This window comes from Adiantum capillus-veneris, chromosome 1 (assembly GCF_014529385.1).
Source record: "Adiantum capillus-veneris isolate H3 chromosome 1, ASM1452938v2, whole genome shotgun sequence".
NCBI lineage: Eukaryota > Viridiplantae > Streptophyta > Polypodiopsida > Polypodiales > Pteridaceae > Adiantum > Adiantum capillus-veneris.
The window spans coordinates 134,697,861-134,769,949 of NC_140931.1; the positions used below are offsets into that span (position 1 = coordinate 134,697,861).

The following is a 72,089-nucleotide window of genomic DNA, read 5'->3' on the forward strand; positions in this document are numbered from 1 at the left end:
GCTTCACCCCAATAGTGGAGAGAACCCGTGTAGAAAGTCCCTCCGAGGTGCGTACATGCCCTACTACTGATCTGTACAATGCCATGATCCCCCAAATGAGTTCTGTGGGTACTCCCATTTCCTGTAATCTGCGCATCAGTCTAGCTCTGGGTAACGTGTCGAAAGCTTTGCAGAAGTCCACAAAGCTACAATAGATCCGTCTCCCATGAGATCTGCCTTCCTCGATGATGGCCCTGAGTGTTAGGATATGGTCAAGAGTAGAGAAGCCTCTCCTGAATCCTGCCTGCCTGCCCAATTTCACGTATTCCTTCCCTCTCTGCCCATCTACTCAGCTGTTGCTCAAGAATGGATGCATACAACCGTGCCACTGTGTGCCCAATCATAATAGTGCGATAATTCCCAGGCTCCATGGGGTCTCCTGATTTGAAGATAGGTACGATTGTAGATAGGCTCCAAGTGTCCGGTAGGCCCTCACACATGGCACGGTTAAACATAACTTCTAGAAGCTCTGCTAGTAGGTCTTTGGCATGCATGAAATGCTTAGCTACTAGGCCCTCATGATCATATGCTCTCCCAGTCTTCATCCTGTCAATGGCTTTCTTCACCATCTAAGCAGTGAAAAAGACACATGTATGTGGGTATGGGTCGGGGGGGTTGGGGAGGGGCGGCTGTCCAAAGCTGTGTACAAAGATGATGCGTACTGACCCCAGGTCTCTGTGGAGGAAATAGCAGGGGAGGGGGACTACTCATGAAAGAGCCGCCACGCCTCACGCGAGTCTTGACTCAAGAATAGCTGATATAGATCCTGCTCGAGTCTAGCCAAAAGAGCCCTCTTCTTCCGCCGCACCAGGCGTCGGAAGTCCATCTGTGAGAACTGTCTGTGAGTGACGTCCCCCAACAGCACCTCCTTCTGAAGTCTGGCTCTAGTCTGGCGGCACTCCTCATCATACCAGCTGTTCTGAGGCATGCTCCCAAATCGGCGGCTCGGCTCAGGCTGGATGTGTGGGTATGCTTCAGCTGCTGCCTCATGTAATGTCTGTGTCAGTATAGTAGTTAGCTCCTCCAGAGGTCGCCGCGGGTCCTCAGTGCATAGGCATCTGTAGATTCCGTCCATGTATACAGAGTCCGTCTCCCTTGTGAACGGGTAGCGAGTAGGGACTGCTACTCGTGGCCTGTGTGCTGCACTGAAATGGAAGGAGATGGTCATTGACACCAGAGCATGATCCACCGCCACCCCGACCGGTCTGGGCCCAACTGTGAGATCCTCGATACTAGAGATGAGATTCGGTTGTGCCATGACATAGTCCACCGTGCTGGCTCCATGTCTGTGTGGGAAGCATGTAAAGCCTCCCACAGGCAACAGGAAATCTCTGTAGGCCGTTCAAGATGGCCAATCCATGTGCAGTGCCCATGTCTATCAGGTGTCGCCCATACTCAGTATATTCCATATCGTGTGATAGTCTGAAAAGCCAGTCTCTCCGAAATCTATCTCTCTTAGCATCTCCTCTGAAGTATCATAAAACACTACCTGGTGATGGGCAGTCCTAGCATTGAAGTCCCCGAGGATGATAATGTCACCGTCCCTAGAGAACTCCCATATGTCATCATCCAAAATAGAGAAAGGGGGCTGTCCTTTGGGTGGTGCATAAACTGATGTACTCGGGGGAAGTAACAAATAGCTAGATAGAGGTATCTACCTGTCTCTGCTTTCAGTCTCACCCACATGTACCTAGCCTGCTCGTCCCTGCGGGCTATATGTATCAGTGGCTGCAGATCCTCTCTAAATAACACTGCCACTCCTCCCGAGCCCCACCCTCTGTGCTCTGAGCGTGTCTCCTGTCTGTAGGCTGTCTCCCACCTATATCCACTGATGTGAGGCATGGATTGCCCAGGGGCCTGGTGTGTCTCAGAGTAGAAGATGATATCTCTTCCAGTAAAGCTATCCTCAAAAGCACCCACATCAAGACGCATAGATCCATTGCAATTCCAGGCAGCTACTTTTAGTGTGGTCCCATAAGTCTCGCACTGTCATGTGGAGCGTCGCTCAAGTATTATCACTTTTCCGTCTCGGTAAAAAGCGATCTTGCCTTTTCCCCTTGCCGCTCTAATCTCCGGCATTACTTCCTGCATATGAGCGATCTGCGAGAGGGTGAGATCGTCCCCAAGAAAGATGCCAATCTCTTTAAGAGTTGGTCTTTTCTTCAAGCATGACTTCTTTGCTTCCATGGAGGGAAAACGGAGGATGAGTGCTCTTTCTTTTGAGGTTTCTCCACTACCTCCATTTTTCTTTATGTTGCCCACTCTCCATGCCCTTGTGTGTGTCGGCTCATGAATCCCCATCAAGGCAGTGAGTTCTTTTACTTCTTCGTCCACATTGCCTTTGTCTTTAAGACCGCAAATCCTCACATGTAAAGCGCGCACCCTTCTCCTCTGCTCCTCCTCTAGTGTCTGGTTAATGATGATGTTGGGTGTGGACGTGGGCGTTATCTCCTTGTCTTTTCCTTTCTTGGCCACCTTGATCCATTTCTCGGCTTCGTCTGCCTTCTGTTGGGTTTTGGTGAGAACATCCACCCAAGAAGTCGTCAGTTCTTTGTGCTGTTCTTCTCCCTCTTTGATGGCCTGTACTTGTTCCTTGATCGTGTTGATTTCTTCAATTACTGAGGTTGCAGTTCGCCCTCTTCCAATGTGTTTCTTGATCGGGTTCGGCGAGTTCTTTCTTGAGTGACGTGATCTCTTCCTCTTGGGTCGTCACTCGGTCTTCCAGCGTGCTTATCTTGCTCTCTTGGATCAGCACACGTTCTTCGAGAATGTTTATTGTGCCCCAGAGATTGCGGTTCATCTTGGTGATAGTCTCTGTCATTTCCTCTTTGCATTTTCGAATGGCATCCTTTAGGGAGTCGGCTTTTTCGTTCGTCTTCCTCATGTTTGGTCGCTGTCCGCAAGGGGGTTAGATGCGCGTGTGCACCCACTCTAGCAGCGGGTGCGGCACTGGATGTACGCGTGCACCCACACTGGCGGCGATCGCAACGAGTGACGGAGCGCGAGACGGTGTGGCCAGGTGCCCTCAATATGTTCAGTTGTGTGTGTGTGTGCGCGCCTCTAAAACAAAAGTGAAGGGGGGGGGGGGGGGGGAGGGGGAGGGGGGTAGAAATGAAATGAAATGTTATACTAAAGTCCGCAAAAGGCCATAATGATCTATGGGGCCCGAAAGTAAAAAAGTGGTGGGGGCGAGGGCGGGGTCAAAAAGAATTTAAAAAAATTAACTTCCTACGCGTAGAGGATGGACATCCTACGCGTGAAAGGGAAAGAGGGGGGGGGGGGGGGGGGGGTGTTAGATTATCATCTACGCGTAGGAGAGGGGGGGAAGACATGCTACGTGTAGAAAGTTGGGGGGGGGGGGGGGGGGGGGGGGGGGGGGGGGGGGAGAGAGAGTGCGAGAGCGCGCGAGCAGGGCAGGACAGCGGGCGCGTGGGTGCAGCGCCGGCAGCGGGTGCAGGGCAGGGCGGGCGTGAGGTTGCAGCGCAGGGCTGCGGGGTTGCGCGAGCAGGGCAGGGGGGGCAGCGGGGCAGAGAGAGAGAGAGAGAGAGAGAGAGAGAGAGAGAGAGAAATGAGATGATATATTACCGTCTTCAAAAGGCCAAAATGACATATGAGACCAATCTGTTACAAACTGGTGAATCTGGTACCATGTCTGAGAGAAATAGACATGCACACACCCAGAAAACGTAGTGTACAAATTTATATGTAGAAACATGCTCACATAAAAACATACGCACACGTATCAACTGCACACACAGAGTACAAGTTAAACCTAATTTAAGTGACCCAAAAATCTTGCAACATGTACTGTAAGCTCAGTTTTCAAGCACACCTCTAGTAATCAAGCTCTTCTGCTGAGCTTTAGGACCCAAAATCACTGACATGCTAAACTTTGCATATGAATGCATAATAAACATACTCGTGCACAAATGCACATAACCATGTGACAGAAGTGTAGATACACACACAAAAATATGTCCATACAAGCACACCTGTACACATGTATACACATGCATGAGCCAACCACACACACAAAAATATGTCCATACAAGCACACCTGCACACATGTATACATATGTATGAGCCAACCACACAGATGCACATGCACAAAAATGTATTATTAGGAGGCCCACAATGATAGATCGATTGCATACATACAAATGTCTGCCCCTGTATTCGTAACTGCAAAAAGGCATTATGAATCGAAAACCTTTGCGCTGATAACCATGTTATATAAATCACCCAAATAATAAAATTATTTTTACAAAGATCTTATTGTACATGATGGTATACTCCATACCACCTTTCTTGTGAATACATAGGGACACTCTTATGTCCAACCCTAGGCTATGCTGGCAGATAACTGGTACAAAACTGCTCCGCAATTTCGATTTTCCCGTGCCCACGAGACCACTGGGCTTAAAAAGCATCCTCCAGATACTCTTAACTTTCTCTCCAACCTTGCCTGCCATGTCTAGGACGGCTAGAGTGAGATGATGGAGGTCTCCACAGGTTGGGACTTCCCTGAGACCTAAAAGAACCTGGAATAAATGATAAGGGACCTCGTCCATGTGATAAATAAGGTGAGTGTGAGCTTGACAGTGACTGGTTTTTAATGTTCTGGTCAGAATAATAAAGTCCATTGTTATAATGATGTGGCACCTGATGTCCAACAGGCGCATGACTCAGAGGTGAAAAAGCTGGCCCTCCATGTAGTGAATGTGACTCATGAATCACTTTGCTCGGGTGGACTCTGTGATTGTTCACAGGCATGTCTGGAGCCGGTAATAACCCATCTGAGATCCCAGCAGCCCTAGAAACGAGTGAATTTGGCAGCAATTGAGTTGTGGGGACATCCACAGCACAAAAACCATTTCTCCTGCTTGTTGCCCTTTCCTCCTGCCTTTCCGCATGCATCATTGATGTAGTAAGTTGCCCGAGTCCACCAATATGCATGGGTATAGAGGATTGCACTCGCTGATCTGTTTGTAAAATGGAGCTTGGTAATTGAGAAGCTCTTGCAACATAAGCCTGTGTGTATCCTGTAGGCTGGGAATATGTATTAGTGGTAGACGATCTGTCTATGGTTGATGAAGAATGGGCCGAGTGCCTTGCTAAGCCTGTACCTTGTTGCATACATCCAGTTGGATAATCGTAGGGTTGACTCCAATCATAATCCAAACTTCTTGAAGAGCTGTGTTCCTGTATTGATGGATGCCTCAAATACTGCTGGGTGGCATCAATTACCTTGCTCTGGTTGCTTGGTAGCTGAATCTGTGACCAAAATAATACGATTTAAAAAAGGAGTACACCTCAAATAAGCATAACAACAGAATTTCGATGATCAGTTTTCAGAGGATGACTCACTGCTGGTTCTATAGCTGCAAGGGGCCGCGGTACAGATGAAGCAAGTAAAGGATGAGACTGAGGACCTACTGTTATTGGTGGTGTGATGACTGGCTGCCTGATTTCACCAGTGTAACACCCTGCTCTTGCTAATTCTCTTACACTGTTTGCTACTTGACCAATGTTTCTTCCCACCAGCTCCTCTAGCTGGTTGCCTAAACTCCCTATGGTGCTGCTTGAGATGATTTCGCCTAGGTTGCTTCCTGTAAATGTCATTGGCAGTCCTTGGCCTAAAGACTCTGATTGAGATGACATCAATGAATAAACCAGTTGCGGATTCTTTAAGAAAACTGACAGCAGCTCAAGATCTGCTCCAGATCCCTTTGCATTGTCTGCCAGTTGCTGCAACACAATGTTGAGCATGTCCAAGCAAGTCTCCTTGCTTAACTCTGACAGATCTACACCTGAGTTATTATTATCTGAACTAGGACTAGCAACTTGATCAGTTTCTTTTAGACAGTCCCTGTCAATTTGTGCTCCACTTGAAACTTCTTCTTTCACAGAAGGCTCCAATGTGGAGGAGGCTTTAATTGTAGAGGATGCGACAACGGTAGTCTGATCTTTGAATACTGAATTACCCTCTAAATTTCTCGGCTGAACGAAAGCAGTATTATAAGCCTGTTCATAAGCCTCAGTATACGGAAACTCTATCCTCCTTGCCTCCGCACAAGCTTGATACAGTGATGTAGCAGGTGTAACCTTTGAAGGAAATACACATACATTTTTTACAGCATCCGTGATGCCATTTACCTTTTCAGCAGGCTTGATGCCATCTGAGTGAGCTGTTACAGAACCAGAGGACACCTGGTTGTCCTCTATCCTACTCAGTTGTGCATCCTCAATCACCATTTCCAATCCATTTGACCCTGAAATGCCTAGTATGCTGGAGTTTGGTATATCTTTGCTGGCATTAACATCAGTATGAGTGTCTAGGTTCTGGCAATCGGTTTCCCCTCCATGCACTTCTGCTGGCTCTGCATCTCTTGGAGATTGCAACGAACAATCCCTTTCCAAGCTCTCTTCATCAACGGCCTCAAGAAGAATTTCAGGCACCAACGTATCGTCAACAAAAAGACATATCCTTTCTGCAGGCTCTGCTGGATTTGAAGGGATACAGTGAGGTGATGGATAAGTTGCTTCCAAAACAGTGCTAAGGCGTCTAGTTTCAGATCGAATCTCTGTACTGTGCTCTCCCATTGCAATTTTCCACCGCGGATCAAGAGCTATTCCTATACGACGAGTCAAAACAAACTGGTTAACGAAAAAGTAATAACATATACTGACTTATGAAGGAAAATCCAATAGTCAAAAACCTGGTGGCAATGTCCAAGGAATGCTTGGAATCATATCCATCGCATTCTCCTCTGCACATCTTTCGCTTTGTTCAACATCCATTATAAACCCACCAGCACTCAACTCGGACTCATTTAGCATCTGTGATTCAGCAGATTCATGGCTCTGAATGTGCAAATCCTGGGCAGCTTTAGCTTTTGCATCCACAGCAGGCGCGGCACCTGTGCATTGTCCAGGGAAATCATCACAAACTTTAGGAGTGATTTCACACTTGACTGTAGGCTCATGCAGCCCCTTTTCTATTGAAGAGCATGCACCACCTAAACAAGATTCCCTTGCCGATATCTCCTGGCGTCCAATGCAATGCCCAAAACTTCCAGATATCCTTTTCTTTCCCCTTTCAAAGGACACCGTTGATAAGTCCAAAGTCATTGACCCATCAAGTTTTGAGCTAGAAGGCTTTTCAGCTTTAGAGTTGTTCAAAAAGTACGCTCGAATTTTGGCCTTCTTGATGTCATCAGCAGAGAGCGGCCGAGATGGAGAGTCAAAATTTGAAGATTTTGTAACCTCTAAATCTCTGCGTCTGGTAGGAGCTCGAGTTTCCTCAAACAGCTGAACCTTTCTTTTCTCTTTGGCACCTATGCGTTTATGGATGGTTAAGAAAAACAAAGAAAGACTAAGTCTTTAAACTTCATTACACAATGACAGTTAAGTTGCAAAGATCTCAGTAGCTTGAAGGGCTCTAGGAGCGAGCAAGCTTGATTTTTGATTTTTTTTTAAGCACTCAGGAGTCATGACTCTAAACGGACTCACAACGCACACCTCACAAACGAAGCGACCACCCCGTAAAAGCTTTCTAGTTTTTGTTTTCTAATGTGATTGAGCTTGCTTCAGTCTCTTCCCTTCTGGAAAGAGCTTTGGCATTCTCCTTTTCATCCTGAAGTAGCCAACAGAGGAGGAGTTGGAAGCCTCCATTCCTATGTGTGGGGGTGTGAAGCATGTGTCTGAATTTGCCAGAATATGCTCATTCTGCAGGGTAATACCGCCTCTCTCAAGACTCATTCAGACTGCAGCAAAGGTCTGGGATTGCTGCTGGTGCATCCCTCTGATTCATCTACACTCTCAACTTTACTAGCACAAATTTCAAACATTCTCGAATTCCATACCGCTTAAAGGCTTTAGGGTTTTAGTTTCAATAGCAAGCTGAAAAGAGGTCAGAATTTCTGTGTCCTTGTGACTGTTTGTGAAAGTGGTTGCAGATGATAGTGTGCAAAGAATTGTTTCTAACACCTTACCCCCATCTATAAGTAGTCTTTATTTTTTACTTTCTCAGTGTCACCAGGAGACTGAAATAATTTCTAATGAAGTCTGAGCACACTTTTGAAACCGGGGTTCAGCATGATTCCCAAAGGTTTTTTGAAGTGCCTTTGTCACTGACAGTTGTAAATGTCCATTCACTGAAAAGTTGCCTTGGTCACTATGAATGGGTACTCTTAGCAAAGCACTAAGAGGGGCACCTCAACACAGTTGATGCCTCTTTAAAAAGTGATGTATGTCATCAACAGTCCATTGATAATGGCAATCGCACGAGAATATTTGCCTTGATAATTGCAACGTAAGTTTATCTTGCTAATTGAAATTCAGGCTAAATTATAAGCTTAGCTGGGTATTTTTCAAGCATACTTGCTTTTTAGTGTTGGAAGTCCAGCCACAATACGATGACAAGGTAAAAAGACAAAAATTCCCTGCATCGCTCATAAGCACTATTTTACAGAGTTCAGTTAGGGCAAATTCCCACCAAGCGGCCAATGCTGCAAGCATCTCTCAGAGACAATACCAGTGCATAATGATGCTCAAAAACAACTCCTTAGTGATTGTACGAGCCCAATTGTGTTTCCACTTGACCTAACCATTGGAGTAAGCTGTTCTTTATATAAAAATCATCTTTTGATACAGCATTTGTGTAATAAAGAACAAAGTGTAATTTCATCACTTCCCAAAATCCCTTCACTGGCTACAGTTACCTTTGGCACTTGTTTTAACAAACAGTACCCAGCATGCAATGTTAACACCCACACGCACGGGTATACAACACACTACTTCGACGCACCCACATAAACAAATTAGGACCTAATACTAATGACCAATTTCGTCTTACTGTATTACTACCCGTCGCATAATTAGGACAGAAAAACCCTCATAAATCTCTTTGACACATTCCCTGTACAGCATATAGGGCTTAAAGACACACCTACAGAATGTGGGTACTTCTATTCCAAGAAACCTTCTGTAGTAAATAAGCTTAAGACATTCAACAACATTTTTGCCAAACTATAATATTAAAAAATGCCAATACAGTTGTATCCTGGTGGAAAAGTGGTTGTATGGGTGTTTAAACACAGCTCAATACCCAGCTGATTCATAAACAAACCATTCAATTATCATAGAGTCTATTGGCACTTCATTGGCCTAAGTTCTTTTGTTAAATGAAAGTGGACAGTCTTGTTAGGCAGATTATTAGGAGACTGTTAACTTATTGTAGTGGCAGACCGTCTTGTTTAAGTCCCATCACTTACACACATCAGGCATTAACAGGGAACTTTTTCTTTAGGCATTTAACAGTGATTTATTTATAATTTTCCTATCATTTGTCTTCATATCCATGAAAGCAGCTTGATATTGCTATGTGCATATTGTCAACACCTTTTGTATTCATAGTATTTCCATTTCATCACATGCATAAACTAGCTCATAATTCTACCTAAAAGCTCACACTTTGCTTTTCATGGAGGATGACACCATAGAAAGTTACAAGGAAACGTGTCTTTTAGGTACACTACACGACAGATTAGTCACCCTATTACTCCTATGGATTCAATAAATCTACTTGAAATGCCTAAGCTGTTGTTTCTATTCCAATGGCAAGTGCACCCCAGCTTCTCTTTAAAATGGGCATGAGCTTTGGCTGACAGGACTGAGTTATCAAAGTCCTTGATTGCTTTGAAGAGAGGGATTGAAGCTCTACTAAATATTCACTCCATCCTTTGAAAAGTTAAAACAAAATAAGCCAATTCTTTCGCTCATATCCCATTTCAAACTATCCTGATTTCACTTAGTTTTCAAATTAAATCTACAATTTTGGAAGCTTCTTTTCCCTCGGTTAACGATTTGGAAATTAGTGAAATGTGCAATGTAAGTCTACAGTTTATGACATTACAATTGACACCAAAAGTATTATTTTTATGTGTACATGAGGAAGTTTTCTCTTCTTTACATTTTTTCTAAAAGCAACTAGGAGACAAAAGGTTCATTTTGTATGGCCTTTCAACAGAGCTATGACATCATGAATTCTGCACCCAAAACAATGACTCGTACAAAAAAAATTGGATGAATCCTTTTTCCATCTTCGACTATCAGATAAATAATAACCTGGAAGTTAAATTGTTCGAGTGGCCAAAAAGTTTATAATTTTACCACTTGAAGTTAAAAATATTCTTTGAATGAGGTTTGCCATCCCCACATCTTGATCCTTGGCATTTTAGCATAATCACCCATAACCACAAAGCGCATACCCTCATCTAACAAAAGAACGAGATTTCAGACTCTTGATCGCAGTATCGCCACCTTTTAAGAGTTTGACATAATCAGAGCTCCAATCTAACCCCACAGTAGCCATAACCATAAAGCTGATACCCTCTAAAACCAAAGGAACTGTCAAGCTTCCTTTTATCGAACGAGTTTGGTAAATAGACGGTAGCACCAAATAAGTAAGCAGAACTGAAAACATAGGCAGATCCATCTTTTCATTTTGTGTTTAAAATTTAACGCCTTTGTTTTATCAATTCAAAAAAGGTTTCTCTAATGTTAAAATCCTACAGCATGTGAGTGGATTGATGAATCGGAGGACAAATGACTTGGGGAGCCGTGAATTGAGGATAATTTGGAGACGTTTCTAGACTTGGTGCAACTGTAGCTTCAGGCCACTTTTCCTTGAGTAATGTTTTACCACCTACATTCCAACCCCACCCATTCAAATTCCTGCGGAAGGGCGAGCCAAAGGGTATAGTGGGATGAGTGTTCTCAAAGATTATTGACACTTTGAGAAGAAATGTAGCCAAAAAGTAGCAGAAAAAGGTTCTTGTTTACAACCACTTCACTCTCTCATTAGAGGGCAACCTGCTGGTACAGATGGATAGACCAAGGTTGTGGGGTTCCCAACCTCAAGGCTCTTTTTCGTGCAGCGCACCATGTCAGCCATATGGAAGCTGAAAACATGTGGTCCCAACCACTCTCTAAAAGCTCAGTCCATGAGTGAAATTGAAACATCTTTCAATCCCTCATTGCCTTATTGCAGAGCCATGACAATTTGGCAAAAGGCAATCGGATGCACCCCCATTCGCCAACTCATACGAAGTTAAATGCTCGACATCAATAACTACAGAAACTAGATTTGGAGACTCGTTCTAAAAAGTCTCCACTTATGGCAGATGTCTGGTGGAGATACAAATCACTCTATAGTAGGAAAGTGAGCATATGTCAAGAGTCCCAACACCACTTCCCTTTAATCTAGCTAAGGAGATCCAAGTAGCTTTGAGACTGACTGATGCCTTCTTATTACTACAATCAGACCGCCTTTGGTGAATACAGCAGCTATCCTTGAACTTACCCAAAGCTCCACGCCTCACATCTCCTGGGACAGCTATAAATAAAATATTATAGGATTTGTACATTCCCAATATACCTACCACATTTAACATCCACAACAGTTCCAATGATTTGCACCTCTCATGCTTTGTACCTTGTACACGGTTTGTGCAAACAAAAAATATTCCTCTTACCATTCAAAAATCCCAAAGGTAGCCACACTGCTGAAGATGTGGTTTGCCACGCTCAACTAGTAGGGCACTACGACTGTACAAGTTTTCACACCCTTACTTAAAAAGAGACTTCGTTTTCTTGACATACCTAAGGATGAATCCTTTCCCAAGCCAATATTTAAGTTTTCAAGAAATTGAACTGATGGTCCACTGCAGAATCAGCTTGTTCGGGTATGAATAGAATGGTGTGATTGCTCCTTCCTATTTTTGACACCCCAAAAAGGTTCCTTTTTGTCCTTGTCGGTTTTCAAGCACTCATCCCGTCTACTAGATATACCTCCAATATTAAAAAAAAAAGCTCCCTAATAAAGTTCCTTTCAACCGCTTTACCATTTTCAAGTTTCTTAAAAAATTAACCTTTGGAAACAGAACAATAGGAAGACATAGAGATGGAAAGAGGCTTTCCAGAAACAAAACAGCTCATAAGCAGTTTTTCTCAGGATACGGTCACCCTGGATCGAAAAACTGCCAAGTCGCTTTCTTGTATTGTTAATCTCAGTCACAGTTTCTGGTTTTTGCCTGCAACAATATCTTGAAGCAGTTAATCTCAGAGCAAAACAGCACATTCAAAACTAACAGGGCCACAATAAGCAAGTTGTAAATTGAACCTTTCTTGCACACTCTTATCTTCGGTCAAAGAGCTGGACACCACATCTGGCATTTGTCCAGACTCCACCTGAATTTTTAAAAGATCAAGGAAAGATCAGCAAGACATCTTTGACAAAATTGTGGAAGCCTTGGTGTGAAATTAAAAAGGCTTACAGCAACACTTCCAGCCTTTGCCTTTTTCTTTGAAGCATCATCGACGGTACTTGTATGAGCACAATCTCTACAAAATTTGTTTTTGTTAAGTATCAGTAAGATTTGACAACTTTGTAATAAACAATCCATGAGAAGGCAATCTCCTCCACCATTACCTGCTCCGTTTCTGTCCAGGCTGGGAGCTTCGAGCAATGCCTGCCAGAGAATCAAGATATGTTTCAATCATATCTTTCAAACGCATGTGAGAAACAAATACAACATGTAACAAACATTGCTTGACCAGAAAAGAGACGGCAAGAGAGGAGGACTACTTGTCCTTTTACTAAATGAAATCCTACAAGCTCCTTTTTCAAACTGCAAGAAACCAGAACACTCTAGGCCCTTCATCCATTTTTAGCTTCTCACAATACACAAGATTGTTGGATAAAATAAATCGGAGTGGGGAGCAGAAAATGCAGAGGAGAGCGTGAAACAATGTATCTCCTGCTGTCTGGTCTGCTCATGTCATAATCGGATCTTCAGGATGGATCATGGCCCTGTAATGTACTCTCTGGGCCTAATATCCTGAAGCTATGGGACGTCTCTGGGCTAAATGGTGAGAGTGGGTCGTACTGAAAAGGTGGGAACCACTCTATACCACGAGGATGTGTGCTGAACCACCGCATCCTCCATGCATACCATGATCTAGTCCAGGTGCCTAGATTGCTGCTTCATACATGTGAGAGAGAGATGAAATGATATATTAACGTCTATAAAAGGCCAAAATGACCTGTGAGACCAATGCGTTACAAACTTGTAAATCTGGTACCGTGTCTGAGTACAGAAAAGAAATACATAAAAGAGATACTAAGATGAATCTAAAAGTGCTACTCTCACTTGCCTCTGCCAGCTGCCTAGATGCCTTGAGCTCTCTACGAAAGTCTGTCCTGGCATTGGCAATGTGGCAAGTTCCAATCTAATAGTGTCATGTGGGAAAGAGGGTCTGCAACGAACGATGCAGGAGATTCATCATCATGACATGTGGTCTCTCAATCTGTGAACCTACTAGCTGGAACGATATGGAGTATGTGTGATCACAGAGAGAGAGAAATGAAATGAAATGAAATGAAATGTTATATTAACGTCTTCAAAAGGCCATAATGACCTATGAGACCCGAAAGTTACAAAGTGGTGGATCTGATACAAAGTCAGAGTAACAAAATAGCCTAATAACAGTACAAAACAAAGATATCTACTATGGGGGCCTAAGTTGGTCGATGTGAGCCAAGCATAAGACTAAGCGGGAAAATTTGGGTGGCTTGTTGGGATGGCTGAATCACAAGAGATCTAGCATCGGTCGTTGGCGAATCTCATCAATTTCCTCCATGGTTAGTAGTCTGACCGGGCGTCGTGCATGCCTGGCCAGCGTGCTCCGAATTTTCTGTCGTAGAACCCGTCGATGCTGTGTAGTTCTTCGCAGTCGTGAGAGAGAGAGAGAGAGAGAGAGAGAGAGAGAGAGAGAGAGATGACATGAAATGTTATATTAACGTCTTCAAAAGGCCAAAGTGACCTATGAGACCAAAAAGTTACAATGTGGTGGATCTGATACAAGTTATATTAACGTCTTTAAAAGGCCAAAGTGACCTATAAGACCAAAAAGTTACAATGTGGTGGATCTGATACAATAACAAAATAAAAATACTATGAAATCCTAAGCTGTTAGATGTGAACTAAGCAGCTAGCTGGGATTGTGTAGGATATGAGTTGGAGGGGGGTGTGAGGTGAATGGGGGGCTAATACAACACAATGCGGATGTATCCTCAAAAAGCACTAAATCACAGGAGATCCAGCATCGGTCGCTGGCAGATCTCATCAATGTCCTCCATGGTCAGTAGTCTGACCGGGCGTCGTGCCTGTCAAGCCAAAGTGATCCAAACCCTCTGAAGCAGCCTCCGTCGATGCTCTGTAGTCCTCCACAGTCGTGGGCGTCTGGATCTCCTCAGCTCGATCGCTCGATCGATCAGCGTGCCTCTGGTGCGAGGAGAATGTGGGCTCTGCTGTGGTAGTGTCTCCTCCGGTTGTCCAAAGAGAGAGAGAGAGAGAGAGAGAGAGAGAGAGAGAGAGAGAGAGAGAGAGAGAGAGAGAGAGAGAAATGAAATGAAATGAAATGTTATATTAATGTCTTCAAAAGGCCAAAGTGACCTATGAGACCAAAAAGTTACAATGTGGTGGATCTGATACAAAGTCAGAATAACAAAATGACAACACAAATATACTATGGAATCCTGGATTGCTAGGTGTGAACGGGGCAAAGTAGCTAGCTGGGGTAGCTAAATCACAAGAGATCCAGCATCGGTCGCTGACAGATCTCATCAATCTCCTCCATGGTCAATAGTCTGACCGGGCGTCGTGCATGTCGGGCCAAAGTGATCCGAATCCTCTGATGCAGCCTCCGTCGATGCTGTGTAGTCCTCCGCAGTCGTGGGCATCTGGATCTCCCCAGCTCGGTCGCCCGGTCGATCAGTGTGCCTCTGGTGTGAGGCGACGAGCTCTGCTGTGGTAGTAGCTCCTCCGGGTGTCCAGTGTCTGCTCTAAAGAAGTCTGTGATGTGTCTCTGAGACTGGCTAGCCTCTCCTCTCATCAGGCTCTCTCTGTGTCGGCGCAGCTCGAGTAGAAACAAACCCAAAGCATCTCTGATCCTCGTACTGCATGACTCTGGAGAGTGGTCCAAAGCCCTCTCTAAACAAGCAATGGAAGCGGCCTCGTATCTCGTAGTAGACGGGGCAGTGGCATGTGTAGTGCAACTCTGTCTTTGGCTCCATGCCACACAGGGGGCATGTCCTAGCCTCTGCTGGTACTCCACTGTATCTCCCAGTCTCGATCCGCAGCTGGTGTGAAGATGTGCGTATCTGGCCAATAGCACATCGTATCCCATGAGACAAGTGAGTGTCCATGTATCTGGGCCTCGTCACTAAACCGTCCTCTGTAAGCTGGAGAAGATGCTCTCTATAGAAAGCCATCTTCGTGCCCAGCTCTTGTGCTAGCTGTATCCATGTCCTCCTGATGTCTAGCTGAGTCAGGTCCTGTCGGATGAGCCTGGTGATCTCGGACTGTGTAAGAGTCATAGAGGGTGCCTCTAATGAGTAATGGAAGGGGGGCAATTTGTCTATGCTGAACCCATGCGCCTAAAACCATGATGTCATTTCACCATACCAGCATGCTGTATCTCCCTGCATGGCTAACTGTCGAGAGGACTCAAGTGCAAGGCTAACTGTCGAGAGAGAGAGAGAGAGAGAGTCGAACATGCACCACATATGACCTTTCTTCTGTGAGCGGAGCTCCTTCTCCCTACATGTTCTCACTCCTGTGGCGTGGGACCTGGGTCCCCCCTTCCCCTCTACTTTCTACTCTTTGCCAGCACCTGTCTCCCCTTGTTTTCGTGTATTTTTTCCTGTATGTCGTTTTCAATCCACATCTTTGTGTCTTTGAGTGACGAGAAGGAGCAAATGTTGTGATTGTTCCCGTACAATTTGACAGCCCACAAGGCATGTCATTGTTTAATTTTTTACATCTAAAGATCGTGACCCTTCATCACTTGTGTATACTACACTAATAAACTAAGGGGTGCAATTTCATTATGCACAATCAGAATCCCCTCCTCACACCACAGAAAGCTTGGAAGGTAGAAAAATTGCCTGTGGAAATGCCCAACTTGCCATTTTGGGTGCTTTTACAAAACCTGCTCCATCGTGAAAGAAGCAAGCGAGCACGACTGGCAACGTCTGATCTTCATGCACACATTCAACAAAAGATGACAATCAGTTCAGAATACGTAACATTACTGCTGAGTTTTTTTGAAAGGAAAAAAGTACCTTGCGCTCTGTAAAATCGTAACTTATTGACTGTCTGCAAGAGCAAGGACATGTGCCTTGGTAAAGCAGAGCCAAGAGGAAATTGAGTAATAGCCTGTGAGACCGCAGACTTCAGACAAAGAGATAACAATGTGCGTGCCAACTGGCCAAAGACGAATGAGATTAGGTAAAGGCAACCTTCAAAATAAGTCGAATAAGGCTAGTTTGTTCCTCTGCAGCGGCTTGAATTAACCACCTAATTATTTGCTGCAAACCCCCCCTGGCTATGAAGCTGAAACAGGCGAACTCGTCAGAATATTGCCTTTTCCTTGACAACTATGACAGGTTTGTTTCCAAAATTAGAACCGAAACGCGAGTAAAAAGCTTCCCAAATGGCTTCTCACAACTTACGCTTTGAAGTTTGAATTATGTGCATTGTGTGTGCATCACATTCTCCATGTGGTTGCTGAAGAAGACTTAAACCATGAAGTCAATTTTCTCCACAGCCAGAAATCTTACCAGCGCAAGACGGAATCATGTGCTTGCATGATCACTTGAGCAAGCTGGCTTTGCCCAGTGAACGTACTCTCCTTGTGCATAACATTTATAAGATGCTCAGCCTTTTCCACTGCATACAGCTTGCTCAAAATTCCATCGGGCTTGCCACGAAATGTTTCCAGTAACACAAGATGACTACCTTCATTGCCCGGCACCTGCTGAGAGCATGATAACGGTACATTTTCTCCAGAGTGTGAGCCCACCAATGGTGGCTGTTCCAGCTGTATGGACTGCGTCCGAGGGCACAAAGGATCACTTCCCTGCTCTATGTGAGAGGAGAGAACAACTTTTCTTACTCGTGATCGTTGTCCAGCAAAGAACTCCCTAACCTGAATCATAAAACGCCAGTGGCGCTGGTCAAAGGGGGTTGCCTGTTGCCTTGCATATATGCAGTAGGAAACGAGCCATATACAGAGCTTAATAATCTGTAGGGAGTCAGGCAGCCATACCTGGGTTACAGTGGCTCCACACAGCATGCTTATTTCACGAGCCTCTTTCTTTGTGATGGTATCCTTTATTGAAAAGACATTGTACAGACACTTCAATGCTTTGGGTGTTAATGAGTCTCCAAACTTCTTGCCTACAATTGAACAGGTGCAAAACTATCATAAACCACACCAACGCCACTTAAAAACTTGCAGTTACATGCTGCAACTAGTAATAGTCACACATGTTCAGCCCCTGATCAAGCTCAGTAAATGAAGTCACAACCCAATCTTGCGGTATAACACATTCTTACCTACTCTTTTCCCTAGAACGACAGCAGCCTGCAAAACATGAGACATCACGCAAGATTAGAAAACACATAAGCTTCATGGAAGACCAAAAGTAATTGACAACCAATTGACATGCACAAAACTTTAGCTTGAAAAAGAAGAGAGAAAAAAGATAAGATATATAATCAATAAAAACATTGCTTCTTCACTGATTCACTGCTTATGATTAAAAAAAAAGTTTTATTCAGCATCCACAAATTATTTTTCAAAGCATCTGACCAGAAAAAGGAAAACATTCCAGCAAATGAGATCGAAAATCAATAAAGAAGACATGCAACATTGCAAATCTTGATAATTAAACCAGATGAATCCAGGAAGAGCCTCTTAAAGGAATGTGCAAAATATAATCATCCACAAGACAATATAACCATTATCTCCCTCAATCATTATATTTACAATGTACTACAGCATCCCCACTAGCATCATCGATGCTTTGTAGTGGGTGTAGACCGAGGTAGCAATGTATTTGCAAGCACTAACACAGTGCACACTCTCACATAAGTGTATATTACTACGAAGGTTTAATGGAATTCTGTTCATACAATAAACCACTTTCAAATTCTCAACTTTATCATGGAAACCCGTTATGGGAACAGCTTCCAGCTTAATCCGTATCTAGTGATAGCCTGATCACAGGTCTATCTTCGTAAAATACAACGCTCCATGGAGCCGATCTATCAAATCATCCATGCATGGGAGCAGATACTTATTCTTGGTAGTGAGCTTATTCAACCCCTTGTAATACACGCAGAAGCGCATAGTGTTATCCTTCTTTCGAGAAAGCAACACAGACGCTCACCATGGAGATTTATTCGGTCGAACAAAACTCCTGTCGAGATAATCTTTCAGCTGCTGCTGAATCTCGTCCTCCTTAGTTTTACTAAACCGATAGGATTGTTTTGAGAAGGGCTCACTATTAGCCACCAACTCAATGTCATGATCTACTCCTCTCGAAGGCGGCAAGCCAAAAGGTAGATCATCAGAAAAAACATCCTTGAAATCAATCATGATTTCTCGGAAAGGTTGGATTCATCGGATTTCCCCAAGTTCAACAGAAGAACATGAAACATTCTTACGAAATTCAGTGACAGAAGTACCATACTACCAAGCACTAATGAATCAAACCACGCAGATGGTACACATTGATAAAAGTCAACATCAGAAGACTTTGTATCTTTATACATTTCCAAAGCAGTAACAATTGGTATGACCCATTATTTATAAAAATCTGCTTCCAAAGCGACATAGATACATGAGGCATGTCCTGTTTAACAAAAACAAGAGTCATGTACATAGTCTATATACAATGAGTCTTGCTTATCATAAAATCATGGATACCTAAAATAACATCTGCTCTATCTATATGCATGATGTGGAAATCCAGGTTCTCTTTGTAATCAACCAGCTCGAGCGACAAATCCGGAACCATCTCATTCCATACATCCGTGTCCTCGCCATGAGCCATCTTCACACGATACTCATGGTCACTGTCGCACGTCCGCAGGCTCAGTTTCTGCACCAATTTTGCATCCACAAAATTGTGTGAGCTTCCATTATCAAGGAGTACGTTCACGTCGTGACCGTTATCTTCCCGGGGAAACGGAGAAGATAGCGCTTATCAAACACTTTGGTGCTAAAAGTACAATTAGTGCATGAACTGTGCGCTAAATGATGGATTTCAACTTGAATGACATCAGAGTTACCAGAAATCTCATGAATTTGAATCGAAGGACGACCTTGCGGTTTCTTTGTCTTCTTCTTGGGGCAATCCTTGATTTGGTGACCTGTCTGGCCACATCCGAAGCAAGCCCCCTTCTTCACTGCGTTAGCAACTGAAGCATTTTTGGCTTTCTTCTTCTCCTAAGAAGGTCTCGGCGGTGATTTGAATTTTGCTAGAATCGGGGTCGCTTCCTCGACGCGCCCTCACTGGATTGATGATCTGAAGTTCTTTTCTTCTCATAATTCGCTCCATTATCAAATGGAACGTCCTGGCCTTTGCCACTATCCTCGAGATCAGTCGAGGCTTTGTCCTTGATTAAGGCCCAACGGTAATCTTCATGTAATTCCAGCAAGTACGTGTGCATAGCGTGCGTGGACTCCACCTTACAGAAGGTGAGCGCTTCTTTGAAAGCTGTTGTGTACTTATCAAAAGACAAAGCTTTCATCAAAAGACTTTGCAATTTGGCGTAAGCTTTCAAAGGATCCATTTTGGCAAGATCCTTCTTGAATTTCACACAAAAGTCAGCCCACACCGAAGGCTTCTCTATCATATCACGCGACCAGGTAAGCGCCTTGCTGCGCAAATAATGAGGAATCGTCTGAATCCTCCGTTCGTCATGCTCCCCATGGAGATCGGTCCACTGGTGAAGCCAACTAGTTATTTGCGGCCAGTTCCATACATTCCTTCTCCTCCCCTAAGGAATTTGTAGTTTTGTACGGAATCATGGCAATTGGACCACCTTGTGAACGCCCAAAAGCAGCAATTTGCGTCCGCAGTTGCTGGAGATGGGTTTCGCCCTCGAAAATACGCGCAGTCGTCGACTGAGCCGTATTTTCTAGAGCGGTAAGCCGAGAATTAAGCCCTTGCAAAAAATACACATTGTTGTCGATTGAGCCGTATTTTCTAGAGCGGCAAGCCGGGAATTAAGCCCTTGCACCACCCCTTTGAGAGAGGCCAAGCGAATGTTCATCTGAACGTTGGCGTTTTCAAGAGCGATAACACGCTGGTCAAAGCTCTAGAAGGTGCCTGTAATCCATGTGTATAGAGCATGCGTGAACACTGAACGAAATTTGAATGTTGCGCGTCATCAAGCTGCGCATCCGAGCTGGAGGAATGCATGGCGAGGTCTGTGAAAAACTTGAAGTTTCACGTGAAACCGGGCCCTTTTCTACACTTTTCGATCGCGAAAAGTTGTACTGTGAAGAGCTCTACACGTTGGCGTGAGTACCTAAAGGAGAGCAGGCGATGGCGGGAGCGCGGGAGATTGAGCGGGTGAGAGAGAGGAGCGGTGGGAGAGAAGTAGAGGGCTGAAAACTGAGTTTTTCTACAAAAACTCATTCTCTGTAAGAGATTTATAAAAGCCGGTAAGTTTCATACCATGCTTTAAAAAAACATAAGTGTCCTTGGCCACTTAAAATAATGTGTATCCCCTTTTTTTTTAAAATCAACGCAGGTCAAGGCCTCAAGCGTGAAAAGAAATGTCGTGCGCTGAGCTACGTAGATGTCGCGTGGAGATATCAAAAGGATCCCCTGTGGCATGTGGATACCCGTGGCCAACACGCGAAAAGGACACCAGCTAGGAGCCAACGCTGAAAAGAACTCCATGAGTCTGCAGTCGAAAATTCCCTATCTCTCTCTAGCGCTGAAGATTCCTCCTCTCTGCAACGCTGAGGAAAGCCACCATCGATGGCAGGTACAGAGCTCTCTCTGTCTCTCTCTCTTCGCACTGCCGAGAGAGTCTCCCTCTCTATTCTTTCATGCCTTGCCCAGAGGACATTTACACAGAGAGATTACAATGTGCTGAATTTACTATAAAATCAGCAATTCAATGAGAAATTTACTAATTTTTGTCAAAAATCAGCAAATTTAATAAAAATCCTCCAATTTTCAACATTCCCATCTGTCAATCGCTGGTTTTTATCAAAAATCAACAGAAAGACACCAATTTTTACCTGCAAACGTGCTTACGAGAAGGGAAACGCACAAGTTCAACAGTTAATTACCGGAAATTACACTGACATGTGCCACGTGTCAACAGTACGGATTTCTATGATTTGCGCTGATTGCTTTTTATGGCAGATTTTGGGACCAAATGCTTTTGGGACAGTTTGCTTTTGAGTTTACTGCTTTTGGGGCTCTGCTTTTGGGGCATCCCTTGTAAGAATAAATAGACCCAAGGGGCCTCACTCTTCAGAGCATCTGGACACAAAGTCTGAGAGCAGAGGACTCCTCGGGTGTTGTATTTTGCTTAAGCATTGATATAAAAATAAATACCGAAAGGGGCGCCACCTTTTGGGGCCAATACCTCTGGGCGGGGAGCTACGCCGGAAAAATGAACTGTGATTTAAAGTTGTGTAGTGTTTTAAGGGATCTCTCTCGTGTGTCTTGTCAGATTTCCGACTAGGGGTGCCCAAGTCTGTAACAAGCAAACCAGCCATCATTTTTGCAAGCCCAGCCTTAGCGCTAGTACTTCCCAGCAAATCAGCCTGCATTTCTAGTTTTCAGCCGATTCCCTCGCCAGAGATGCGCGAGATCTGCTAACGCCAACCATCCAAATGCAGTCTGGTACTTCGGCAGCCCATTGAACCTCTTTTTGGCCATTCCCTTGCTGCATCGAGTGCTCCCATTGCTGCCCATCATCGGCATCATCAAGATTTGCGCTTTCAGCCCTTCATTCCTCTCACATCGGGAGCGCAAATCCGCCCCAAAACCACCCCTTGGTGGCCATTAGTTATCCCACATCGAGACGGATCCAAAGGTGCATAAAATCAGCCCCAGAGGTGCTTCATCCTGAAGAGTTACCGAGGCGACATTCCCCATTCGAGTCAATAGAGTCTGCACTTAAGGTATTGCATGTGTGTACATTCCATTTACGCAATCAAAATCAAATACCACATCGGCAGCGGTGTGGGGACCCCTTGAGAGGGTTGACTGGGACCCCATCGAGTGTCATTCCTCTCTCTCTCTCTCTCTCTCTCTCTCTCTCTCTCTCTCTCTCTCTCTCTCATTCCCTCTCTTCAAGGAAATAAAAGTAACCATCATTCATGCTAAAAGCAATCATTAACGCAATGAAAGAAGTAAAGATTTGTGTAAGTGTAAAACCTAGATATTCATCATTTCAATTTCGTTGCACCTGATATTTTTGGAACGTTTCGCGACTTGTTTGCCCCCCCTTGTCCCCCCCCCCCGGCCGGCCGCTGCTGTTAAGTTTTAACCCTTATTAGAAGCTCTAAGTTGTGACAAGAACATTGTGTGGGGTTTGTACCCTTGTGAAACGCATTTCTATGCAAACAATGGACAGGCCTCTATAAGTGGTCAATAACAATTAAAACTCAAATCCCTAGTAAGGTTCCCTCACGGTAGGACGCCAAGTTGCAAACACTACGAGAGGACACTCTGCGAAACAAGACCAAAGATTGATATCCTCGTACGGCTTGTTTTCTTAGGAGGCCTTCAATGCCCTTCATGTCTTCGGTCATTTTATGTTGCTTTGACGATGCTAATACTTCGTACTAATGTGGAAGCACAATTAGTGGCAATGTTGTGTGTATGGCAAAGGAAACAAGATCTTTTTGTAGAGAAAGATTGCAAAAGCAAAAGCAAAAGCAAAGATAGTGGCTCTTTCCTTCTCATCCTTTTGCAGGAAAAGTGCCACAGCGAAAGCAAAGACAGAGAGTCCATCCCCTAAGAAATCAAACGCGCAATTGTTTTACAACGCCTTCTAACCGTTGTACTCAAAAGAATCTTGGGGTCGACATTGTAACAAAACAACAATGCACCCTAGTTTATGGAGCATTTCCAGTCGCAGTGAAATCTTGTTTTACACCCCTTCTATGTTGTGAAGTAAAAATCGGAGTATGCACGGTCAATTTTAAGGTCACAACGTCGAGTATCAACTTGAGCTGCTCGCAAAAGTGATTGGCAATTTTGTCTTTCATAGCGAGATACTGCATTTGTGCTATCCATTTTTGTGTTCCTCAAGCCATTATTATTGAGTTATTATGTTTGTCATGTTTGTTTGCAGTGTCCTTCTATTGGAGGTGTGCGTGAGTAGAAGAAAGATGAAGAATGACCAACACTTGAAGGCTTGGATGATATTCATATCAAAGCATATGTAAAGATACTTGTTGGTAAGTGGACAAGTTTATGAACACATCACAAGTTATTTAAGTGGGAGTTATATGGTACTACGTATCAAAGATATGTGGCATAAACATCAAGTAACAGCCAGCAAGAGATCTAGCTTCATAACACACCGGCCGAGATGACGTGGCAGGTCTGAGCTGACACGTGGTAGCCGGTGTCGATGTGTCATGCTTATTGATATGGATGTGCAATGTACTGCCATATGGCAGACTTTCAAGGATTACTAACATGGCAATGTGCTGCTAATGTGGCAAAATCTGACACGGTATGCAGATGACATGGAGACGACAACGGAAGCTAGTATTTTGATCATACTCTTGGGCCGAAGCAAACACGATCCTAATTTTTTAGCATTTTACAACCATTTTGTAGCATTGTGATCCAAAAAAAACATTGAGTATTATAATAGAGCATTTGCAAGCAAGGAGCATTTTCACAACATTATAATATTGAGCATTAGCATCCATCGTGAATCAATGGCATCACAAGAGAAAACTCTACTAAGAATAGCATCAATCACAGAAACAAAAGAAAATAAGAGCCCATCCACAGCACTCTCAATGTTCGTATGAGTTCCCCAAATTTTTAAACCCAGCCTTGGTCAAGTTTGAAACACTCCAACTATTTCAAATGTTTTTAAACGTATGGTATGGGTCCAAACGAGTTTGAATGACACTATGCAACTTACATAGAGAGTGAAGAGCAACTCAGAAGAATAAGAAGAAGAAGAAGAAGAGAATTTTAAAGTCATAGGAAACTATCCCAAGAGATGGTGTGTTAAGAGAGTGTTGGAAAGAGCAAGTAAAGAGAGAGGAAGTGGGGGTGCTTGACCCACGGCCAAATCAATACACAAAAACACTCTCTATGAGGTTCTTTGGCCACTCTCAAAGTAAGGACGATGAATTCCAATGACACAGGATCACATCTAACCCATACACTAGTTGACAGTGTTTAAAGATGACAACCTATAAAAGATGAGTCAAAAAAAAGGAATAGTGTTTAGAGATGCCTAAAAGCCCATAGAGCAACATTCAATTGCAATTCCTTATCTATTGTTCCTATTTCTATGCAAAGCATAAAACAAAAGCTCATTTCCTCTATTACCTCCACACTGAAGCAATCTAGCCACGACAACGCTTGCTTATGGTAGAAAAACAACTTAGCATAGGAACGATGAGAACTTGCAATTTGTCCGAATTTATTTAACTATCAACCTATCCAATTTGCCTAAAAGTCCTCATTGTATCATTGCATTAAAATGGGCTCTCATGCTTGAAACATTGCGAGACACAAAGCACTTTTAACCCTTTTCCTATGACAATTGAGGACTCCTATGGATACAACCCAAGGGCTCCTTTATGACCTCCTTGTGCAAGTCACTCATTGCAATAAAAGCATGGTAGTTTCAATGCTTATAAATAAGCACATATTGGCTCTAGGGTTCAAAAGTTGCATGGCTCTATCCTTCCATAACCTAGGTTAGACCTAGATGCGTATCACTATTGTAGCGGCCAAAAACATCAAAAGGCATCCATTGGCTATTATAGGTGATTTTGTCTTTCTATAGCGCAACTTTAAAATTTTACAAGTAGACGCTCTCTTAGCTATCTTATCTAACACCCCCAATAAGGCACTAGTCATTGTGGGTGTTTTACTCACACTTTCACATTGATGTGGGTTATTGAACTCGTGCCATTACGGTGGAGGATTAACCCCACTGTCAAACTTGTGGTAACCCCAAATTGGCTCAATGTGTTTGACGTCAATATATTCTGCATTCACATCCAAATATAGGCATGCCATTAATGGCCCATGCTACCAGAGAACCACCTCATTCAAACATACAATCACAAAGTTCCACAGCCAATCTGCATCTGAGAGACATTTCAGTAAGACATCACCTTAACTCCACAAAATCTAACCTTACCCATCAAACAGTAATTCAATCATTACCACATAAACACTTCATATCCTTAGGGCAGCAAAATCAACAACATCTCTCTCTTCTAGCACTTTACTTTCTGGACGACCGGAGTTCTTTGCCTCTATAAATAGCTAGCATAATTGCCTCTTGACACAAGCTACTTCCCATTGCATGAACACACTCGCAGCATCAAAATGGATATGATCTAGTAAGGCCAGACAATTCAGCGAAACAAAAAAAGAGTCTAACCATCTCCTGAGCCAACGGGTTCGTCCCTGTGATCCGACATTGCAGGACAACCACCTTGTGTAGCTCCTGCAATTGTTCATTTATTTTCTCGCGCTGAGCATCCAGAATACTTCGCAAGATGTGAAAATTAGGGCGGCGAAGCTCCTCTAATCTGCCTTGCTTATCCAACGCATTCTGCAAGCCATGAGAATCAACAGAGCAGGTTTCATTACCTTCATGAGGTCTCCTTGAAGAGATGGGCTCTACTGCCTCTTGCTGTTCATTCTTAACGGCACATACATCAGAAGAAACATCAGTTTCTCCTTTCGGCTGCCCAAGCAAAACTAACTCCCCAGCACCGACAGGCTGTGGTCGCTCTGTTAAACCTGTGTCCATGGCTGGCACGCAAACAGAATAAAAGCCTAATCTTCACATGAGGTGCGTTGGAACCACGGAGATGTCAGCCCTGCACTGAAACCAGCTCCCTTGGGCAAACCAGTGATACTATACCTATGGTATCATTGAAAAGGCTCCGGAGGTATGAGAAGAGCCATAGCCGGGATATTGAGCGAGGGAAGAAGCGACAGAGAGGCATCAATGAGACGGGATCGGAAAGGCAATGTACAGGCGAAGATGAGACTGAAGCGTCAAAATTGCAGATCCAAGCTGCTCGTGTAGGTTTGGCTCTCTGTGTGCCCTGTTTTGTTTGGGGGGCGCAAGCGCGTCTCACTGCAACAAGGCACTTCGTCGCCCAAAAAATTTTGTTTGATGGTCGTGCTCACACTTTGCCGGCCGCCAGTTGATCCATTATTTTACTGTTAATTAAATCTTTGTTAAATAAACAATTAATTGACCAACCGAAAATTGATAGCCTGATTGTTACTTTGTTACCGTCGGCTCCCGACCCACGGCACTAAAGGGCACGGGTAGAAAGAGATGGGATCGGCGGCGCAGGTCAAAAGGGGGAATCTCGAGGGGGATTGAGGGTGGAAAAAAATGGGCGCCCATCGCAGACATGGAGACTCGAACCCTCGCCACCACCATGACAGCCCAATGCACTAACCGCTACGCCCGCGACCGGGAAGTTGACATATGGGCAAACTGGCAAATGATAAATAAACGTGGACAGCCCCCCTTGCCTGTCCAAGTTTACCTTTTGGTGTCCTAGTTTACCCCGCCATCCTACGGTTGCGCGCGTCTTGATCTTCGTGTCCGAACTTCGTTGCCGTGGATCCCACCGCTTGGGCTTCATTAAAGTGCCCATGCCCTTTAGTGCTAAGGGCTCCCGACCCAAGCTTATCCTTCTCTCCTCACTCCACTTGGTTGTTGCTGATTGGCTGCTTTTCAAACCAACGGCATATATAACCGCTTTTCCAGCAATGTCATATATATAACTTGCAACCTCCATCGACCAAATAATCCACTTACGTTCTAGGCTGGTCGCACAAACAAAAAGAAAGAACTAGCTGTGAGGGAGGGCGAACTGTGCAGCAACATCTCTCTGCATCCTACTCTCTCTCTCTCTCTCTCTCTCTCTCTCTCTCTCTCTCTCAAAAAAGCAAAAAAGTGGGGCTTGGACCCTTGTTATTACTTAAGCAAAGTTTTGAAAAGCCCCAAGACATTACAATAGCCTGTAGGCAGTAAGCATAACGAGGCTGGTAGTGAAAAATCCTTGAAATCATTTGCATACTATGGTATTGTTGTGTGTGAACATAATTAGGACTTATGCGGGCACTTTTTTTCTCATTAGGAGGTTTTTTTTTCATGGCTTGTATGTACGCCCATCACTCTAGGACAGGTCTTATCTTTGTGTTAGCACACTCAGTAATACTTCTTCTATGTTGTTGAGCTTTTCCTTCACCTTCTCCATCTTCGCATGCATTGCAACATCTATATTTTCAACAATTGATATTAGAGTAGGCTTTCGGTATCCCCAGAAGCGTCACCAATACCCTCTTAATCAGATTGAGGTAATTCTTGGTGTGCCTTTGTCGCAGGGTGGCATAACCTTCGGGTAATCTCTTTGAACTTGGTACAATCAAAATTTTGATTCAGACTCATTTCAACCTTTTTCCACTACTCGTGGTATTGCGCATGCAGTATAATTCTTTTGTGTAGGTTTTTGATAGTTCATACTTTTACAAAACATGCACTTTGTAGTCTACTTTGGGTTGTGTTATACAACATAGGTTGGTTATGTGCAGTTTTTCCTCTATAAAGGAAGCTTTTGCATCGAGTGGAGTCACTCCCATGGCTAACAGCGATGATGTTTTCTACACGTTGTCTCCTAGGACACAATGGGGCAAATAACCCACTTTGGGCATACATGATGCAACGTCACTTTGTTGCAAAGGGTGTCTAGAACATAGTACATGGTTACAATGTAAGATCAAGTTTCATGGACACAGGTTTTGCTGATAATGATGCAGTTCTAGCGGTTTTACTACTATAGTTGTTTTGCCTACACTTGAGCAAGCACGTTGGGATGCTAAGGATGTGTAGCCTCATGAATTAATTGCACTTGTTGTTAAGTGTTCCATTCCTCCACACATTCGCTCTCAACATGAATAGCAAAACAGTCATGGGATAGACTGACTTCTTTGTATGCAGGTCCAAGTTTGGCAAAAATTGCTTACCTGCATAAGGAGTTAAAGTCTAAGGTTATGCATGAGGAGGTTGATATGGATGTATTTCTTGCAAAGATTAAAGGTCTCAATGAGCAGTTGATTGTCGTTGGTCATGCCATTCTTGACAATACTCTTGTATACACACTTTTTGATGTTCTACCAAATTCTTATCATAATTTTGCCTCCACATTTAGGCTTGTGACCAAGAATAGACCAAAAGTTTGATGGCCTCACCTCCGTATTTTTGCAAGGAGCGGAGTCTAGAAAAAAACAAAGATAACATCGTATTGAACAGACGTTTGAGCATCACAGCAAAAGTAGAATACTACTATTGCCACCTCTAATGCTTCTGCGAATAGCAAGCTTGCCCTCACAATTGTTGCTTCTTCAAATAGTAATAAGTATGAGAAGTCTAGTGGTAAAAGCAAGAAGCATCTAAAATGTCATCATTAGAGGGCAAATGATTATCCCATCAAGCTCAAGGGCTATAGAGGCTCATTAAAAAATAGGCAAATGTGGCCATTGCAATGCTTTTGTAAATCCAAACTTGGAAAATATTGTGCAGGATGCAACATGTGGGCAGAAGGGCCCTTTAGTGCATAGTGAGAAAATGACCCATTTGTTCACGATAGATATATTGTAGAATCTGTGGTGCTTTGATATTGGTGCAACTAAGAACATTACGTCTCATCATGATTTGTTCACTTCCCTTGAGACTATCCCTAATCATGGGAATATTGTCACATGTGCCAACAATGCCTCTTAACAAGTTAAGTGAATCAAAAAATTGTGCTTATTGTTGCATGTTGCAATTCTTTCACACTTCTTGAAACTTTGTATGTATATGCGATCAAGAAGAACCTTTTGTCTTTATCTTCATTCACAAAACTTAGTCTTATCGTCATGTTTGTGGATGACAAATACAACGTGCATAACCTTAGTTTTGGTGTTTATATCGTGGCAATTGGCAACTTGTTTGTGAAGGAGAGGAGTCGGGAGCACAGCGGAAGCGAAAATGAATACGCACACACTCACACACACACCACCATAGCCACACACACACAGGTTGGAGGGGGAGAGCCAACACACATTGTGTGCCCCCTTTTTTTCTTCTCTATCTTATGCACTAAGGCACAATACACATTGTACTTAGTGTTAGTGGCTCACACAAGTGTATAGTTGTACACTTAGGGTTAGTAGCAAAGTGATGGGCGGTCGGCCACATGGCCATTAAACCTAACATTCTCCCACTTGATGGCCAATGTGGGAGACCATAAGAATGGAAGAGAACTGCTCTTCACCCAATCCCATCGACTCACGACAGTGCTGAAATTGATGATTGGAGAGACTTTTAGTGAGTGCATCCGCTGTGTTCTCTGACGTAGGACTCTTCACTAAATCAAGGCTCTTGTTTGCCAGGCATTCACGATTGAAGTCATAACGCACATCAATGTGTTTTGTTCTGGAATGAAACACTAGATTGTTAGCCAAGGCAATAGCTCTCTGACTGTCACAATGAAGAACCAATGTACACTGCTCCAATCCAAGATCTTTCACTAGGCGAGCAAGCCAAATAGCTTCTTTGCATGTCTCACTCAATGCAACATACTCTGCCCCTGTGGTATAAATGGATGTACAGTCTTGAAGAACGGATCTCCAAGAAATAGCAGAACCAACAAATGTGTAAATTCAACATGTTGTTGATTTACGACTGTCAACACAGGCTGCATAATCACTATCTACAAATCCCTGAATGGATGACTCTCCGGACCATAGCATAACTGTCTATTTGCAGTGCCACTCAAGTATCTGAGAATCGACTCGACAGCATCCCAATGCTTTTTACCAGGGTTATACATAAATCTGCTAACAACTCCCACTGCATATGCAATGTCAGATCTTGTAGCCATGAGACTACCACCATGGCATACATGAGACTACCACAAGCTAAAGCATAAGGAACCTTAGCCATTGCATCTTTTTCCTCAGCAGATTTGGGACATTCGTTCTTGCTAAGTTTCAAATATGCAGGCAATGGAGTACTCAAAGCCTTCCCCTTCTGCATGTTGAAACGATCAAGAACCTTGTGCACATACTCTTTTTGAGAAAGGTACAACAATCTCTTCTTACTGTCACGAGTAATGCGCAAACCCGAAATGTGATTGGCTTCACCCAAATCTTTCATGTCAAATTGAATTTTTAGCTAGCTTGGTTTTCAAGTCAGCAATGTCCTTCTTGGAATGACTAGCAATAAGCATGTCACTACATAAAGGATAAGCATAATAAGCTGTCCATTGGGTTGTCTTTTCACGTAAAGACATGGATCCTCATTACTGCGCTTATAGCTTAGGGAACGCATAAATGCATCAAACTTTTGATACCATTGTCTGGATGATTGCTTGAAGCCATAAAGACTTTTCAGAAGCTTACAGACCAAATGTTCCTTGCCCTTTAGCACAAACCCTTCAGGTTGCTGCATATAAATCTCTTCCTTGAGATCACCATGTAAGAAAGTTGTAATGACATTCATTTGATCAAGCTCCATATCCTTAGTGGCAACCAAAGCAAGCAACATTCTCAATGTGGTCATCTTGACCACCGAGAGAAAAATTTTCTTGGTTATCGACACCATATTCTTGCTTGAAACCTTTGGCCACTAAACGAGCTTTGTAATTGTCAATCTTCTTCTTGTAAACCCATTTACAAAGCAATGCTTTCCTACCTTTTGGCAATGGAACAAGTTCCTATGTCATAAAATCTAATATCTAACCAACCCAAATGATTTTCTCATATTAAACTGATCATTTAATGTGGGAGAATAAACGGGAACAAGGGTCAAACTATAGACATGTGCTTATGGGTCCGTCTTAACACGGGGCCAAGGTTAAAGGGGTCCAAATGAGAGATGGTATGTTAAAGAGCAATGCTACCTAATGGAACTTAAAGACCTTAGGGTTAGCTTCATTAAAGACCTCCAAAAGTTGGTGTTAAAAAAGTCCTTTGACCTTAGGCAAGCTAGGGCTGACCTTGAGGTGGGAACCCTACCCAAGCATGAGGTGAAGGAGTATGAGCGGAAGTGCGACGCAAGAGAGAGTGCGAGAAGAAGAGCACGACGAGATGGTGAACTCGCTCTACTGTAATGTGTAGAGCATAGTGAGTTCTTATTAGGTTTTTACAAAAGAATATGTGTACATACCTGGCGGCCTGCCCACTTACCTGGGCGACCACATTGGGCTTTATACGCCAACAACCTCCCACTTAAAGTCCAATGTGGTACTTTAAGTGTGAGAAAAGCTACTATACAAGCTATTATACAAGAGATGTAGAGAAGTGATGTACTACCCTACACCTAACTGCTTGCGAAAATGCGCAAAGCTCTTTGAGGGAAGTCCTTTTGTAAGTAGATCAGCAAGATTTTCTATGGTGTGAACTTTGACAAGCTGAATTTGCTTATCCTCGAGCATTTCCCTGATCAAATGATACTTCACATCCACGTGCTTTGTCTTTGAGTGATAAACTGGATTGTGAGCCAATTGTATAGCACTCTGACTATCACAATATAACACAAGCATCTCTTCTTTGATTCCCAAATCTGTTACTAGCGATTAAGCCAAATTGATTCTTTGCATGCCTCTGATGCTGCAACATATTCAGCCTTTATAGTAGACTGAGTAACACAATCTTGTAATCTAGAATGCCATGATACTGCTCCACCAGCCAATGTAAAAACATACCCTGACGTAGACCTTCGGTTGTCTAAGTCACCTGCATAATCTGAGTCTGTAAAACCCTTTACACTTAGCTCCTGACTCCCATAGCATATACGCATACTCTTTGTAGCTTTCAGGTATCTCAATATTCCTTTCACTGCCTCCCAATGTTTCTTGCCTGGGTTTGACATGTATCGACTTACTACTCCCATTGCAAATGCAATGTCTGGGTGAGTAGCAATCATTGCGTACATCAAACTACCCACTGTAGACGCATATGGAATCTTATCCATTTCAACATGTTCTTCCTCAGACACAGGACAATCTTGTTTGCTAATTTTCACATATGGTGGCAGCGGAACACTCAATGCCTTTCCCTTCTCCATATTGAAACGTTGCAAAACCTTGTCAATATACTCTGTTTGAGATAACCAAATCAACTTCTTTGATCTGTCTCTCTCAATGCGCATACCAAGTATATGAATTGCCTCCCCCATGTCTTTCATGTCAAACGATTTTTCCATCTTTGACTTCAAAGCTGAAATTTCTTCCAAGTGCTTGCCAGAAATCAACATGTCATCCACATACGAAATAAGGATCAGCCAACTGCCATCCTTAGCCTTCTTTGTATATAGACACTGAGATGAGCCTTGAGAAACTTTAGCATGACCCAATCATTTCTTTTAAAGGCTAAGGCTCTTTTGCCCTCAGTGATTGTTTCAAGCCATAAAGACTCTTTAACAACTGGCATACCAAATCTTCCTTGCCTTTCTCAACAAACCCTTCTGGCTGCTGCATGTAAATTTCCACATCTAAATCACCATGCAAGAACGTTGTCTTGACATCCATTTGGTGCAACACCAAATCTAATATGGCAACCAATGCAAGAAAGCATCTCAATGTAGTCATCTTGACCACCGGAGAGAAGACTTCATCAAAGTCAATGCCTTGTTCTTACTTAAAGCCCTTGGCAACAAGCCTTGCTTTGTACTTTGGCTGACTATCATGAGCGATGATCTTATACCTGTAAACCCATTTACAAGGTAGAGCCTTTTTGCCCTGTGGTAATTTAACTAGCTTCCATGTCTGGTTTTTATGTAGAGCTGTCATCTCTGACTTCATGGCCAATTGCCAATTCCTGGAGTCCTTCATTTGCACTGCTTCCTTGTAACATGAAGGCTCATTGCAATCAGTCAACATGACATAGTTCATAGATGGAACAAACCTATCAGGAGGTCGCGTGATACGTCCAGATCTACGCAAAATAGGTGGCTCAGGCTCAGCCACAACCTGTGGTTCCACTCTATCCTGTCCTTGCTCCTCTTGAGCCCTGACATTTTGTCTTGCACGTGCAGGTCCATCTTCTTGGAAGACAACTCTTCTAATCTCCTCAACCCTCTCTGGTTTAGAATGATATTTGGCTTCATTAAAGTGAACATCATTGCTGCGGATAACCTTTCTGGATTCGGGATTCCAAAGTCTGTACCCCATCTCACCAGAATTACCATAGCCTAGAAAGATGCACTTTTTACTCTTTGGCTCAAGTTTGTTCCTAAATTCCTTTGGAACGTGAGTATATGCCTCACAGCCAAAGACTCTGAGATGCTTGTATGAGGGCACCTTGCATGACCATACCATCTTTGCCACTGAATCCTTCTGCAAAACCTTGCTAGGAGATCTATTTATAAGATGAACAGTTGTTGATACAGCTTCATCCCAAAACCCATTTGGCAGCTGTGTATTAGACAACATACTTCTGACCTTCTCTTGTATGGTCCTATTCATCCTCTCAACAACACCATTTTGAGGAGGATTGTAAGGAGCAGTAAGTTCACGTTTTATACCTTTTGACTCACAAAAGTCCTGAAAGGCCTTTGAAACATACTCTCCACCATTGTCAATGCGTAAGCATTTAAGCTTCTTGCCACTCTGATTCTCCACAAGTGTCACAAACGTTTTGAAAACAATAAATGCTTCATCCTTGTGTTTGAGAAAGTAAAACCATACTTTCCTCGAGTAATAATCTATAAATGTCATAAAGTAAGAAGCTCCCCCTAGAGATAGGATAGGCATAGGTCCACACAAATCACTATGAACAAGTGCTAACTGTGTATCTCTTCTACTGCTTCTATGCTTATGTGGCTGCTGTGTTTGCTTACCATACAGACAATGTTCACATAATTCAAAATCATTAAATGAAAAGCCAGGTAAATAACCAGAACGAGACAAGATTTCCATTCCCTTCTTGGACATATGTCTTAACCGGCTATGCCACAAAGAAACGTTCAGCTGCTTGGTTACATTGATTACATTTTTTGAGACATTTGATACATAAATCATGTAAAGTCCTCCAGACTTTACTCCATGTGCTACTGTCATAGAACCCTTGGATATCTTCCACATGTTCTGTCCAAAAGTGGTGACGTAGCCAGCATCATCAAGTAAACCTGTGCTGATCAAGCTCTTTGTAATTGCGAGAACATGTCTCACATTTTTCAGCGTGAAAGAAGAGCCATTCTGAAACTTCAATTGAACATCTCCAACACCTAAGATCTCACATGTCTGCCCATTGCCTAGCCGAACATGATCTTTAGTGGTCACATAAGAGGTAAACCACTCCTTGTTTGGAGACACATGAAGTGATGCCCCTGAGTCTATAATCCAATCACTCAGTGCATTTCCATCAGATGCTATAAGAAGAGCTGAGTCCATTGTATTCTTCAAGAAGTAGATGTCTCCTGACACTAGACTGTCATCCTCTGCAACAGTGTTTGTCACATTTATTTCTTGAATCTTCACTGAGGACTTGTTCTTCTCACCATGGTCTTAGCTTTCTCTTTGCCTTTTTCTGCTTTCCATTCTCTGCAGTCTCTTTTCATGTGACCCTTCTTGCCACAATGGTAGCATTATATGTCACTCTTGCCTTTAGCACTGCGGGACTTGCTACGAGACTGATTCCTCTTTCCACCTTTGTACTTTTCTTTGGTCCTTCCACTGACAACTAAGGCTGTTCCTTTGCCTTCGTCCATTGTCTTTCTGTTGCTTTCTTCAGTAAGCAGACTACCTTCTACACCTGCTATGGTGAAACCATCAGGAGGTGCAGAATTACTCAAAGTTGTGCGAAAAGTGTCCCAACTTTTTGACAATGTGATCAACGGGAACATAGCTCTAACAGGTTCATCAAACTTGACACCTTGAGCTGACAACTGACTGTAGATGGTGTTGAATTCATTCAGATGATTGGACATAGGTGTCCCTTCTTTCATCTTCAAGTCAACAAGCTTCTTAAGCCAGTATACCTGTGAAGCTGCACTCTGCTTCTCATAAAGATCACTCGGCTTTGTCCATGCTTCATAAGCCGACATCTCGTCTGCTACATTGAAGTAAACGCTTTCTGCCAAAGTCAGCATAATGGTAGAAAGTGCCAATTCATCCATTTCACTCCATTCATCTTCGTCCATATCTTGTGGTTTTATCCCTTTGAGCTTTATAGGTTTTGTCTGCTTCTTTTGTACCAACACGTGCCAAATCTGCTTCTTCCACAATGGGAAATTGGTTCCATCCAGCTTCTTGATATTGTAAAGAGCAGTGTCTTGTGATCTAGCCATAGCTATGCTTCACTTTCCTGGGAAAAATTCGACAGAGTTTCCCTGTAAACTGATCTCTGAACCAATATCAACCTGTCAAATGAACCAAGAAAGCTTCAGATTCTGCAGAAATTTCGGCAGAGTCTCCTTTGTAAAATGGCTCTGGTGTACTCAAAAAATAGACCAAAAAACAACTCAAAAAACCACTGTCTCTCTAACACTGTAAGCTGTGGGTAAACCTGTCCTCCACCTGTACTGTCTCTCATTGTCCTGTAAGCATAGACTGCGACAATGCCTCAACGGTAGTAAAGCAGAGATGCAATCCCAACTGTCTAACTCACAGTCAATACATCCTAGCTGCCTATCTAAGGGTGCTTGAGGGATCGCTCCAAGACCTGTATCACCGAAAGGGTCTCAACATTCGAGAATCCCCCAGCTCAATAAAACCTCACTCGACCCTCAACAAAGGCTGCAATAAATCTGACAATACATAGACTTCCCACAAAGTCATACATCCACAAATTTCCCACTATATGCTGTAGCCGCTGCGGCGGTTGTTTGCTGCGTGACTCACAGCCAGCAAACCCTCAACAGACATACATCATCTCTGACAATACATCCCATGTGGAAGTACCTGCAATGTCAGGATGAAATATGGAATATCAAGCAGCAAACACAAGCTACCTGATGAACTAGTGGATGTCGCCTACAGTCTGTGTGTAGATGCGCCCGTGTCGTATGTGACACGCCTCCAAGAACTGTGAGTCATTCTTCGATGTGTAGACAGCCACAAATCAGCACTCTGGGAGTGCCGATATCCTCAACACCTGCAGTCGTAGGCCGAAACCCCAAATTTGCAGAGTCGGATCTGCACCCTCTAAGACCACGTAGTCGAAAATGGCCTGTGCAGAACTTTGTTGAAGCCGAACGGTGGCCGAGATGACCTCATAATGAAATTCTGAGAACACCAAGCCCTTTGGGCTGCCCCACACGATTTGGGGTTGTGTCTTCGCATGTCGAATCTCACTCCAATCTGAGCAGGTGTCTCTGGCTACCTGCAAATGCTGCCACAAGCCTCGATCTGAGCTCTGATACCAGTTGAAGGAGTACGAGCGGAAGTGCGACGCAACAGAGAGTGCGAGAAGAAGAGCATGACGATATGGTGAACTCGCTCTACTGTAATGTGTAGAGCATAGTGAGTTCTTATTAGGTTTTAACAACAGAATATGTGTACATACCTGGCGGCCTGCCCACTTACCTGGGCGACCACATTGGGCTTTATACCCCAACATGAGGTGCTTGTCGGCTTGCTAACTAAAGTGCTTAAAAGTTTGTGGGAACCTTATCCAAAGTTTGAGGTGATTTTTATGCTTAAAATGACTAAGGTTCTTGAAATGTTCAATTCAAAAATAAACTCTCAAGAGGCCTCAACTTTTCCATGCTTGATTGACTAAGTGCTTGAAGTATTCAATTCAAACCAAATGACTTAAGAAGCATAAAAGACACATGCTTGATTGACTAAGTGCTTGAAGTATTCAATTCAAACCAAATGACTATGTGTCTCTCAAAGAGGAAAAAGAAGACACATGTCCCAAATGAAATAATTAAATATTAAGAGAGAGAGAGAGAGAGAGAGAGAGAGAGAGAGAGAGAGAGAGAGAGGTGGACCAAGCATGAGAGAGGGGGTATACTCTCCCACGCACACACACACATTCTCTCATTGTGTGGAGTGCAAAGTGCAAGAGCTCCATCTCCTTCTCCAAGCTTGTTGAGAAGTGGAGAGCCTACACCAACACTCTTGGTTATGGAATGCAAATCCAACCAAGAGCCATGCTTCAATGCTTAAGCTTGCCATCTTCTTCATCTTCATTACTATAGCAAGAAGAGTGATGATAAGTGAGGAGCTATTTCTTTCTCCTATGGATAATTCTTCTTCCTCTTCCCTACCCTCATTCCGTGCTAGCTCTCTCCACCTTCGAAGGTGTTTGAGGCCTTGGGACCGAGGCTTGGGACTCGGTAATGCTTTTTGTAAAGTTTATGGTATGCTTGTGATGCATGAAGCTTTCCATGTTCATTGCATCACTTGGGTCACAAGGAACACAAAGATTGTATTGTATCGAGTCTCTCTTGATGGGAGAATCTATAATACAAACGCCTCTTGGAGGGGGGACCGTCTCCAAGTAAATCCGGTCCTCAACTATTGACATGTTCTCTAATACTCTCTCTCTTGCAAAAGTATTGTTCATGCCAAGTTAATTAAGTACTATGTTTATGTTGTTACCATTAATTAAATTCACCCTCTATGTTCTTAAAGTAATCTCACAAAAATGCTCATTCAAATTCTCTTAATTTCTCTATTCTCAAAGTACATAGACCATTCCCATGTTTTGTTCTTTGCAATACTGGACAACTCCCTCTTCATAGCATGCTCCCACTGAAGCATAGCCTCTTTGTAACAAGCAGGCTCACCACTATCTGTCAGCAAAACAAAATCCACGCCTGGAACAAAACGTTCAGGCGGATGTGAGACTCTTTGAAACTCCACGGCTAATCAAAACTCGTACTAGCCTTGTAGTAAGTGGCTCGGGAGCTGTTTGGACATGAGGTAATACATCAAAAAATGTCACTTTTTGGAATTCAACCTCTTTCACTGGCTGTCTATGAATCTTAGTCTCATTAAAGACAACATCACTGCTACAGATCACTAATCGACTTTCTGGAATCCATAAATGATAGCCAAATTGACCATCTACACCATAGCCAATGAAGATGCATTTCTTGGACTTAGGATCTAGATTAGTACGCAACTCCTTGGGTTCATGTGCATAAAATTCACAGCCAAATGTGCGGAGTTTTTTATAAGACAATTTATGTCTTGACCATAACTCCAAAGGTACACAAAATTGTAATGAAGCATGTGGTGATCTATTGATCAAGTACACGGCTGTGTATAATGCTTCAGTCCAAAATGCTTGCGATAAATTAGCATGTTATAGCATAGACATAATCCTCTCTTAGATGGTCCTATTCATTCATTTTACAACACCATTTTGTGCAGGGGTATAAGGAGTTGTAAACTCACGCTTAATTCCCCTACTGGAACAGAAGTTTGTAAACTCTTTGGAGACATATTCTCCACCATTGTCTGAGCGCAAAGCTTTCAACTTATGTTCAGACTGAGTTTCAACACTAGATAAGAAATTCTTGAAGCAAGAAAAGGTCTCATCTTTAGACTTCATGACGTAGACCCAAACATTTCGTGTTGCATCGTCAATGAATCTAACATAATAGGACGCACTACCATGGGATTTTGAAGGCATAGGCCTACATAAATTATTGTGCACAATCTCTAAGTGTTTTCTTTCTTTGTCAAAAGAACGTGCACGATGTGTTCGTGCTTGCTTTCCATATTGACAATGCTCACAAAAGGGAAAATCAGAAAATGACAAAGACGGTAAGTAGCCCAAACGAGAGAGTGTCTCCATTCCCTTCTTTGACATATGTCCTAACCGACAATGCCTCAAAGCAATGGTTGGCAGCTCGATTATAGAAAGAACACTGTTTTTATCAGATACAAAAGAGGATAATGTAAACCAACTTTAGAACCATGGGCTATAATAAGATGACCCTTCGCAACACGCCAAGACTGCTGATGAAAAGTGACTTTGTAACCCAAGTCATCAAGACGTCCAACCAAAATCAGATTGCATGTAAAGACTGGAACATGACGCACATTATGGATGATAAACTTCACCCCATTTACCATAACCATGACAATATCACCTATGCCAACAATGTCACAAGAGTAACTGTCACCAAGTGTAATAGAGCCAATGGTTTCCTCGTATGTAGTAAACCAATGCCTATGAGGTGTGACATGCAACGAAGCACCCGAATCAAGAATCCATGTATGGGATACTTCACCACTAACAAGGAGTCCAACTGACATAGAACTCTGCAAAGATAGAGTTTCCCATGCATCATAAAAGACATCATTATTTTTAGTCAACATATTAATGTCTTGCGCATCACTGTCATCATGAACTATGTTCAGTTCTTCAATCTTAACCGAACTCTTTGGTTTCTCCTCTTTATCATCATGATCTTTGCCTTTACCTTTGCCCTTCTCTTTGTCACACTTCCAAGCACAAAAATCCTTCTTTATGTGACCAAACTTATCACAATAATGGCATTGAACATTGCGACGACCATGAGACTTTGAGCTACCCTTTGATGCATCTCTATTGCCCTCTTTCTTGGACTCACGTTGCGAAGAATGACCCTTACGTTGCTTATCATCCCTTTGCACATAATGAGCTTCGCCATAATGCGAGCTAGTCATGGTCTTTTGACGCACCTCCTCTAATAAAAGTGCACAAGTAACATCATCGTATTTTATCGTAATGGTATTAGGAGCAGAGTTACTAACGGCTGTGCAAAAGATATCCCAAGAGGGTGGCAACGAACAAAGCAAAAAGATTGCTTTCATCTCATCATCAACGGTCATGCGCTGTGTACGAATCTGGGCAAAAAGAGAATCAAAATCATGGATATGACTGGCAACGCTAGCTGACTCCTTCATACGAAGAATGAAAAGTTTTTGCAACAGGAAAACATTATTGCTAGACGTATCCTTTTTGTAAGTGTACATAATTTCTTCCATAAAGCATAAGCAGTCTTGCATTCTAACACTGAAAAGTACACCGACTCACCAAGGTGCAGTTTAATCGTAGACCTCCATAGCTCATCAAGCTCCTCCCACTGAAACTGAGTCATGTGCATATCTTCAGTTCTAGTTGCATAGGCACTATGCAACTTTTGCTTCTTTTGGACAAGCACATCATGCATTTGGTTCTTCCAAAGCTGAAAATTAGTGCCATCAAACTTCTTTAGGTCATAAATGTCACGATCTTTGCTAGTAGACATGGTGATAAAACTACCAAAAGATTCTGAAAAAATTTCGGCAGTCGCCTTTGTATTTGGGACTATGTCAACCAAAATACGAGACAAAATGACCAAGTATGTCATTCACAAAGCATAAAAGAGGGCAATGCCTCTCAAAAGCACACTATATAGAGACCAATTGAGGCGCATAAATTGTCAAACTGACCATAGACCGCCAACTCGGCGTCAAAAGCAACTATATCACTCTATACATGTCCTATGGCGAGACCTCGTAAGGGATGCTCCAGCTACCTGTATCACCGAAGGTATCTCTATATTTCAGAATACCCCAGCTCAATGAAAACCTCACGCTATTGAGCCTCAACGATGTAGGTTATGCAGCAAAACGTATATCCAAGTCTCAAAAACGACTATCATTCGGACCAAGTCTCAGAAACGGTCGGGACTGTCGTACTAGCCAAAAGATGGCTCCACAAAAGCGTACAATGGCAGTATCCACAAAGACGTACAAGTCTGTCACAACGCTCAAACACGTGCCAAAAGCATGTGCATGCAAAGGAATATTCCTGTGGGGAGTCAAACTGCTCTCAAAAGAGCTTAAACACTGTCAAAAGAACCAGAATATCGCAAGCACTGAAACCTGTAGCATGTGAGTCGATGCCGATGCCATAGTCGAAGCTGAAATCGAGGCCGAGAAGCACAGAGAAAGCTAACCAAGTCGCTCTATGTACCTGTATCTATACCTGTATTTGTACCTGTAGTCGAAGAAGACAATGCTGTCAAACTCCTACTCTATTTGTGTGTATGAGGCCACTCCGAAAGAGGCTACACACTATGAAATGAGCCGTGAGCTCGTATAGATCGAAGAGAGTGCGACAATGGTACCTATAATGGCTATGGAAGCTCTGCAACACAAACTACCAAAAGAGGCCTGGAAAAATCAGCTCTTGAACTGTAGCTCAAATGAGGTTTTCGATGGCACGAATGGCTCCGAAAGGGGGGTAGTACCTGAGGACACCTGCTGGAAACGCTCTCAGAATGCTGAATTTGCCGATGCCGAAGTTAGAACCCTGTTTGCACTCTTGGAAGTGCACGCGCACGGAAGCGATTTCGGGAATGAAATCGCTCTGATCCCAGATGAAGGGAGGAGCCGGGAGCACAGTGGAAGCAGAAGATGAATACACGCACACACTCACACACACCACCACCATAGCCACACACACACAGGTTGGAGGGGGAGAGCCAACTCACATTGTGTGCCCCCTTTCTTTCTTTTCTATCTTGTGCACTAAGGCACAATACACATTGTACTTAGTGTTAGTGTCTCACACAAGTGTATAGCTGTACACTTAGGGTTAGTAGCAGTTAGTGATGGGCGGTCAGCCACATGGCCATTAAGCCTAACAGTTTAGTGAGTTGTATAAGCTCAATGCTTGGAAGGAATGTATGGAAAATTTAGCATACACAATTTTTCATTCAAAGGAGTTTCAAATGCAAATTTTGGCATGCATGTTTTGGTCATTTATATTTTGTCAATTTGTTATTTTTTGTAGAAATCTAATACTGTTGCTTCTTTGTCATGTTGAGGCACTATGTGAAGGCTATATTTTGGGAAAAACACAACATTCTAAATTTCTTAAAGATGGTTCCATGCAGGCTACTTGCAATTTGCACCTTGTCCATATAAATTTTTGTAGTTTAGACTATCTTTTGGGAATCATTTGTACTTCATGGCTTTTTTGTACTCCAAGCATGCATGGGTCAATACATTTAAGGAAAGTCTAAAGTGTTTATGTGCTTCAAGCAATTTTTCTTTAGGGCTGAAAATGTATCTGGTTGTATCATGGGCATCCTCCACTCTGATTGAAGGGGGGGGGGGGGGGGGGGGGGAGTGTATGTTAAAAGAATTCAATGTATTCCAAGTGAGTCATGGGATAAAACACCAGTGTATAATGTTGTATTATTGAGAGGAAACACAAGCTACTCATGCAGGTGGCGCAATGAATGGTCAAAAGAAGCTAAGTTTTTCTACCTGCATTTTGGCTTGAGGTTTTCATGTGCATTGTGTATGTACTAAACAAGCATCCCACTAAAGTATTGCAGTCTATCATTCCATACGAGCCTTTGGCATGAGTAGTCATGTGTGTTTGGTTGCTTGGCTTATGCTTTGGTGCCTAAGCAACGATGAGAAAATTGGATGATAAGGCTATGAAATGTATTTTTGTTGGATACATTCTCCAAAGCAAAGGTCATAGGTTGTACCATCCCCAAACAAAGCATATCTTGATTAGTTAAGATGTTATTTTTGTGGAAGATGCGACCCATCCCTTGTTAGCACGTACTAAGTAAACAGATACGAGCTCACAAAATGTATGATGTGTTGTTTCCTTTGTTTAATGGTGTGAGTCTAAATGTAACTCCTAATGCAGCACATGTGCAATCTATGCAAATTTCAAATGATGTTACAATCAAAAACATTATAATGCAAATTTACAAGATATTATTGATGAGAATAGGGTTGAAATTGAGCAATTCGAGGTATGCCAAAATGGCTAGTGCAAACCTTGCATGACTATAAATTGGATGCACCTTTGTTTAGTCTTACTCGTTCAAGTTCTCTGCGTGCTTCTTATGGATCAAATTGTATTTGGCTATATCTAGTATGTATGATGATGAAGAGCCTTTGTCTTTTGATGAAACAAAAAAAATTAAAAAATGGCTAGCTGCAATGCAATTTGATTATGCTGCAACTGTGAAGAATGAAACATGGTCTTGATGTGACTTGCCTCTTAATGAAAAGGCCATAGATACTAAGTGGATTTTTAAGTTAAAACATAAGCTTGATGGTGGCGTTGATCGCTATAAGGCTAGACTTGTGGCAAAGGATATGCTCAAGGGAAGGGCCTTGATTTTTATGAGACTTTTTCTCTCGTCATATAACTACCATTTATATCATATGTGCATCAACGATTGATAATGGTTGGAATGTGTTGGGATAAAGGCTCAAGCGCCTACCCGAAGTCTGGCCACTCACCATGTCCGGTCGCCCACATGTGTACTCATACCTTATTCTTTATATACATATGAATAAGAGGCTCAGTCACTCTATTCCCACACAATCAATCTCCACCCATATCTCGTGATCATCTCTTCGCTTCCCCACTCTCTCACATGCTCTTCCTGCAGTGGGCTGTGGTTTCACTCCCTTGCGTTGCAAGTTGACTTGATTGTTCAATAGGGAACATTCGAGGAGTAGGGCTTGGCAAAGTCAGAATTGGCTCTATAGAGTTAACCTAAAGAGCTTGGGGAAATGCACTTGAAAATTGAGTAGAAGGTTTTTCAGTAGCGCTAAGCAAGAAATCCAAAGTGGGCAGTAGAGCATTGGAAGATTTTTTGTTTGTAGCATTGGCTCATCAGAATCATTGGAGGACCTTGATGCAAAGCACACAAGGGAACAATGTTAATGTTTTTTTTAATGACTGGCAGAATAGAGCTTTTTCTCTATAGTTGGTGGAAAATAAAAAGGTTTTCAAGGTAGCGCGCGTGCGCGCGCGCACACACACACACACACACACACACACAAATGGCAATATTTTTCTTGTCACAATTGTATGTAGGAACTTTTTGCTTGGTTTGTCAAACATTTGGTTGAGCATGTATCCCTCCCATGTATGTGATTGTGAACATATGCACATAGTTGGTTGAGCATAGCGCTCCTAGGTATTGATGATAGGTTTTGACACACACAGGTTTTGTGTATGGCATGTATGGCATTTTGCTCATTAGCTACAATAACTAATCAATTTGCGAGTAGTGTTACTTTGCAGTGACCACTTACATGTGTTGTTCTCTTTGATCAGAGACATTGTTCACACGCTCCTAGTTATGTGGGAGATTCTTTGCATTCATCCACAATTTCCTTGCATTGGTTGCCACTCTGTTTGGCATTGCATATTCTCATGGCTTGCAGATTGTCAATAAGGATGGTTATGTCATGGCATTGTGGTGCTCAATGACACTTGGTTGTCTATGCTCTATGCCGGTTTTTCGAGTGATTGTGGCATTTGTTTGAGTGCAGTTTGATGCGCAATTTGTTACTCATGATTTTGAGCAGGCAATTGTTTTTGGTTATTTGGGTTTGATAGCCATTTTACTATCAGAACTCTGGCAAATTTACCCCAACAATTTTATGCGCATGTTTTGATGCAATCCACATCGTGATTGCAGGTTGCACTCAAGGCTTTCATGCAGTATTCTCTGAAAGTGGGAGATTAGTGCGTGTATGTCTCGATACCGCACTGGGTGAGCTTGGCGATTAGCTCACAGGTTTGTAGTGTCTTGTGCAGTAAGTACAACTCATGTATTGACATTGCGAGAGCTTTACACTCATTAATTCTAATTGAGGAATTCTTGGATTATTTTCCATTGTGTTTGGCTTTGTTCCATAGTGTTTTGGCATTGTTTATTCCTCGTTTTTCTGGTTTGCTTCAGGTGACTCTGTTGGTTTTTTCACCAGGTTTTATGTGCTTTGTGGCAAGTGCTAGAGAGCTGTTTTAGCCAAAGTTTTGGCTTGTGCCTATGCGGATGGTCTTTTTGCTTGTGCTCTCATTGCGCACGGTCATGATTTTTGTATGATTGGTACTTGGTTTTGGCAGAGAGTTATGCGCTTTATGCGATCTTTGCCATAGTTTTGGTGGTAGGTGTTTAATCAGTTGGTTTGTTATGCGCTTTATGCGATCTTTGCCATAGTTTTGGTGGTAGGTGTTTAATCGGTTGGTTTTCTTCTGGATTGTGTTAAGTGGTTATGCTCTTGTGGACATTGCATTTACACTTTGTGTGGGCTGATCTATAAACTCTTTTTACACTCAGTTATGGCATCTTGTAGTGACAGTTCATCATTGGATACACATGTTGGTGTATCAGGCAGATCTCAAAGGCACTGACATGTGGTTTGCTGGCATTGTGGCAGACTAAGGCACATGAGGAGACATTGTTTTAGGCAATGGAGATAGCAGAGGAATTCATTGGTTGTTGCTGAGAGGACGAGTGTGGTAGACACTTCTACTTTTGCAGGTTCACCTAGACACGCGTGGACTTTGTCTCACAATTGGCAGATGTACAGTAGTGCTTTACGCCATGTTACTCCTCGTAGGGAGTGGTTTATCACGTTTTTTATGGTGTTCATGGTATGGGTGACATTCATTTGCAATTTGCTAGTGGGAGTATGCTTGTACTCCATGATGTTCAATATCTTAGTTCAATATGTGCTTGATGTTTGCAGGAGTTTGATCTCCATCTTGCAGCTTAGAGATCACGGGTGTCATGTTCAATCGGCTGATGAGTCTTACTTGATGAGGAGAGATTTTCTTTTGATAGCGTGAGGCCATCGTAGTGCTTGTTCGACTCTTCTCTATGTTCTTGGTATTAGAGATGCCATAGTCTTTGTGAGTTCATTGCCATCCAGGCATTCATAGTCTAGGCAAATACACTTTGTTGATGAGCAGTGTGACACTTTGCTCGTTATGCATGCAGGGTCTAAGGATAGACATATAGAGCAGGACAATTATTTGAGTGCACGACTAGAGCAGTCAGTGGTGGTGGTGACAAATTTCGATGCTTCGCTAGTCAGGGAGAAGAGCAACGAGTCACATGTGCAATGATGTAGTCTAAATGACTTTGTAGACATGTACTCATTGGGAGATGAGACATGTGTCTTTTGCGAATGAGCTCAATGCTGTGCATGACGTGTTTGCGAATATACAATTAGAGCAACATTGCTATGGTGAGACACAACAACTGTGGTTGTCATAGTTTGTATAGACTCGGGTAGAACGGGTTTTCTCCCTAGAGACACAGACAGACATTGACAACATGGAATTCTTTGATATGCTTATGCTAGATGCTGACATGGTTATGCCAGGATAGGTAGAGCATGGTATGATGGATGTAGAAACGGTTGTAGTGTTGAGCGCCTCTGATTTGTCACATCCTGATGGTGTAGGGATTGCACATAATGTAGAGGTGGTTGACAAGGATAGGTTAGCCAAGGTTGCATGGATTTTTTAGTGTCCAAGACACTCATGTATGGCCTTTTGAGGTTGAGACCCAAATAGCAGTTGCAATTGGCATTGTTAGTCATTTGACGACTGACACTAGCATGATGCATTATGGATCATTACAGGTTATCAGTGGATACTTGCAGGACGTGCGCGTAGGCTCTAGTAGTGTTGCACACACTTCCTTGGCACTAGAGCCGATACAACTACATGTAGATCTATTGAGCGAGCCAATGAGCATAGGTTGAGAGTCTCTCACCAGTTTCTTTGTACATACCAGTAGTTTAGCTAGTAGCAGTCACTTATCAATGCATCACCTTTAAGTGAAAGATTGTTGCGATAAAGGCATTGTGCCTTTGCCCTGGGACCAAACGCCCGGTGTCTGGCTGCCCACTGTCCTTCTTCCTTATTCTTCTTATACCTAAAAGAATAAGGGGATCCTCTCATTCTTGGAGGCTTGCTCCACCCACACATCCATGCACTCTTGCTTCTCCCCTTTCCTGCACACATCGCACTGCACTGCGCATAGCGCACTTTTAGAATGTACGTTAGTCAGACGTAAAGATTGGGTTTTCGAGTGGTGATTTGCATGAAGAAGTGAATGTAGCGCAATTTGATGGTTTTGTTTGAAAAGGGAAAGAAGACAAGGTGTGCTAGCTTAAGAAGGCTTCATACAAATTGAGGAAAGCTCCACGTGCTTGGTACAAAGAGATTCATGCTTACGTGGTTGCACATGGTTCTCAAAATAGTCCAACCGAGAGAAGTTTATATGTCAAGCATGGGGATGATGTATTTTTTATCATTTTGCTCTTTGTTCATGACACGTTTCTCATTAGACCAAATGAGGGACATATTGTTGATTCGAAGTGTGATTTGAATGCCTCTTTTGAAATTTAATATCTGGGGCTTTTGCATACAAATTAATGGAGGTGTTGCTTTGTGTCACACAAAGTACATTGAGACATTGTTGTGTAGATTCAACCTTGAAGATTGCAAGCCTATTGCTAGTACTACGATGACAATTTATGTATACACTACAAGGCCAAAATTTTAGTATGCATGTGAGCAAATTTATGCATAGTCTAGGGTCTACACATTGGAAGAAAACAATTGGATCTTTTGCTACTTGAGTAACATTGTATATCTTTCATTGTTTTATTCCAAGGAGGATCATTGTGGCCACTTTTGCAAGCCTTTTTAGACTTAGACTTGAATTGGACCAGTTTCTATGATACATAGGATAATATTCACAACTACTATTGAGTGTGTTTGTATTGGCTTCTTGATATCTTCCCAAAATTTTCAACACAAATATAACACATTAAATATAAATAAATTCATCAAAACGATTGATTGAATAATCACAACATATAAAGAGGACAACATAAACAAGAATCAAAACACAAAACACCATATTGGGTACCAACCATGCCCCTCAATCAATTTGATTGAGTATTTGCCTTCCTTCTTTTGATTAATCTCATGGAGCATGAATTACAATAAGATAAATACATTAAAGATAAGAGATCACGAGCTACATAATCAAGAGAGTGTATGCCGTGATTAAGAAAGAAGATTAGCATAAAAGGGGACAAAAGTGAATCTTTTGTAGTTTGGTTCTAATAGAGATTTTGATGGCTCCGTTGGCTTTGAAAGGGGGATAAAATAGCAAGTCACCTGCGAGGATACTCTTGGAGCACTCGTCTTTCTCGTGGAGGGTCAAAAAGATGATTCTTGCTAAGAAAATATGGTGCGTACGATGACATGATTTTGGGATTCTCTTTCTCTCTTTATCACTTGCATGCATGCATCCAAAATAGAAGTGGGTTACTTTTCACTTAAACTCTTATAATAGTAGGTAAAGGCTCAGTTTTGTGAAAAATAGAGAAAATTAAGAATCTTCAGTATTTGTGTAGAGACGAGGCAAATCTCCACACAATATATGTTGAATCAAGTAAAGTACTCAGAGAGAACTTCCCACTGCTCATCATAATATCCTGAAAAGAGGAAACCAAAAAGGTAAGTGTAATCCACATATCAAAATATTTACAAAATTGAAAGAGATCTTTGTTAGTAGGCCCTCTAACAAAGACAAGAAGATCCATGAAAACAGTGAAAAACAATCACCTTTTACATTGTTCAAATGGAAAAAACTCAATCAAATACTACTCTAAATGATGCACCGAATGGCTATCACAGGGCAAACCTTAGCTATCAAATACCACAGGCTAATAGTCAAAGGGAAAACCTCAACATCAAATTACCATTGAATGAATTGTCAAACAACAAACCGTAGTTATGAAATACCACATCATCAGCCAAAGGGCGAACTTCAGGTAAAGAATAAAAACTTTTAGCTTCTAGAAGTTTGATATGCTTCCACGATACTAGGATGAGAATGAAAAACCTCTCTGGCATCCACTTGGTGATTTCAAAGGCCACAATTCTTAAGAAAATACTTGCGATGCAACAGACCACTATGTGTCAAAGCGAATTGATAGTTAAGGATGGTCTTAGGTACAAGGATTTTATTATCTTCTTCTCAAAGGGGTGGATTATCAATGATAGGGAGTGATGGCAGAGAACCTTTGAAAGGACGATGAAGACTTATATGAAATGTAATGTGATTTTTTTAAGAGTCTGGTAGAGCTAATTGAAAGGAATTAGTAGTAACATAATTAGTATTTAAAAGGGACCATAATATTGTGGTGCTAGCTTGATAACAGTACTGGTCTCCACGCTCTTAAGACGTCTCTTTTCAGTGTGAAACATCACAAAACCTCTCACTTTGAATTCCGTGGGTTGTCTCTTTTTATTTTCTTGTTTCATGTATGATTTGTGAATTTCTTGTTTTGCTTACTCTAAGATTTGGATGTGTTGCCAAGCTATTTCATCAACAGGTGGTGCTTCATGAAAAATGTGAGACAAAGGAGTAGGCAATGGTGATTTTTTGGTGGATGAATGAGGAGTGTTGTTGTTTGCAAATTAAAGCAAGTGGATGCATGTGTTCCAAGGTCATGGTCTCTCATGATTGTATATTCTTACAGGATCTAGATGGTGCTATTGGTTGCTTCAGTTTGTCCATTAGATTCCGAATGAAATGCAAGAGTGAAGTCTATGTTGGAATTAGGGTTGCAGGAAAACACACATAGCTTGGAGAAGACGAAGGAAGCTCAAGGCACACAATAGAGAGTGTTTTGCTTGAACCACCTTGCATATGCCATCGTGGGATTGCCACAACTATTCACTTAGTAAGATCTCAACTTTGTCGGCCTTACTTTCTAAAAGAATTTGTTACATATGTTGCACAATGTTTTGTTTGTCAACGAATCAAGCGTCATTATGGTATGTAATATGATTTGTTGATGCCTTTACCAATTTTTGACTCTCCTTGGCAACACAATTCTATGGATTTTATCATTGGATTACCACTCATTTGTGCAAAAAATGATATGATTTGGAGCATCATAGATAGATTTAGAAAATAGGCTTACTTCCTACCTTGTAAGAAGACCCTCTTGGCTAAGCAAGTAGCTCTATTGTTTCTTAAACATATTTTTGTTTTACATGGAATGCCTAAATCTATCACATATGATCAAATAAATGTTTTTGCAATGATTTTTGGGTGACACTTTTTTTTTTCACAAATTTGGTCACTCAAATAGAATGTTACCATATACATGTGGTAGTGATGTGTGTGAACACTCTAGGACCGTCGGGGCATTTTTTCCTTGTTTAGGAGGTTTTTTTCCCCGTGCATTGTATATACACCTATAACTTCAGGGCTATTTATCTTTCCATTGCACACTGACTAAAACACTCTTTGTTGTGTGCCTTGAGCTTCCTTCATCTTCTCCAAGATGTGTGTGTTTTCCTACAACCCTAATTCCAACAATTGGTATTAGAGCAGGTTGTATCCTCCCGAGCTTAGTCGCCAGCAGCTCCAGCACAAGCCTGCTCACTTTCTCCGATTTCAGTTTTGGCGCGCGTTCGCAGGTCGACAAAATTTTTGGACGAGCTCAAAGAAGCTCATTTTGCTCAGATTTCTGGTTCGGGCTCATTTCAATCTCCATTGCCACTACAAGCAGTACTGCACAGGCTATTTTGTCATTTTGTGCAAAATTTTTGTCAGTCCTATTTTCTGTATAACAGGTCCCTTACAGTCTTCTACGGTTTGTGCTATATAGCACGTGTTGTTCCCGCTTCGTTTCTCCTCTTTTTGAGTAGCTTTCACATCAGGTGCAACATTTACCATGGCTGACAACAACACATATGTGTTCAAGATGTTTGCTGTTGAGGATAGATTGGATGGGGACAATTACCCTATGTGGGCTTACATGATGCAACATGTTCTTGTGTCAAAGGACGTCTGGAATATTATGCTGGGCATTGATGTACATCCTGGTTCTGAGGATGTAGGCGATGTTGAGGATGTTGCAGGTCTTGTTGCAAAGATTGTTGCTGTTAGAGTTGTTTTACCTATTGTAGAACGAGCTCGTTGGGATGTAAAGGATGCACAGGCTCATGCGTTAATTGCGTTGTTTGTGAAGCGCACCATTACTCCTCACATTCGTTCAACGAAATCTGCAAAACAACCTTGGGATATTCTGGTTGGTCTTTATGCAAGTCGTAATGAGGCTAAAATTGCATTGCTGCATAAAGAGTGGAATCGAAGATTATGCATGAGGAAGATGATATGGACACTTTCCTTGCTGGTGTCAAGGATATCAATGAGCAACTTATTTCTGTAGGTGAAGTCATTTTAGACAATTCCCTTGTACAGATTGTTCTTGATTCCTTGCCAGATTCTTGCTAGACTTTTGCTAGTACTTGGAGACTTATGACCCAAGGAAATCCTAAAGTTGTCAAGTTTGATGCATTGTGCACATTGCTGTTACAAGAGTCACTTTCCAAAAAAACCAGACTAGACAACGTGCAGTTGAACAGGCTTTTATTGCTGCTCAAAGAAAGGGTGGTAACAGCAATGTAGCCACTTCTTATGATTCTTTTGCAAATGGAAAATCGCATGTTTCCTAATGCTTCTGCTGGCAATAATTTGTTTGGAAATTATGCTGATAAGGGCAAAAAGAAGATGCGTTGCCATTATTGTAAACCTAATGATCACTTGATCGTCCTAATTTGAAGGCCAAAGAGGCTAAAAAGAAAGAGGGTTGTTCCATTGCAAATGCTGGTTCCACTACAAATGCAGCTATTGTTTAGTCTTCTGTGAAAGGAGGCTGTGATGTTGATGTTGATGTAAAATGGGCTTTTAGTGCAAAGTGTACCTATAATCTTGTTGTCCATGATGCATGCATGTCAGTTGCTGCAGATTCACATGTGTGATATTTTGACAATGGTGCTACAAAGCACATTACCTCACATCGTGATTTGTTCACCTCTCTTGAGTCTGTCCCTCATGGGAATTCAGTTACTTGTGCCAACAATGCCTCTTATCCGGTTCAGGGAGTTGGAAAGATTGTGCTTACTATTGTAAGTGACAGTTCTTTCACACTTGTTGATGCACTTTATGTACCTGGGATCAAGAAGAATCTTTTGTCTCTATATCTGCACTTGATAGACTTGGTCTTGTAGTCAAATTTGTGGATGACAGAAGTACAATACATGATCTCAGTTTGGGTGAGAAATTGTTGCATCTAGCACTTTATGTCTTGGGATGTATAAGCTCACTTTGTATGACAAGTGTGGGCAAAATTTTGCAAATGCAATTGTGGATTCAAAGGCTATTTTAGATGCAAACTTTGGCATGCACGTTTTGGTCATATGAATTTTTCTAGTTTGCTGCATTTATAGAAATCTGATATGGTTGCTTCTTTGCCGCCTCTTGAAGCACCTATCAAACTGTTTGTGAATGCTGTATTTTGGGTAAGATGCAGCATTCTAAGTTTCCAAAGGATGGTTCAATTAGGGCCACATGCAGGTTGCAGCTTGTGCGTAGTGATGTTTGTGGACCCATGCAAACCCCATCCTTGGGCAATTAACTTTATTCATGACTGTCGTTGATGATTACTCTAGGCATGCATGGGTATTTCCGCTTAAAGCAAAGCTAGAAGTTTTTATGTGCTTCAAACAATTTTTGACTATGACTGAAAATGTCTTGAAATGTACTATGGGCACCTTCCGTTCCGATCGAGGGGGGGAGTATATGTCTCATGAATTTAAGGTATTTCTGGCTAGTCGTGGGATAAAACACCAATATACATGCCTTATACGCATCAGCAAAATGGTGTTGTTGAGATGAAAAAATAGGCACTTACAGAAATGGCACGATGTATGGTCAAAAGTCAAGCTTTGCCGCATTCTTTTTGACTTGAGGCCATCATGTGTGCCACTTATTTAATAAACAAGTTTCCTGCAAAAGCTTTGCAGTCTATTACTCCATATGAAGCATGGCATGATAGAAAGCCTTTTGTTGAGCACATGCGTGTTTTTGGCTGTTTGGCTTAGGGTGTAGTGCCACAAGCACAACGCAAAAAATTGGATGATAAGGCTGTCAAATATATTTTTGTTGGTGATAGTGCTAAAATAAAAGGTTATAGGTTGTATCATCCACAAACAAAGCGTATTCTGGTTTCACGGGATGTTGTGTTTGTGGAAGATTCTATTTAGCCCTCGCTATCATGTACTAGAGACAATAATGTAAGCTCACAAGACATTTATGACACTTTGTTACCTTTTTTTAGTGATGGAAGTTCAAATGTAAATTCCAATGAGGCAAATGTACAGCCTATGGGGGTTTTTGAAAATTTTACAGATCAACCTATTACTGATGTAGATGTACATGATGTAATTGATGAGGAAAAGGCTGAAAATGAGTAGGCTAGAGGTATGCCAAAATGGATGGTGCATACATTGTGTGACAGTAAATTGGATGCACCTTTGTCTAGTCGCACTCGTTCATGCTCTCGCCCATGCATTTTATGCACAGATTGTTATGGTTTGGTTGTATCTGGCTTACATGATGTTGAGGAACCTCTGTCTTTTGATTAAGCACGAAATTCAAAAAATTGGATGGTTGCCATGTAATCAGAATATGATGTACTTATAGAAAATGACACATGGACTTTATGTGATTTGCCTCCTGGCAAAAAGGCCATTGGTACGAAGTGGGTTTACAAGTTGAAACGCAAGCTGGATGGTGAGATTGATCGCTATAAGGCTCAACTTGTTGCAAAGGGTTATGCACAACAAAAAGGCATAGATTATGAAGAGATTTTCGTTCCCACTTGTTGTATGACTACTGCGCATTTTCTATGTGCATTGGTAGCTCATTTTGGTTGGGATGTACATCAATAAGACATTGTTACTTCTTTCTTGAACGGTGACATCTTTGAGGAAGTTTATGTAACGCAGCCTTGCAATTTTTTCAAGAAAGGACAAGAGGATAAGGTGTGCAAATGTAACGAAGCTTTTTATGGGTTGAAGAAATCTCCTCGTGCTTGGTATGAGAAGTCTGCACTCATTTGGTCAAACGAGGCTTAAGTAAGTCCAACAGAAAGCACATTGTATGTAAAGCGTGAGGGTGATGCACTTTTCATTGTGGTTCTTTATGTAGATGATTTATTGATCACTGGACCAAATGGGTGACATATTGCTGAATGTAAGGCTGATTTGAATGCTACTTTCAAGATGAAAGATTTGGGGCTGTTGCATCATTACTTGGTATACAATTTTAAGCAGTGTGATGGTGGTATTTCCTTGTGTCAAAAAAGTTACATAGAAACTTTGCTATGTAAGTTTGGACTTGAGGATTGCAAACCTATTGCCACTCCCATGGAAATAGGTTTGAAGCTGAGTCTACATGATGCTGGTGATCTTGCTGAATGTACTCTTTACCAAACTGTTGTTGGTTGCCTCATTTATGTATGCAACACAAGGCCGGATATTCAGTTTGTAGTCTCACATGTCAATAGATTTATGCATAGCCTAGGGTCTAAGCATTGGCAGTCAGTCAAGAGGATTTTTCGCTACTTGAGTGACACTTTGCATCTTGGCTTGTTTTATCCCAAGGGGTGATCACTACCGCCATATTTAAACGCTTTTTCAGACTCACATTGGGCTGATTGTTATGACACGCTAGTATCCACAAGTGGTTTTTGTTTCATGCTCGGCAGTTCATGTATTTCATGGTTGAGCAAGAAGCAACCTACTGTGGCCACTTCCAGTTGTGAGGCTGAGTACAAGGCAGTCTTCACAACTACGGTTGAGTTGTATGGCTCAGACAAACTGAAGCAACCAATACCACCATTCTAGATCCTGTAAGAATATACACTCATGAGAGACCATGACCTTGGAACATATGCATCCACTTGCTTTAATTTGCATACAACAACACTCCTCATTCAGCCACCAAAAAATCACCATTTCAAATTTTATATGGGTACTCATTTCCTACACCTTTGTCTCACATTTTTCGTGAAGCACCACTTTCCATTGCACACTAAGACACATATCTTTCATGGATGAGCTCCAAAGTCCTGTGTATGGAATATCTATAGATGAAAGGTTAGAGCGGCCATGCTCTAGAAAAAAGCAACAGATTGATCATCTTAGGACAAAGATTATTCATACCACAGAGATGAGTGATATGGAGTTCTTTGACATGCTCATGCTAGAGGTTGATATGGTGTTGCTAGGACATGTGGGTATAGTCTATATGGATGATGATGGACCGATGATTGCCATGGAGTCAGGATTGACGCGTCCATATGCAATTGGCATGGACATGTCGATAGAGATTACGCATTTATCATCAACCTTTGGGACACTCATGTACAACCTCTTAGTGTCGAGACCCGACATAACAATTGCAGTGGGAGCATTTGTAGTTGGGGTTTTCAGTTGTGCAATGACTGATACTAGCATAATGCTTCATGGAGTAGTGTAAGTTATTACAAGATACTTGTAGGATATGCATGTTGATTATAGTAGGAATTTATGCTTCTATACACCGCTAGAGCCTATACGGTGGCATGCATCAACTTTGAGGGAGTTAGAGGGCATAGGTTGAGACGAGTTTCCTCCTATACCTCTTGTACATATTTCTAGGTCCTATAGTACCACTTATCAACATATTTGTCTCTAAGTGGGAGATTGTTGGGGTAAAGGCGGTGTGCCTCTTACCGATTGTTATCCATTTAAGCACTCGATAGTCCACACACATTCTATAAGTATTAGCTTTCTTTGTACTAATAGATTTGGTGAACAAAATGGATATTAACTAGGCTTGAACACCTCTTTTTCCAAAAGCTCATTTACTTGCCTCATGATCTCCTCTTGTTGAGCTGGTGAGACTAGATAAGGAGGCTTATTAGGAGGTGAACTACCATGTAGAAGTTCTATGGAATGATTATCTTGTCTCCTTTTGGTAGGTAGCTCCTTGGGAATGTCATATGTAAACACATCTTGAAACTCATATTAAAAAACTAGAATATTCTTACTCCTCTTTAGTTTCATTTTCGACTTCATTAAAAACACATGCATCTCTCTTAGAATCCTTGGGAAAAAACATGTAATAAGAAAGAGAGATTGCATTACATTGTCTAAAGTTCGAGTTTGTAGAACTGGTATAGTGTTGCCCGCAATATTTACATCAAGTGCAACATCCTTGCCTCTATAGAAAAAGAGGACTTTTCTCTCAAGAAACTTCATAGAGGCAGCCATCATGCAATCAAACCATGGTGCCCCTAAGATAACATCTTCATTCTTGAGTGGAGAGATGAAGGAATCTTCTTTGTCGACATAGAATTGGACATGGAGCCTTAGCTTCCCAATCGATGGAGTGACTAAGGCCTCTTGCCCTTTGAAAGCTCCATCTTCTTTTACCACATCTCCCCTCTCAACGTCATGAATTCCTAGCTTAGTATCTAGCTCAATATAAATAAAGTTGTGGGTGGAGCTAGGATCAAATAGTATGAAAGCATCATGCTCTCTTACTTTTCCCCAAGCATAAGAGAGTGGTGCTCCTGAGCAATGGCCTTCCTCTTTTAGAGATTCCACCACGGTGACTCTAGGAAGGTCATTACATTAACTTCTCTTGGCACATGCCCAAGAAACATAACCTTGCGGTGCACACTTGAAACACTTGGTATCTTTATGATTATGCTTAGGCGAAAGATTGTTTTTACCTTTATAGCCTTTTTCCTTTGCCTTTTCTTTATTGTTGTTTTTGTTATTGTTGTTGTTAGCCTTGGGAAAATTTTGCATCGCATTTGTTCTTCCCCTTTGTCTCAACTGGTTCCTTAGCTTCCATGGGCTTGGAGTCCTTATTACCCCCTTGTTAGAAATGTATCCTCGAGGTGACCAGAGTGTGATGTATGACTGTCGAGATAGTTTTAGGTCTTTGTGAGTTGACATACTCATTTATCTCCTCACATAGGCCAGCAAAGAATTGTTGCTTCTATTTTGCAAAGTCTATCTTGTTGTAGATAGTGTCTTGAGCCGTAACTTCCAAAACTTATCCACATACTTTTGAATAGACTCGTATGGGGACATCTTCAAGCTTTGCCATTCTGTGAGGACTTTGTCTTTGGCATCACTTGTAAGGAATTGCTTCATAATAGCAATCCTCAAAGATTTTCATGTCTTTGGAGCATCACCTTGAGCATGTACATTTTCCCACCATTGAGACAGGCTGACTTTTGGAAATGCATGGAAACATTTTAGGCTTTGAAGATTCCAAGAAATCTTCATCTCCAAAAGTGGTGTCAAATTGTTGGATAAATGCAAACACTTCATGAGTTTTTCGAAAGGTTTTATCAAAGGTAAGGAAAATGATATTCTTTTATCCATATTTTAACTTTTTTTAACTTTAGTGACCTCTTCCATGCTACATAACTCCTCCGTTTACCCCTTTCACTTGCTTGGATTTGCATCGATAGTCAAGTTCTCGAGTATGGAGACTATCTCTTGAGCTTCCATGAGAGAGAGAGAGAGAGAGAGAGAGAGAGAGAGAGAGAGAGAGATTGCTTGGACACAATGTGCAATTTGCAAGAGAGCAAAAATAAGAGCTATAGCGCAAGAAAAACCCCACAAGCCCCCTTGCTAATTTCTCATCCCATACTTGCGCAAACTTCAAATGGAATGCTCACAATGTGGACCAATGAGAAGTAAAGTCTAAAAATGTTACTCTATGCTTATGCTAACACTTGCGTCCTCCCTCACCTTTCTATTCTTGCCCAACTTGTGCCCTCTTCCTTTTGACTTGACTTTGGCAAGGGTGTACGCACGCGCGCTCACACACACATCAACTCCTATATAGTAAGTGTGAGCTACCTTAGACAAGTGGTCCAATCAAACTTGGAAGTGAAGGTCTAGGGTCAACTTACAAAAAATGGTGGGGCTGATCTTAACTTTATGCTTTTAATTTTTCCATTTATTAATTAAAAAGCATAGACTTACCTTTAATTTTACCGACTTGGGTGCAAGACCTTTGCACTATCCTTTGGAGGCCTTGCAAAGCTAACACGAGCTACAACCTACCTGCTAATTGAGGACCTACTAAATTAGGATCGACTTTAATAGAAATGAAACTCGCCCTTGGGCTTTAAAACTTCACCTCATGTGCAAAACCTTAGCGCAGTGCTTTGGAGCTGCCATCAAGCTGCTGCCAAAACCAGCTAAATTTAGACAATTTGTGGCAAGTTAAAAATTTACCCTAAGGCTTTATAGACTTCATACTTGGAGTCGAAAGAGTTATTTTGATGATTTGAATTTTGCACAACTACTTTCTATCTTTAGACTTTATAATTGCTATAGCTAACCTTCCTTGTCATGTACCTTTGGTCAAGGCTACTAGTTATGTATTTATCTTTCCTTGACTCTTACCTATGACTAAAACAACTAGACAACAATTAATCTTTTTCTTTTATGGACTTCTTCCCTTTTGGTTCCAAGCCTTTGATCGAGCCAGTCCATAAGCACTTTTAAAGCAACTTCACTTGTTCTCTTATATTTTCTCCAAACTTAAATGGCCAGATTAAGTCGAAAAATACTTTTAAAAGGTTAGAAATAAATTTTCATGACAGATTGAAAGATTGACTATGAAATTAATCTACTTGTAAGAAAACTCTGTAAGATTGAAAACAACAAAAACAACTAGATCTATCACACATGCACTGATAACAAAAGAGAGACACTTGACACCCGATGAGGGTCATATTTATGGAGTTGACCCCCTCCAAAAGGATCTTCTTAATATCTCTTTGAGGAGAATTTTTCAATCGATACAACTTGTTGTAGTCATACAATGAACTTTTGAGGACAAAGAGGTGGGCTGTTTTGAGATCCGACAACATAACATGTGTCTTCTTGTTATGCTAATTACAACGGAACCCAAAGTCTAAAAGCCCTAAACACTCATGAGCCAAGAGACCTATAGGGAGAGGTAGATTCACATGAAGAGACATATTACTTTTCATCTTTGTATAACATTCAAGCAGTAGCATAAATGGAGCATAATAGCCATAGAGATTCATGTGAGAGGGAGAGAGTATGTGAAGAAGAGAATCCTTTGTGTAAGAGCGAGAAGATTTTCCTTTTTGAATCTTGTTTAACTCAACGAGGTAGAGAAAAACCCTATTTTGCAACAATAATTTTAAAATAACTCCGGGTCCTACGATCCTCTAATAGAAAAAACATTCAACAAAAGTTTTCCGTCTCACTATTTTGCATGCATCACATGGGTCGTTTTTTGAGATTAGGATTTTTTTGTGAGATAATTGCATTTTTTTTTAGTATGCCTTTTTCTAGAAAGAAAAATTTTGGGCTCTAATTTGTCTTTTGGACCTTCTAGCTAAGTTGAGCCAAAAGGCCCACAAGTAAAGTGGACCATACCCCTTGGAGTCCCTTCTCACTACTTGGTGGTGATGAGCTTGCATTGGGCTCCAAGCCTCATCATCATCCCCTCTATTCTTGATAATCCTACTCACTCACACAGGGGTCCATGACTTGTTTTGATGTCATTTTGGTCACGTAAAAATGCAATTGACGCGTGACAGGATTCCCTAGGTGCTTGTGGAGGCAGTGTCAACCTTTAGGAACTGTAAGGTTGTGTGGCACACCTTTCTATTGTAATCTTAAACCTGACCATTCCATTATCTTGAAATCTTTTACTAGAATGACAATTCTAATGAGAGAAAATCATTTAAATAGGCCAAAAGTTAAATTTATTGACAAGAGAATTATCATCTTTGGTCATCTAAATGATTTCATTCATACCTTTACTTAGCAAAGAAACTTCCATAGTAGATCCGTCGTTGAAAGTTATGTCTTTGGTGACTATCTTATTGGAAAGTAGGGACGTTTTCAAAATGACAATGAATAAGTGTATCTATTGGTGCATAGAGAAGCGTAGATGTTGTAAGTTCATTACTCACATAGAAGAGGTGAATTGCAAGGATGCTCATAACTCAAAATTCAGCAATGCTATTATTATAAGAGGTGGATAATGCTTGAGGAAAATTTTGTTTCAAAGGTTAATGTTTCATACTCAGAAAGATGCTCAATGTTTATTGTATTGCAATAAATAATATATAAAGGAGACTTCAAGTAGAAAAGGGAACCAAAATTCAAAAAACAAGAAAAAGGAAAATTTAAAGAGAGGAGATATGGCACAAAGATAGAGGATATAAATGTTGTAAGTACAGAGGTAGTGGAGGGTTATATCTTAATGCCTCTAACTTTCATTTTTTTTTCATCACTAATGATTGTGTCTTTTGGAATTGTATTATTGATTCACAAGCATTGTTTAATGTAACTTTTTATTGAGCGTCCTTGCAACGACAACGCTTCTTTGAAAAGTGTTGTGTGTTTAGGCAATCACTATGCTTATAACATAGTTGGAAATGGTGTTGTGCAATGGAAGTTTGTTAATGGTTCTTTTAGACATGCTTCCAATCTTACTAAGAGCTTACTTAGCACTAGACATCTTGATGATGTTGGTTACCACATTACAATTCATGCGAGTTCTTATAATATTTCTAAAGGATTTATTCATTATGTGTGTGTAGCATTAGCATCACATGATACCAATAGCTTCTTTGTGGCATTGCTTGTGATGTTTGTGTGCCTATGCCTACTTTATCTTGGAAGGTGGACATTATTTTTCCACTTTCATAGATGATAATTTATGGCATGTGCCTATTCCTTTTTTATATGAGGTAGGTCTAGCAATACTAGAAACTATGACCTGCAACCTCACTCGTATAATATGCAAGAATTAATGTAAGCCTTTAATCATGCAAACCTAAGTTATTTACACCAAGCACCTCCTTTGATTGCTCTTTTGCATACCATGCCTAATGGGCTAGTCTTGAATACAACAAAATCATAAAAAACTAAAGATAGAAGAGAGAAAAATAATCAAGAGACTATAAATACAAAGACATGGGATTAAGGTCAAGGACTAACCTATGATTTACAATGAAGCCAATTGATGAGCAAGGACCATTCACATAGACAAGTAGGGATCATGAATATGTGTGTGTGTGTGTGTGTGCATGCTCGCATTATAATGAGTTTCCAATGCACTTAGAAAATGAACAATAGTCATACGAAAAGTGGGAGCAAAAGTCTCTTTATAGTCAATGCCTTTTTGTTGTGCATAACTTTTTGCAACAAGTCTAGTCATGTAGGGATCAATTTCACCATACATCTTACATTACTTATAAACCCACTTTGTATCAATGGCCTTTTTGCGAGGAGGCAAATCACATAAAGTCCATGTTTCATTCTCTATAAGTGCATCATATTTTGATTGCATTGCAACCATCCAATTTTTTGAATTTTGTGATTCATCAAAAGAAATGGGTTCCTCTTTATCACATAAACTAGAAACAGCCAAAGCATAACAATTTGACATGCATATGATGCATGGAGAGAACCTGAACAAGTACAGTTAGGCAAAGGTGCATCAAATTCATTGTTATGCAATGTATGCACCAACCATTTTGGCATACCCCTAGCCTCTTGATTCTCAGTCCTTTCCACATCAAGTACATCATGTACATATGCATCAATATTAGGCTGATCTATAATATTTGTAAAAAACCCCATAGACTATACATTTGCCTCATTGGAACTTACATTCAAGTTTCCACCATTAAAAAAGGCAAAAAAGTGTCATAAATATTCTGTGAGTTTACATTACTGTCTTTAGTACATGATAACAAAGGCTAAACAAAATCTTCCACAAATACAACATCTCATGAAACTAAGATATGTCTTTTTTGCAGATGGGATAACCTGTAACCTTTGCTTTTAGGACTATGACCAACAAAATTGCAGTCGATAGCCTTATCATTGATTTTTTTGCCCTGCTTTTGTGGCACCAAAGCATAAGATGAACAACCAAAAACATGCATGTGATTAGTAGATGGCTTCTTATCATGCAATGCTTTATGAGGAGTTATAGATTGCTAAGCTTTAGTAGGACACCTGTTAAGTACATAAGTAGCACACATGATAGCCTCAAGCCAAAACAAATGTGGTAAAACCTAACTCTTGACCATACATCATGCCATCTTTGTAAGTGACATGTTTTTCCTCTCAGCAACACCATTTTGGTGAGGTGTATACTATTGGAAAATAGGGCGTAGCTAAGTAGATATTAGATTAGTTTACTTAGTGGAGAGAGATAATTTTCACACACGAGAGATTTGAGAGAGAGAGAGAGAGAGAGAGAGAGAGAGAGAGAGAGAGAGAGAGAGCAAAATATACGTGGCTCACCCAATGTGGGCTACGTCCATGGAAAAGCAACCACTCAATGGCTTTAGTACTTCAAACTAGAAGTAGGTTACAAAAAGAGATTATACCCTTAATGGAGCTCCCGCCTTGATTCACTCTCACCACCTCACATACACCTTGTTTCATCAACTTCACAATGTACCATAATACATTTTGTGTGTAGAAGAGGCCTTCTATTATAGGCCAAAAAGGGCTACCCTCTCTCATGAGGCAGCCGTGTATAGCCGCCCTTATGTAGACAAAAAGTCCAAGTTGGACTCTCCAATGCGCCCATGTGTGGTTGCCCTTGAAAAGATAAGTCCACCTTGAAATTGTCCACCAACCATTGAATTTGGCCACCGGCCATTGACTTTGGCCATTGACCACCGACCAACTATATTTCGACCACTTTTCGGCCGTCATCCGGCCATAATATTCCAACGTGAATTTTTGGTTTTTTGACGAGTGATTTTTTCTTACGCGAGATGGCTTCTCCTCATAATGTGGGCCTGACAAATGTGCATTTTAAAGACTAGAAATTACAAGGTGTAAATCAGGCTCCATACTTAACAATCTCCCACTTGGAGACTGATCTCCACACCAAACGTGTGACTTCTTTCCATCCTGGCTGGCTTCTTATCCTTGAATGCCAATTGAAGATGAGAAAAAGCTCAACTTCTTCTTGTTGACCACCTTTGTAAACATGTATGCAGGATTTTCACTTGTGTGTACCTTTCTTAGCTTTAGCTGTCCCTCTTCCAAAAGAGTACGTATGAAGTGATATTTCACCTCAATGTTCTTTGTCCTTGAGTGAAAGGCTAATTCTTTGCAAGATAAATGGCACTTTGACTGTCACTGTACAAGACACAATTGTCTTGCTTGTATCCAAGCTCCTCCAAGAAACTATGAAGCCACAAAATTCCTTTTCTTACCTCCGTCATTGCTACATACTCTACTTTTGTGGTAGAAAGTGAGACCACTTTCTGCAGCTTTGAAGCCCAACTTACTGTTGTGCTTCTAACTATGAAGACATAGCTAGTAGTGCTCCTTCGAGTATCTTTGTCATTTGCCATATCTGCATCAGCATACCCTTGGAAAAAAAGATCAATGCCTCCAAAATACAAAGCATTCATGGTTGTCCCCTTTAGATACCTAAGTATCCACTTTACAGCTTGCCGATGCTCTTTACCTAGATTACCCATGAACCTACTTTACAACTCCCATTGCATGTGTAATATCTGGCCTTGTCCAGACCATAGCATACATTAGAGAACCTACTACAGTAGCATATGGAACTTTAGACATATAGGCTAATATCTCCTCTTGTGTCTTTGGATACATATCTTTTGTTAGTTTAAAGTGACTAGCCCAAGGTGTAGAAACTGATTTTGCATCTTGCATTGCAAACCTTTCTAGTAACTTCTTGATGTAATCCTCTTGAGATAGCTTTAATATTGTCTTCTTTGTCCTATCCCTTGATATTTTCATACCAAGTATCCACTTTGCAATAACTATATCTTTCATTGAAAAAGATTTAGACAGCTCCTCTTTTAGGTCTTTAATGTCTTCCATGTTAGCAGTTGCAATCAACATGTCATCAACATACAACATTAGGATGAGGAACTTCCCATCTCCCAAATTCTTTGTGTAGACACAGTGATCTGAGTTGCATCTTCTGAATCCGTGATCCAATGTCCATCAATTGAACTTCAAGTTTTCATAATAACAATATCTAATATCTAATTCTCCTAAATGATTTTCTCATGTTAATCTGATCATTTAATATGGGGAAGTACCAAGGGAGAAAAAGCTAGAATATTGGTTAAGATGGCAGACCGGCCATAATAGGGATCCAAAGGGGGGGCCATCTGCAAAAGAGCAATGTGCAACAATGGGCTTTAAAGACCTTGAGGTTCAGCCCATTAAGACTTCCAAAATGGTAAGGTTTCAAAATTCAAAGGTTGTGTGCAATGGTCAAGCTTAGTGAAACTGGATGCTTTGTGACTGTGCCAAAAAGTCATCAAGACTCCTACATAGGAGGGGGCAAGCCCTGTAAGTAGGGGATGAGAGAGAAACACACACACACTCACAGGTTCCCTTTACACAAAGGGAATAGGGGGACACATGCCAGCTCCCTAGCCCAATTGCCCACAAGATGCACTAAAGTCCTATAGGATAGCCATAGAGGTGGACCAATGAGAATTAGGCTAGAGTAAATCTAGTTTAATTCATTTATAAACACTTGATAAAGGAACCAATAGGAACTAAGCTCTCTAGAAGACTGTTAGCCAGTCTCCTAAGGTGTCCAATGAGCATTCAACAGCCCCATGGCTTGCCTGATTCCTATTGGCCAGAAGACAAAGGGGTCCAATGAGGCTTTAGTTGCATTATTTAATTAGCTAAAGCTCTCACAAAAGGGGAAAGGGGGACACTTGTCACAAGGCTATCACTTATGCTTCTTAAACCCTATTGGCTAAGCTTGGAGAGGTCCAATGGGAAGCCAGCACGAGGATTTAGCAAGAGTGGTCGACCAAGAGAGAGAGGGGGCTGATTTTTCAAAGGCATTATCTCACACACACTCACACTATCTCATGTGTGAAGCAAGAAGACTCTCTCTCTCTCTCCTTCTGAAACTTTAATGGAAAGCTCATCACCTACTCCAAGCTTGTGAGAAGGGAGGCCTACACCAACAACTCTTGGCTTTATGATGCAAATCCAACCAAGAGCCAAGCTTCAATGCATGCTCATCTCCTCTACCATGCTAATTACTAAGCTATGCTAAACTTTTATGAGTGATTATGTGAGGAGATATACTTCTTTCTCATAAGACTACTCCTTCTTCCTCTCAATCTACTCTCATACACCGCTAGCTCTCACCATCTTCGAGAATGTGTGAGGTCTTGGGTCTGAGACCGTGAGGGAATTGATGTTGTGTTTTTATAAGTGTTTGCTTAGTGTTGAAGGTTCCGTCTTCATTGCACTAGCTAGTTATTGAAGGAACACAAAGAATTGTATTGTACAATGTCTCCCTTGATGGGGGAAACCTATAATACAAAGCATTTTGGAGGGGGACCGGCTCCATGTAAATCCAGTCCTCAATTGTTGTCAATAGCTTAATTTCTGTGTCTTTTGAAGTATTGTTCATGCCTATCTAACTAGGTGTTATGCTTTTTGTTGCTCTCTCCACACAAGCACTCTTGCTATGCTTATTAGGAATCTATTCTAATGAAATGCTCACTATGTCTATGTTATTTCCCGCTACACACAAGTTGCTAGGCCATTAGATGTTACATTGGTATTAAAGCACAAGGTTTCTCTTTTGTTGCTCAAGAAGGGAGGTCCTCAAGCTAGCTATAAATGGTTGGTATTATTAATTGCAATTGAGTAAGTAGAGTAGGGATTTTTCAGCCTTGCAGTGCGCTTGCCTTTGTGCAGATAGCGGGGCATCACCGTTGAGAGCTATGGTCTTAATAGTGGAGTCCTACGGGGCACTATTGAGCTATTAGAAGCTTGACAGGAGCCGGTGCTGTTTTGGTGTTGAAAGACCCTCTCTTATGTTCCTTGCAATTAATGATATTCGAGCCACGAGTACAGTAGCTTGAGTGCTTTTCTAAAGGGGTAAAGAGGAGCAGCAACTAGGGCTTGAAGTGCCAAAGTACACCTAAAAATATTACACCTAAAAAAAATTGTTAGAATGGCTGATAGTAGTAAAGAGAGTGAAATCAATGTTGATAGCTTTGATTTTGCTAATGAGCAGGCTACTAATGATGCCCCTATGCTTGTTAACTACCTTGTTTCTAGGCTTCAACAAGCCATGGGCAATCCATCCCTCCAAAGTGAAGTGCAACGGCAGCTTCGTTCTCATGGGATTCTCCAAACTCCCCTTCATAACGAGAGAGTACCTAGGAAGCCTCCTTGCGGGACTCCCAAAAGAGGCCTCTCTCTGATTCAAGAAGAAGAAGAGGATCCATACGAAGGGCTCAAAAATTAGCTTCTCGATGACGCATCTCCTTCTCAAAGGAGAACTCAAGAGCCCCCACCAAAGGAACGAGAAAGAAGTGAGTCTCCTGCCACCTCGGTGGAGATGGCTCCACGAAGACGGCGGGGAAAATGCTCTCCATCACTTGCTAAACAGAGAAGACAATCGCACACCTCTCCACACCATAATTCAAAGAGGGATGATAAAGAACAAGAGAAGAAAAAGGCAAGAAAGAGGTCACCCTCTTTTCCATCTTCTTCCTCTTATGGAAGTGATGGTGCAGACAAAGAGGATCAAGGCAAAAAAAAGGCGAGAAATAGGTCACTCTCTTCTCCATCTTCCTCACATTCTTCATCTTCTGAAGAAAGCGATGGTGCAACTTTTGAACCCTAAAAAAGAAGAGGCCATAGGAAATCCTATGCCGCATGGAAGAGGCCATCCAAGCTCAAGAAGTTCAAAGAGGGAGGAAAGAGCATCTCTTTCCTTACCTACGATGGCACCTTTGGTGCTACGGATAAAGTCTTGGCCTTTATCCAACAATTCAATGTGGCGTTTGGAGATGAGGGCTTCACGGAGTCCTCTAAGCTACACCATGTAGCCACGCACTTTCAAAAGACCGCTAGGCAATGGTGGTCTAGTCTACGGGCCAACGATGAAGCCCCACGAACATGGAAAGCTTTAAGAGCTTCCATTATGAAGCAGTTTTTGACCATCGATGCCAAAGACAAAGTACTCACCGAATGGCGAAGCTTGAAGCTCTCTTCCTACGAATCTATTTATAAATATGTAGACAAGTTTTGAGACTTACATCTCAAAGCCACTGTCTTCAAAAAGATGGATTTTGGAGAGCAAAAACAACAATTTTGTGCAGGCTTAATTGAAGAAATGGTGGAGTATGTCAACTCCCAAAGGCCACGCACCATATACGCGGTTACACACCATACTATGGTGGCTTCTTGAATCAATTTCCAAACAGGGGCTAAGAGAAATCTTAAGTACACAAAAAAAAAGGGTTCCAATGAGCCTAAGGGGAAGGACAATGTCCAAAAGTCTCCTAAGGGCAATTCCAATAACAACAAAGCTAAGAAGAAGGGAGCTTACAAAGGCAAAAGCAAAATCTCTCCTAAAGAACTTGAGCGTTATCGCAAGGATAACCATTGTTTCAAGTGCGGCGAGCAAGGGCATGAGTACCACTCTTGCCCCCAAAAGAACACCCGCCGCGAGCCTCCTAGAGTTACCTTGGTTGAAATCCAAGAAGAGGAAGCTCACCACAAAGGATCTCCTCTATGCCATGATGCTTTTATTCTCTTTGACCTTGGTTCTACTTACAATTTCATATCCACAGAGTTGGCCACCAAGCTAGGCATCCAAGCCTATGAGATGGGAGATGTCCTACACGCAGATGGTGCTTTCAAGGGGCAAGAAGCTTCAGTCACTCCCTAAATCGAAAAATTGAGGCTCCATGTCCAAATCTATGCGGACAAAGAGGACTTCTTTATCTCTCCTGTCAAGCATGAGGATGTAATCCTAGGCGCACCATGGTTTGATGGCATGGCTACCAATGTTAAATTCCCTGAAAGGAAAATCTACTTTAAGTACAGGGAAAAGAATATGTACATAGATGCCAAAGAGATGGTAACACCATACCCATTGTACATACGCAAGCTTTCAATAAGACGACACATATCGTATGTGTGTCAACTATAGAGCACTAAATAGGATCACTATCAAAAATAAGTTCCCGTTCCATGGGTAGAAGACTATTTGATAAGCTACAAGGGTCGACCTACTTCAGTAGGATTGACCTAAAAAGTGGCTACCATCAAATAAGGATAGTTGATCCAGACATTGTAAAGACCACATTTCGCACTACGTTTAGTCTTTATGAATACATTGTCATGCCTTTTGGCTTGACCAAATACACCAGCCACATTCAATCGCTTGATGGAGAAGCTATTCAGGCCTCACCAAACCTTTTTAGGAGTGTTCTTTGATGATATTATCATCTACTCTAATTCACTAGACAAACAAAAGCAACACCTCCAGGTAATATTTCAAGTCTTAAGAGAGAATAAACTTTATATTAATCAAAAGAAAAGTGAGTTTTTCTTAGAAGAGGTTCAATATTAGGTCACATTATCTCTCAAGATGGCATCCAAATGGATCCATCGAAGTTAGAGGTAATAAAAGGATGGCCTAAACCAAGGAATCTTCATGAACTAAGAAGCTTTATAGGTATGTGTGCATACTATAGATGCTTCATATAAAAGTTCTCACAAATCGCGGGACCATTACATGACCTAACAAAGAAAAACGTCAGGTATACATGGTCTGCCAAGGAGAACAATGCTTTCGAAAAGCTTATCTCTCAACCTGTGCTTACATTGCCGGAGCTCTCAAAGCCATTTGAGGTCCAATGTGACGCTTGTGGTGATTGCCGTGGAGCTGTTTTGCTCCAAGAAGGGCACATCATAGCCTATGATTTTAGAGATGTGATTTCAGCCCTTGCACTAGGGAAGAAAGAGGAACCATTTACTTTACAAGATGGTTATCTTCTCTATGGCAATAGACTATGTGTTACTAACTCACTACATGAGAAAGTAATGTATGAATCTCATGCTCCTCCTTATGCAGAGCATAGAGGGATTCAGTCTACCCTAAAAGGGACTGAAACATATTTCTATTGGCCTACCATGAAAGCACATATACAAGAGTATGTTTCTAAATGTGTAGTATGCCAAAAGATGAAGTTTGATAGAGGGAAGCTACCTGGATTGCTTCAACCTTTGCCAATCCCTAATTCACCATGGGAGAGAATATCCATGGATTTTATCTTTGGATTTGCCTAAGTCTATCCATGGGAATACGGGAATATGGACGATAGTAGACAGGTTCAACAAACAAGCTCATTTTATACCTGTCAAAAAGACTATCAAAGCCCATCAAATGGCAACCCTCTTTATATCACAAATCTTCAAGTACCATGGCTTGCCAATGTCCATAGTGTCGGATAGAGATCCTAGAATGACCTGTAATTTCTGGAAGGGTCTCTTTGAGAATTTAGGGACAAGACTAAACTTGTCTTCGGCCTATCACCCCCAAACGGATGGCCAAAATGAAATACTAACCTAACAATTCTTGATCTACTAAAAGCCTACGTAACGGAAGTAGATCAAAGATCCCAATTGGAGAAGTACTTACCCTTAGTGGAGTATGCTTACAATAACACTGTACATACTTCCATGGAAAAAGCACCTTTCGAGGTAATTGAGGGAAGATTAAAAAGTCCCCTGCTACTTAAGGTACACGGGAAGATCTTTGCTGTAGATGAGTATAGCCGAGACCTACAAGAATCTTTCCAAAAGATTAAGGATGCTATCTCTATCTCACACCAAAGGCAAAAGACTGCTGCTGATAAGCACAAAAGAGCCCAAGCCTTAAAAGAAAATGATTGGGTCTTACTTAAATTTCCCAAGGCTCGATTAAGGCACACGGCGGGCAAGAATCCTACGGGACACCAAAAGTACTATGCTAAGTTAGCAAAAAGGTACTATGGTCCCTTCTTGATTCTTAGACCAATCAATGAAATGGCCTATCAACTCAAGTTGCCCAGCCATTGGCTCATACACAATGCTTTCCATGTGAGCCTACTAAAGCCTTACAAAGGAGAGACACCTCAAGAACCAACTATTGAAGACCCACCGGAGATCGAGGACCAAGAAGAGGTGCTGCAGCTCGAGTCCATTCTCTGACATGAAGACAAGGTATTAAGAGGCGGTAAGACTATATGACGGTATCTTATTAAGTTTAAGAATTATCCTTTTGAAGATGCTAAATGGATGCAAGGCATACAATTAAAGGATAACCTAAACCTTATCAATGCTTACAATGCTTCCCTAGAGTAAGCAAATGTACAAATGTTTAAAATGAACAAAGTTTTTGTCTTATAAGACTCTCTTTTTCTTTATTGTGCACAAATGCTAAGTAGTATGCATGCTTAGAATCAAGTTTACGGAGACGACGTCTTCCAAACACCGAGTAAAGCTTGTCACTCTACTATGGAAGATTGATAGGACTAATGTGCAGACATGCTTGCGGCAGCTTAGGCTCTCAAGCACCAAATGGATTAGTCATCCATTCTGGAACAATGTCGTATGGTAAGATAGGGATCCTCTACCCGCTAAAAAAGGGACTAATGAATAGGATTTATCTTCTCTACCCCATAGTCAAGGAAGACTATGATTTCAAGAGAGAGGTAATGTCATAATAACTAATATCTAATTCTCCTAAATGATTTTCTCATGTTAAACTGATCATTTAATATGGAGAAGTTGGATCACTCGTGATATTTTTTTTGCATCAATTGTGGTATCTTTGAGGGTGCTAAATCAAGAGAACAACTGTTTGTCAAAGATATTTAATATTTGTCTATTTGTCCATTGTAGTTCTAAGATACTATGGCTGATGAAGAGCAAGCATGCGGTACACAAATGGTGCCCGATGATCAACATCAAATGGCTGTTAGCATGTTTCAACGCATGAAATCTCTAGCTCACGGTATGTTTGCACAACAAGCGACGCGCATAGCTCGTCGACTGTCAAAATGGGCAAATCCAAACCATGTACAATGAAAAGATATCAGCAAAGAAGTGACGAAGGATATGATTAAAACAATATGGCCAGCGGAGATAAAGAAGGACGGTGGAAAGTATCGAAGTGCCTTCACCAAGAAATCAAAGATAGCAATGAGAGGATCTACGTGTACCAGGGGAGAAAAAGATAGAATATTGGTTAAACTGGCTGATCGGCCACAATAGGGATCCAAAGGAGGAAAAATAGGGATCCAAAGGGGGGGCCATCTGCAAAAGAGCAATGTGCAACAATGGGCTTTAAAGACCCTAAGGTTCAGCCCATTAAGACTTCCAAAATGCTAAGGTTCCAAAATTCAAAGGTTGTGTCCAATGGTCAAGCTTAGTGAAATTGGATGCTTTGTGACTGTGCCAAAAAGTCATCAAGACTCCTACATAGGAGGTGGTGAGCCCTGTAAGTAGGGGATGAGAGAGAAACACACACACACACACACACACACACACACACACACACACACACACACACTCACAGGCTCCCTTTACACAGAGGGAATAGGGGACACATGTCAGCTCCCTAGCCCAATTGCCCACAAGTGCACCAAAATCCTATTGGATAGCCATAGAGGTGGACCAATGAGAATTAGGCTAGAGTAAATCTAGTTTAATTCATTCAAAAACACTTGATAAAAGAACCAATAAGAATTAAGCTCTCTAGAAGACTATTAGCCAATCTCCCAAGGGGTCCAATGAGCATTCAACAGCCCCATGGCTTGCCTGATTCCTATTGGCCAGAAGACAAAGGGATCCAATGAGGGTTTAGTTGCATTATTTAATTAGCTAAAGCTCTCACAAAGGGGAAAGGGGGACACTTGTCACAAGGCTATCATTTATGCTTCTTAAACCCTATTAGCTAAGCTTGGAGAGGTCCAATGGGAAGCCAACATGAGGATTTAGCAAGAGGGGTCGACCAAGAGAGAGAGGGGGCTGATTTTTCAAAGGCATTATCACACACACACACACTCACACAATCTCATGTGTGAAGCAAGAAGACTCTCTCTCTCCTTCTCAAGCTTTATGGAAAGCTCATCACCTACTCCGAGCTTGTGAGAAGGGAGGCCTACACCAACAATTCTTGGCTTTGTGATGCAAATCCAACCAAGAGCCAAGATTCAATGCATGCTCATGTCCTCTACCATGCTAATTACTAAGCTATGCTAAGCTTTTATAAGTGATTATGTGAGGAGATATACTTTTTTCTTGTAAGACTACTCCTTCCTCTCAATCTACTCTCATACCCCGCTAGCTCTCACCATCTTCAAAGGCGTGTGAGGTCTTG

At 41.7% G+C, this 72,089-nt stretch overlaps 1 protein-coding gene across 3 annotated transcripts; it reads right to left on the reverse strand.

Moving 5' to 3' along the window:
- Positions 1 to 4,250: 4,250 nt before the first annotated feature.
- LOC147465610 (uncharacterized) lies at positions 4,251 to 26,096 on the reverse strand. Of its 3 annotated transcripts, none has more exons than XM_086520887.1 (15): positions 25,581 to 26,096; positions 17,505 to 17,532; positions 17,215 to 17,345; positions 16,905 to 17,094; positions 16,727 to 16,835; positions 16,406 to 16,499; positions 16,229 to 16,322; positions 16,052 to 16,138; positions 12,533 to 12,572; positions 12,378 to 12,444; positions 12,224 to 12,291; positions 12,061 to 12,134; positions 6,759 to 7,376; positions 5,407 to 6,674; positions 4,251 to 5,313 (listed from the first exon to the last, which is right to left on the reverse strand). In XM_086520887.1, exons 1-15 carry the CDS (start codon positions 25,953 to 25,955, stop codon positions 4,483 to 4,485), a joined length of 4,074 nt encoding a protein of 1,357 aa, XP_086377013.1. In that variant the 5' UTR covers positions 25,956 to 26,096; the 3' UTR covers positions 4,251 to 4,482. The 3 variants fall into 3 exon arrangements, with proteins under 3 accessions (XP_086377013.1, XP_086377019.1, XP_086377008.1); XM_086520893.1 differs by having other exon boundaries at positions 6,759 to 6,959; positions 7,059 to 7,376; positions 16,727 to 17,094; XM_086520882.1 differs by having other exon boundaries at positions 16,727 to 17,094.
- Positions 26,097 to 72,089: the final 45,993 nt, after the last annotated feature.

Bases quoted from the DNA above. Each gene is read 5' to 3' on its own strand.
- LOC147465610 (XM_086520882.1), bottom strand. From the start codon at position 25,955: ATGGACACAGGTTTAACAGAGCGACCACAGCCTGTCGGTGCTGGGGAG. The intron at 12,135-12,223 runs GTTCAATTTACA...ATATTGTTGCAG, and splicing joins GATAAGAGTGTGCAAGAAAG to GCAAAAACCAGAAACTGTGA. The intron at 7,377-12,060 runs GTATCCTGAGAA...ATAAACGCATAG, and splicing joins TTTTTCGATCCAGGGTGACC to GTGCCAAAGAGAAAAGAAAG.